At 39.2% G+C, this 72,089-nt stretch overlaps 2 annotated features.

The window, feature by feature from the left end:
* Positions 42,382–43,364: an enhancer, noted in NCBI's record as "NANOG-H3K4me1 hESC enhancer chr3:187286215-187287197 (GRCh37/hg19 assembly coordinates)". NCBI's record gives its function as "activates a minimal SCP1, AML or CMV promoter by ChIP-STARR-seq in naive H9 embryonic stem cells {active_cell/tissue: H9 hESC(naive)}" and the evidence as "EXISTENCE:reporter gene assay evidence [ECO:0000049][PMID:30033119]".
* Positions 43,365–44,348: an enhancer, noted in NCBI's record as "NANOG-H3K4me1 hESC enhancer chr3:187285231-187286214 (GRCh37/hg19 assembly coordinates)". NCBI's record gives its function as "activates a minimal SCP1, AML or CMV promoter by ChIP-STARR-seq in primed H9 embryonic stem cells {active_cell/tissue: H9 hESC(primed)}" and the evidence as "EXISTENCE:reporter gene assay evidence [ECO:0000049][PMID:30033119]".

Below are 72,089 nucleotides of genomic sequence, written 5' to 3'. Positions count from 1 at the left end.
CACAATGCTGATGCACAAAACTACAGCTTCTCAAGGAAGGACCATGGCCACAAGGCCCAGACCACATACATCAGTATGCCAGAGCTGTCTCTTCACAGAAGAAAGCCTCCCTGGGAAGCTAAACCTTAATCAGGAGGCTGCTCGCTGAGAATGAATTCATATCAAGAGGAATCTCACAAGGAAAATAGTGGCATCAGGCTGTCCATCCAGCAAAGGCCTAGGTCTGGACTCTAATGATTTTCCCTCCCCAAGACAATGCTTGCATGGACACTAATAGTTCTCCTCTCTGTGACATTCTTTAGTGATGCATTTCTGACTAGCCATCCCATTGTCCACGTTGGCTGAGGCACCAAGTTCTGGAAAATCCTGTCTCTGTGGTTTGAACTGCTTGATGTTTACATCAAGCAGAGTGAACAACTCTGCTTCCCAGACTTTAGAAGAGTCATGTCTCTCAGCTTTTTGGCTGCCTTGCCTGTGAAGGGAGGGGTTGTTGGTGGACTCATTGTGGGATAGAATTTAGTCCAGGGAAGGGGTCTAATGGTCAATACTTTGACCCTAAATTTTCTGGTTGATTTGGCTGCAGATTTTCTGGGTGACTGTATGACCTTTAGTAAGTTAATGTCTCTGAAACTGTGACTGTATTTTTGTGTTAGCAGCTAGGAAGTGGAGAACAAAATCTGTGGCTTTTTCTGGCAACAGTGTAAGATCATGTGGCACACATTAACTGTGCTGATCTGAGGATCTCTGGCTTTTTGTTTTTGTTTTTTTTTCCTACAATCTGCTCAACAATTGTTTTATACTTTTATATTTTTGTAAGCTGTCTCATACAAGCCTCATTCCCTAAACAGAATTGAGAGCTCAAAAATCTCAATGTGCATGCTGGCAATGAATTTCTATATATAAAAGAGAAATAGCTGCAAATTTCTTGGGACACTTGAGAAAGAAAATGTAATTTTGTGAAGCTATTTGAACTCCTCAGATAGAAAATGCTATTTTATAGTCCTATGTGAGTGCAATTGCCTTATCTATGAGATTTGGCTGAACTTCTTGCATATGAGGGAGAAAAATGGTGAAGATGGAATGGGAGTGGGGAGGACTTTATGCACAAGAAGGACTTTGTGCACATTGGGAGGACTTTATTGATGGGGGCAAACTTCATGTGTATCTCCTGGGTACAAGGGGAGTGTAAGGAGGGGCAAGAGAGTTAGAAGTCTCAGAGAGTCTCCGATTGAAAATGAAGGAATTCAGGGAGGAGCTTTCTAGGAACCTTATTTCTTATCATTGGAAATGTGAAGCTCCTTGCTTCATGGGGTTTACAGACTGGTTGCTTCCCTGTGTTGGGACCATGGAGATACCTGGCCCAAATTCACTGCAAAAATGAAGAAACTAAGGTCAAAAGACAGGATGTAACTCGCTCAAAATCACCAACATTTAGCAGCCAAACTCGGGTAGAATCTGGGCTGGGGGGTCTTACAGCACAGCTCATTTTCTCCAGGCTCATGCCTGACACTTCTCCTACCTATTTCCAGTTTACTCTCTGTTTAATTCTGCACTATGAATGTACCATTGTCCTTCCCTCCTCTCAATCCCAGATTGGAGACAGAAAGATGTCTTCAAGGAATACTTTACAACAGACTAGCTTTATGTATTTCATTTAGGGAATAACTTCAGTGGCAAGTAAGATTTAAAAAATGGCATAGATAACATATAGAAATCTGTTTTTCTATCAAGCAATGAAAGACTCAGAGGTGGACAATCTATTGCTGGCACATCACCCATACATGTCGATGGTGATCCTAGGAACTCCTATGCAGCTCAGCCGTCCTTTGTGTTTATGTGACCTACGATGGTCTCAGGATGCCTGCAGGAGCACCAGCCATATTATTATTCTAATTAAGAAGCATAGAGAAGGGGTTCTGAGCGATCATCATGACAGATGGGAGGCAGAACTAGATTGCAGCTTTGACTCAAATGGACAGAGCAGGGTGTGAAGGCTCATATCATGAATTTTAGCTCCAGAATGACTGCAAGAACAAACCAGGAATCCTGAGAGGACCCACAGACCCTCTGAAGGAAGCCGACTGCTTGTGCAGGACCTGGGAGACATCCCAAATACTGTGAATGCCTCAACTGCAAAAGTGGGAAAGGGAGAACCTCCATCCCTGAACATACACCTCCACTGGGGAAAATGAAAGTCTAGTTTGCAGGAGAAGTTTCCTACCTTAGCTGGAGCTGAGTCAATTTAGAGAGCTGAGTGAAATGCAGAGGTAGAGGAAGCAGTGGGAAAGGTCCTGGGAGCTTGCTGCATCCCCAAACAGGCCATTCCTGCCTGGCACCACAGAGATCCTTTGGGAGGGTGGCCAGAGGCATGGGGGGAAATGCCACAGGGAGAAGAAAGTCTCCAGCTGAATTTGTAACAATTTGAACCGGGCAAGAAGCCTCCTGGCCAGAACTCCAGGGAGGGTGCAAATCCAGTGTGCAGACTCCACAGGCTGGGGAAGAGCCAAAGTCCTGTTCTTTCGAAGCTGGGAGGCGGGTAGCCTGGGGCAAGTTCTTAGCCCTGCTTGCCCACTGCCTGGAAACAGACTCAGTGCTGTTTGCTGGGGGCATGGTGGGAGTGAGACCAGCCCTTCAGATTGTGTGGGAGCTGGGAGAGGGCTGTGACTACTGGCTTTCCTCCACTTCCTTGACAACCTGCATGATTCAGCAGAGGCAGCCATAATCCTCCTAGGTACGCAACTCCAGTGATCTGGGAATCTCACCTCAATCCCCCACAGCAGCCACAGAAAGACCTGCCTAAGGAGAGTCTCAGCTCAGACATGCCTATCATTGCCCCCACCTGATGAGCCTTCGCTGTCCACCCTGGTAGCTGAAGACAAAGGGCATATACTCTTGGGAGTTCTAGGGCCACATCCACCACCAGTTCCTCTCCATAATACCACAGCTAATGCTCTCTGGAAAGCACCACCTCCTGGCAGGAGGCCAACCAGCATAAAAATAAAATATTAAACCACCAAAGCTAAGGACCCTCACAGAGTCCATTTCATCCCCCTGCCACCTGCACCAGAACAGGTGCTGGTATCCATGGCTGAGAGACCCATAGACAGTTCACATCACAGGACTCTGTGCAGACAAGCCCCAGTACCAGCCTGGAGCCAGGTAGACTTGCTGGGTGGCTAGACCCAGAAGAGAGATAACAATCACTGCAGCTCGGCTCACAGGAAGCCACATCTATAGGAAAAGAAGGAGAGTACTACATCAAGGGAGCACCCCATGGGACAAAAGAATCTGAACAATAGCCTTCAGCCCTAGACTTTCCCTCTGACAGATCCTACCCAAATGAGAAGGAAACAGAAAACCAACTCTGGTAATATGACCAAAGAAGGCTCTTTAACACCCCTCAAAAACCATACCAGCTCATCAGCAATTGATCCAAACCAAGAAGAAATCCCTGATTTACCTGAAAAAGAATTCAGGAGGTTAGTTATTAAGCTAATCAGGGAGGCACCAAAGAAAGGTAAAGCCCAATGCAAGGAAATAAAAAAAAGACAATATAAGTAGTGAAGGGAGAAATATTCCAGGAAATAGCATAAAGAAAAAAAATCAAAACTTCAGGAAATATTGGACACACTTATAGAAATGCAAAATGTTTTGGAAAGTCTCAGCAATAGAATCGAACAAGTAGAAGAAAGAAATTCAGAGCTCAAAGACAAGGTCTTGGAATTAACCCAATCCAATAAGACAAAGAAAAAAGAATAAGAAAATATGAACAAAGCCTCCAAGAGGTCTGGGATTATGTTAAACCACTAAACCTAAAAATAATTGGTGATCCTGAGGAAGAAGAGAAATCTAAAAGTTTGGAAAACATATTTGGGGGAATAATCGAGGAAAACTTCCCCAGCCTTGCTAGAGACCTAGACATCCAAATACTAGAAGATCAAAGAACACCTGGGAAATTCATCCCCAAAAGATCATTGCCTAGGCACATTGTCATCAGGTTATCTAAAGTTAAGACAAAGGAAAGAATCTTAAAAATTGTGAGACAAAAGCACCAGATAACCTATAAAGAAAACCTATCAGATTAACAGCAGATTTCTCAGCAGAAACCCTACAAGCTAGGAAGGATAGGCGCCCTATCTTCAGCCTCCTCAGACAAAACCATTATCAGCCAAGAAGTTTGTATCCAGCGAAACTAAGCATCATATATGAAGGAAAGATACAGTCTTTTTCAGACAAACAGATGCTGACAGAATTTGCCACTACCAAGCCACCACTACAAGAACTGCTAAAAGAGCTCTAACTCTTGAAACAAATCCTGGAAACACATCAAAACAAAACCTCTTAAAGCATAAATCATACAGGACCTATAAAACAAAAGCACAATTTAAAAAGCAAAAACAAGAAACAAAATAAACCAAGGTACACAGACAACAAATAGCATGATGAATACAATGGTATCTCACATCTCAATGCTAACATTGAGTGTAAATGGCCTAAATGCTCCACTTAAAACATACAGAACTGCAGAATGGATAAGAACTCACCAACCAACTATCTGCTGCCTTCAGGAGCCTAACCTAACATATAGGGATTCACATAAACTTAAAGTAAAGGGGTGGAAAAAGGCACTTCATGCAAATGGACACCAAAAGCGAGCAGAGGCAGTTATTCTTACATCAGACAAAACAAACTTGGAAGCAACAGCAGTTAAAAGAGACAAAGAGGGACATTATGTAATGGTAAAAGGCCTTGTCCAACAGGAAAATATCACAATCCTAAACATAAATGCACCTAACACTGGAGCTCCCAAATTTATAAAACAATTACTAATAGACCTAAAAACTGAGATAGACAGCAACACAATAATAGTGGGGGACTTCAGTACTCCACTGACAGCACTAGACAGGTCATCAAGAGAGAAAGTCAACAAAGGAACAATGGATTTAAGCTATACCTTGGAACAAACGGACTTAACAGATATATACAGAACATTTCATCCAACAACCACAGAATGTACATTCTATTCAAGAGTGCATGGAACTTTCTCCAAGATAAATCGTATGATATTTATGATATCTATATGATAAGCCATAATATGATAGATAGACCATATGATAAGCCATAAAATGAGCCTCAATAAATTTAAGAAAATTGAAACTATATTGAGCACTCTTTCAGACCACAGTGGAATAAAACTGGAAATCAGCTCCAAAGGGAAGCTTCAAAACCATGCAAGAACAACCTATCAAAAGCTCTGGGATACAGCAAAGGCAGTGCTAAGAGGAAAGTTCATAGCCCTAAATACCTACATCAAAAAGACTGAAAGAGCACAAACTTGACAATCCAAGGTCACACCTCAAGGAACTAGATAAACAAGAATAAACCAAACCCAAACCCAGCAGAAGAAAGAAAATAACCTGAGAAGAACTAAATGAAATTGAAACAAACAAACAAAACATAATACAAAAAATAAATGAAACATAAAGCTGGTTCTTTGAAAAGATAAATAAAATAGACCATTATCAAGATTAATCAAGAAAAGAAAGAAAATTCAAATAACCTCATTAAGAAATGAAATGAGAGATATTACAACTGACACCACTGAAATACAAAAGATCATTGAAGGCTACTATGAACACCTTTACACAAATAAACTGGAAAACCTAAAAGAGAAGGATAAATTCCTGGAAAAATACAATCCTCCTAGCTTAAATCAGGAAGAATTAGATACTCTGAACAGACCAATAACAAGCAGCAAGATTGAAATGGTAATTTAAAAATTACCAACAAAAAAAGTCCAGAACTGGATGGATTCACAACAGAATTCTACCAGACATTCAAAGAAGAATTGGTACCAATCCTTTTGTCACTATTCCACAAGGTAGAGAAAGAGGGAACCCTCCCTAATTAATTCGATGAAGCCAGCATCACGCTAATACCAAAACCAGGAAAGGACATAACCAAAAAAGAAAACTACAGACTGATATCCCTGATGAACATAGATGCTAAAATCCTTAACAAAGTACTAGCTAATCGAATCCAACAACACATCAAAAAGACAATCCACCATGATCAAGTGGGTTTCATACCAGAGATGCAGGGAAGGTTTAACAAATGCAAGTCAATAAATGAGATACACCACATAAACAGAATTAAAAACAAAAATCACATGATCATCTCAATAGATACGGAAAAAGCATTTGACAAAATCCAACATCCTTTATGATTAAAACTCTCAGCAAAATTGGCATATAAGGGACATATCTTAATGTAATAAAAGCCATCTATGACAATCCCAAAGCCAACATAATACTGAATGCGGAAAAGTTGAAAGCATTCCCTCTGAGAACTGGAACAGGACAAGGAAGCCCACTCTCACTACTCCTCTTCAACATAGTACTGGAAGTCCTAGCCAGAGCAATCAGACAAGAGAAAGAAATAAAGGGCATCCAAATTGGTAAAAAGGAAGCCAAACTGTCACTGTTTGCTGAAAATATGCTCGTTTATATGCTGAAAATATGGCATTTTCAGTGACCTGGATGAGACTGGAGACTATTATTCTAAGTGAAGTAACTCAAGATTGGCAAACCAAACATTGTACGCTGTCACTGATATGTGGAAGCTAAGCTATGAGGATGCAAAGGCATAAGAATGATACAATGGACAATGGATTTTGGGGACTTGGGGGGAAGGATGCAAGGGGGAGCAGGGATAAAAGACTACAAATAGGATGCAGTGTATACTGCTCAGGTGATGGGTGTACCAAAATCTCACAAATCACCACTAAAGAACTTAGTCATGTAACCAAATACCACCTGTACCCCAACAATGAATGGAATTTTTTTAAAGAAGCATAGAGAAGGGTAAGAAACACAGTAACATGTGCAATCTTATTCAGACTCCTTTAAAGAGCTTCTTAGAACCAGCTCCCTACAAGTGACTATGTTACATGTCTACTTCAATCATAAGGGAGGCTGGGAAGTATAGTTTTTAGCTGAGTATTTTATTGACTGAATAAAATTGGAGTCTATTCTAAGGAAGAGAGTAGGGTGGATATTAAGCAGAGAACTTTCATTCTCTGCCACTTTTATGACCACGGGTAAATTAATTAACCTTTTAAAGTTTACTCATCTATAAAGTGGAAATTAAATAAGGTCGAATATGAAAAGTACTTAGCAAAGTATCTAGCACGGAGGAAATGCTAAAAAATGTAGACTATCCAGAATATAGAACAGTATTAGCTTTTTTATAAGACATAAAAAATTTCCCACTGTCATTAAGGTAGAAGTGAGAACTATTTTTGGAAGGAGGAAAGAAGTTATAAAATTTGGAAGGCAGATATTTTATTTCCTTTTCTAGCCAGCACGTTGGGTGATGAATTTTCTGAGGTGTTCTGGAAGCTTTTGTTCTTCAGGGGACCTGTGTCACATTTAGGAGAATTACAAAAGCAAAGGTGGTCCTCTGCTCAGCCATCACCTCTTCCCAGAAGATGTCTCTGAACCATCAGGCTGGGCTAAATGCACCTCTAGGAAATTCTCTCTTTACATGTCTGCCTCTCCCTGGTTATGAGCTATTGAGAATAAGCACTGTGTCTTAGTCACCGTCATCTTCCAAGAGCCCAGCGCAGTACTAGGAGCATGGTAGAAAGTCAATAAATGCATATTACATTGGGAGTAGCGGCTTTGGGCTAACTCCTTTAATATCTTCCTTGGCCAGATGCAGAGAAAACTTAAAGCTTTCATTCCTAAAATGCTTCTCTGTTGGAGAAGTCTTCTGAAAAATGAGACAGGCATTCAAGTTTCTCCGTGCTACACTCCATCAGGGAATGTGCAAAGCCCCAAAAAGCCTTCAAGTTATAACTGAAAATTACAAAGATGAAAAGATGGGCATGATACTGATATTTTTGGGATCATGGCCCTGGTAAGTGTCCCTGGGAGTTAGTATTGTACAGGGGATTCACACTGAACCTAGAAACAGTTCTTGGGTCTAAATTTTGATTCTGCTACTTGGTTACTAGGATAACGGAGGAGACCAAGTTAATATTTCATCTTTGTGGGGGGCAGCTAAAAACTCTCATGGATGGGAAGAGCTTTGCACTGAATGTGAAGGACCACCATGGCTGTGACTGGTGGTACTCATGAAACCATTACTGGCCTCTAATATTCACCTTACTGAATGTATTAGTTTGCTAGGGCTGCTGTAACAAAGTACCACAAACTTAGTGGCTTGAACAACAGAAATGTATTGTCTCACAATTCTGGAGGCTGGAAGTCGGAAATCCAGACATCGGCAGAGTTGGATCCTTCTGAGGGCTGTAAAAGAGAATCTGGTCCATGCCTCTCCCCCGTCTTTTGGTGGCTTGCTGGCAACCTTTGTTGTTCCTTGGCTCATAGAAACATCACCCTTATCTCTGCTTTCATCTTCACATGGCGTTTTCCCTGCACATGTCTGTTTCCATCTTCAAATTTCCCCTTTCTATAAAGACACCAGTCATATTGGATTAGGGTGCACTCTAAGGACCTAATTTTAACTTGATTGTCTTCGTGAAGGGTCTCCCTCCAATTAGCATTACATTCTAAGGTTCTGGGAGTTAGGATTTCAACATACAATTTTGGGGGACATAATTTAACTCATAACACTGGGGATTGTGAAAGGTCAATAAATGAATAAATAGGTTATTCTTGATCTGAAGATGAAACTCTGAACTTTAACTCCATTTAGTTCCTGGTGAATGTGGAGGCTACAGCCACCTTTTCTAATTCAAATTTCAGTACTTGCTAACTCTGTCCTGTTTAACTTCTTGAGTGTCAGTTTTCTCATCAATAAAATGAGAATCTTAAAAACATTCTGCTAAGTTTGTTGAGATTATCACATGTGATGGCATATGATAAATGACCACTCCCTTTCTTCACAGCACTGTGAGATAAAGTTGAGAGACCAGAAAAGGAGTGGTGGTGGGCGCTAGGCTTCATAAAGCAGTGATGTTACTTTTTCTAACTATATTGTTTTTGTGAAGAGCTATTTGAGTTTGACGCTTTGGAAACGGAAAGCAAGCAGTCAGAAAGCTTTTTGAGCTGACAAGAGACAAGCTCTTTGATAATCCATCATCTTAAATTACCTACCCTGGATCATGTCCTGCTATTTTTGCCGATGATATCACCAATAATGACTTCTATTAACTTTCAATGTGCCTTTTTTATAAAGAGATGATTCGTAAATAAAAATATCCTCCCAGACTCTGTTGATGACCTTGAAAACTATGAGATTTGATTTATCATTCCAATACTTTGCACTTTTACAATACATGATCAAAATACGCCGAAAAAGGAAGCTTGAATAAGTGACCTCGTTGTGATGAAGTGGAAGATGACTCTGAAATAATATAATTCAATCTCCGCATTTTTCAGATGAGGAAACTGAGGAACAGATGAGGAGACTTTCCTGAGGTTGCCCAGCAGGCGGAACCTGGACTTGAACCAGGGAGTCCCACCTCCCAGTCTTTACAAGTTCCTTTACTTTGTGCTCTGGGCTAATTAATGTTTTAGGCAGGGCCATTTTTGCTTCCTGGGTCTCAGTTCCCACTTGTAAGAGGGACCGGAGCAAGATTCTGTTCTGGCATTGCTTCACAGAGCCACAATCAGGCAACTCCCACATGTCCATCCTGCTCCTCAAAGCAGCAGGTCCTCCCTCCTCTCCTGCTCAGCCCACCACCCTCGTGTCTGAGCCCTGTGGCAGCACAAGAAGGCAGAACCTGACCCAGCTTATAGTGGTGACCTTCAACTTCATCCAGAAATCAGTGGCTCTGAAGGAGTGTTCCCTGTGATAAATAACAACACACAAAACTAAACCATGTTAGTGAAAATGGCTATTGTGCAGTGGAGTGTGTAAACGCTCTTCAGACTGTGGCAAATTGGAATCCCGCCCATCTTGCTAGTGAAGTAACCTTGGTCAAGTTAGATTAAATCAAACTAAGCCAAGTTACTCAATTGTTTCATTAGTACTGACAATAAAAATACCTAAGGTAGAAGGTTGTTGTGAGTATTAAATGAGATAACATAGGTAAAGCACCTACAGAAGACCTGGCACATGGAAAACACATTAGTAAAGGTATTTTACAAGAGAAAATCGAAGTGATCCAGTGGTTCTTAGCCTGTTCTAGATGTGCTGGAAGCGATCTCCCCCACAATACACTTACATGTGCAAACGTACAAACAATCTGGGGAGGGGGGTGTTATAATATTCCTGAGACCCATATGGAGACCTTATGGGCCATGATTTCTGCTTAAGAACTCCTGAAGAAAACTCTGTAAGGCTGTGCTTTATTAGTTATTCAGTGACATTTCTTAAGTTTGCCTGACAACTAGAGAAGCACTATCTAGATGTTCCATAAATCAACTGAATCATAATGTTGTACGAATAATACTCTTTGGCAAGGGCCCGAAATAGAGTAAGAGTAGGAACTTTGACGGGAGAAATAAAAAGTCCCAAATTTCACATTAACTGAGAATCCAGTTAGCAGTTATCCAAAAATAAGAAATAAAGTGCCTCATTATGATTCTACAAAATTAGAAAAAGCCAAATGTGAGATGTTAACAGTTTTTAGAGTCTGAATCCCAGAGATGTCAAAGTGATCTCTTGGACTCCTGGCCGTGCTGACCATGACCCTGACAGTGACTATGACCATGGCCCTCCATTTGCATGGGATGTGCCTGCCCAGGGCTGCCCAAGCCCCACTGCTAATAGAAGTGCTAGGTTGTTTTGTTCCCCAAGATGCCCTTTGTGGAATTAGCAAGAATCCATTTAACTAGTTGGCTCATTTGTTTGTTTTCAAGAATCTGTAACCAACTCTTTTCTGAAGAGACTGTGCTCCACTTACACACTCCTTGTTGATAGCACAGACATTTACTAAGACCCCCTATGTGCAGAACTATGTGGTGAGCTGTGTTTTGAGGGATGCAAAGAGAAACGGTCCTTTATGTTTGTTTTTAGTGTAAACTGAATTTTCTGGTTTACACTCTTTCTGTTGCATGCTCCTCCTGGCTACACTTTCACTCCAATTATTTTATTTGCAACACTCAGAAAGATTGTGAGAAATGTCTGATGGTGCTTTTTATTCCTACTTTACAGATAAGCCTGAATGCACGTTACTCTGGGCCATAGTAAAAAGAAAGTTTATGTACCCTTATTTCAAATGCAACCACTTTCCACTGTACAGAATTGCCCTCCACTTGCTTGGTTTAATATGACACAGACATGTATGCACAACTGACTGTAATGGAAGGCAGCACAGAGGAACCATGAGAGTTCAGAGATCAAAAGAGATCCCTTTCCATGGTCCGAGGGGAGGGATCGGAGGAGACTTTGGGGAGGTGAGCTTGTTGGCCTTTCCCTATTGACATCTCCAATAGAGATTGGAGGAGAAGTGACTGAGCAATCTCTTTACTTCTTCCTATGTCAAGAAGACTTGCAGCTGATCTACATCTATGTATAGCTGTAGCTGATTCATATCTTGTATAGCACATGCATGGTTAGTTTTCTGCATGCACACACATATATGTTTCTTTTCCTGCTGAGCCAATCATTTCTATTTAAGTACCCATCACTGTATCCATATTAGTTCCTGGGCCATACAAAAGAACCACAAACTTATTCTCTTACAGTTCTGGAGACCAGAAGTCTGACATTAGGTGTCAGCTGAGTTTGTTCCTCTGGAGGCTCTGAGGATGAATTAGCCTCCTTTCCTCTTTCCTGGCTTCTGGTGTTTGTGGTAATCCCTGACATCCTTGGGTTGTAATTGCACCACTCCAATCTCTGTATCCATCTTCACATTGCATTTCTCTCTGGGTCTGTGTGTCTCAAATCTCTTATAAAGCCACCAATCATTAGATTTATGGCCTACTCTAAATCTAGGATAATCTCGTCCTGAGATTCTTAACTCAATTTTATCCACAAAGATCCTACGTTCAAATAAGGTCACTTTGGGAGGTGCTGAAGCTTAGGACTCAGACATATCTTTTTGGATGACACTGTTTAACCCGCTGCAATGTCCAGACGGGACTTAGCTTCCCATCTTTGGTTAGAGATGATTTATGCTTTCTAATGAACATTTATATTATTTGTAGCAGTAACACTATGAAAGAGATACTCATTTCAAAGAGAGTGACATTCCATGTAAAAGAAGGGAAAAAATCTCTTAGTTGAATAAACGAGGAGAGGTAAATGAATAACACACCACAAATGATTTACCTGCAGCTGCAATTTAAAGGATATTTCTGTGGATTCATCCCTCAAGTATAAAGTGCTCTGAACCTCTAGAAGAGTGGCTTGACTGTAAGTGTCTAGATACTACTTATTATGCAAAAATCCAGGATTGCTCTCATATCAAGTGCCTGGACTTATTTTTCTTAAGAAGTGTTAGATAAAATATTTTTTGTTACACTGTGAAAATCAATGTGTATTTCAGACAGTGTGTTCTTTCAAGCCTCTATTTGCCAAAAAGAACAGGGCACTTGAATTACACTGGGTCACAGAGATCTCGTGTAAGTGGGTTGTGTACAATGAGGAAGACAGGTGACTAGGATATGAGCTCATTTTGGCATTGTGGAATGCTAGAGATTTAGACAATCAGGGTTTGATTGGAAACCTTTCGCGTTAATGTACAGTCACTATAGATGTTTACCTTGACTTGAGTTATCAAAGGAAAAACATGAATGTAGCTAAATTGTCTTCAGTGGTTCATATATTTAGGTTGACGCATTATTGCTTATTTTATGCCCAGCATGAAACAGGAAAGGAAACTCAACAATATTTAGATTGGGATTATGGTTTCAATTTTTTAAAGGATAAAAATGGTGCAGAAGTCTTTTGGGGGAAATAATGACTATTTATGATAAATAAAAAATTTTGCTCTTCTTTTTTTTAAAAAAAAATATCTGTTCCCTGGAAGCCAGGTTTATTAAATGATTTAGCCTCTTAGTTTTCAACCTCAAATCACCACATGACTTGTGGTGACCTCAGAAAGTATACATGGCAAGCCTAATGCTTTGTGAAGGTTTTCTTTAGTGCAAACCACTTTTGGACAACAGTTTATCCCTTCACCTGAGGACAATAGATTAAAAAGTAAGAAGCTGCCATGACACTTCACCAAACATCTTCTGCCCTTTCTTTAAAGGATGTTGAAGGTGACTAATGGGGTCTGACATGTTTTTGTTATGTATGAAATATCAAAATGGCAAATCCTAATGTTTGCTTCATCCGAGGACACTTTCATACCTTATGCTTTACCTTGTCAGCTTGAATTGATATCAAGCTGGGACAGGTCATGACTGTTCCTTTGATTCTCTGTCATAGCTAAAAATGCTCAGATCAGCTGCTTAAATGTGTGGTAAAATGTGTGAGACCATGTGGTGTAGTGAAGAGGACACTGGAGCAGCTGCCAAAAACCTGGGTTCCAGTCTTGACTTTACTAGCTCTGCAAACCTTGAAAAACCAATAGAAATCAGTAGATATTTATTGAGCACTTAACATGTGCCAGTTCTTGTGCAATAGAAGAGCAGAGAGACAACTAAGACATGGATCCCGCAGAATGGTAAAATGTTGAGGTACACTCATAAATATAACTTTAATATGAGGGATAGAGGTTTATGCCACAAATAGGACTAGATTAAAAGCTATAGCAAGCCAAGGAGGGAGCAATTTCTTAGGTTTGGGAAGATCAAGGAAGATTTCATAAAAGAGGCTGATCCATGAGCTGAGGCTAGAAGGTGGGGTAGGATTTGAGCTTGTGGTAATGGGCGTTGTGGGTGGGAAAGACAGTGCAGACAAAGTAAACCATGTGATCAAGCTCAGGGAGATAGTAAAGTGCACAGCACTGTGGAGACTGATGAGACACCTGTTAATTGCACGTGCAGGGGTGTAAGGGGGTAGTGCAGTGGGCTGAGAAAGCCAAAGCTACAAAAATATTGAAGCTAAGTTCTCTGTTGAGATTGATCTATTAGAAGAAGAAGAAAGAGAAGACAAAACAAAGAAGAAAGGAAAAGGATGGATGGAGGAAAAGAAGGAAGGAAGGAAGGAAGGAAGGAAGGAAGGAAGGAAGGAAGGAAGGAAGGAAGGAAGGAAGGAAAAGAAAGAAAAGCTAAGCCTGGGGAATACCTATGTTACTGTTCAGCACCTCTGCTTGGTCAAGGAGCAAGTGGAAAAAATGCCCTTTGAGAGGACCATGTCCTGTCACAGAAACAGTCTGATTCAAAGGCCTGGTTGGTCAAAGGGGCCCCGAATTTCTGCCCAGATCACTTTGACAGGCTTCATGAGAGACAACAAAACATGTTTGCTTGTGTAAATCCATCCAAAGTTTGTGTAGGCTCTTCCCTGTACTATGGCAGACAAACTAAGCATAAAAATGGTATTAAGAACATTGTTCTAACACTTTGTGGTTTATGAACTCTTGTAAATACAATGCTTATGAAAGCAGGCAATGATATACCATTTTATGGTATAATATCTTTGCCTGCTTTCATAAGCAATGTATTTACTGCATACAAGGGCTCATAAACCACAAAAAGAAGAAAGAGGGAGAGAAGGATATTAAACTCAGGTCTCTTTTTGAGATCAGGTGTTGGTAGGATGGTACAATTGTGCAAAAACCCCAAATTTTGATAGTGGCAGTGTTTCAAAGTTGGGACAATGTTGGCGACCTTACAAAAATGATTTAACTGAATTCTTGAAGAGAATATTAATTTGAGTTTTATGGTCAGCACTGTAAAGCATCCTTAGGAAGTTATTTACTTTCTTTCTCATGGATAATAATATTTCATTTTTAAAATAAAGGAGACAAACCTGATTTTAAAAAGTCTTCCCTTTCTTTTCTTTGTATGATTTTAAGTATATGCCAGTATATAGTCAAACCATCATCCAGATTTGTATCTGCATGTTATTAGATATTCAAATAGAATAAATTTTCCTTTGTTTAAATATATAGTTAATGCATGCATAGAATTTAAAATATTCAAACAGTACAAAAGAACAAAAATTAAATGTAAAATAATCCTCTACTTCATCATCAACCCCTCTTACCCAAGACAGCCAGTGTCAGTATTCTTTCTTGTTAATTTTACTAGCAATTATTGTTATAACTTTGTATAATATATGTGGATTCCTACTTTTTGATTTCTCAACTCTCAAGAGAAGCTATTATTTCCTGGAGAGAAGCTATTATATGAGAGCTGAGAAGTTTACTTATTTATATTGCTATCTACTTTTTATTTCCCCCTCACCTCTGAAATTTTGTTAGCTTGATCATTATTTTTGGATCTTTTACTGGTTGTCTTCACAAATTTAAGTAATATAACTAAGGTCTATTTCATGATTTAGCACCTTTAGACAGTTACAAAACAGTATAAGGAAAATGACACTAATGCAGCCTTCTACCCACAAATTTTTCTTTCCTCTGTAATTATTTTTATACGATCTAAATTTGTTACATCTGCATTATCTTCTGTCATTGTAAATACATTTTATGTGATTATATACTACACGGATTATTTTGAAAAGAAAAGTAATATCCAGAATTAACAATATAATGATTATGTAAATAATATTCAATGCAGAACTAGAAAGTGTAGATAAAGTCATAGAGAAGAAACAGTTCTATGCCACTCACATTTCAGGTAAAGGAGACCCTCTAAATGTCCTATCTAGTGGATTCTCTCTTACCTGATTCCAAGTCTCCCTTACGCACCAGCCATTCTCGGCCGCTGCCTCTTCTTGTATCCCATTTCATCTTCTTTCTCAAATTTTGGTTCTATTTTGGTAGAAGACCACATCTCAAGTAGTATATTTTCAATTAGTGTAAGGGCAGTAAACTTCTTGAGTTTTTGCACATCCAAAACTGTCTGAACTGATGGTTTGACTGAGTATAGAATTCTATGTTCAAATCCCATTCCCTCTGAAATTTGAAGTTTTCATTGTCTTCTAATACCCAAAAGATGCTGACAAGAAGTCTGATATTACTCTAAGTTTTGTTCCTATGTTAGGGACCACCTCCCCATCACCCTGACGTCTACATAGCCCCCCGTCCTTGGAGTTTCCAACTTCTACCGTGATGTGTCTATTTGTCCTTTCTCACTGGTCCTTCTCGGCATTTAGCACCTGTGGGAGTCAAGTTGATGATAGTGAGAGGAAATGTGGTCTATTGGACTGAACAAAGGATTTTGAGTCAGACGATTTGAGTTCAAGTCTTGATTTTGCCACTTCTTTTTGTCTGTCTGTGAAACCTTGCAAAGTACTTTATCTTCACTTAGAAACATTTTTTTTTTCTACCAGGACAAAATAGTAATCACCCCTGCTCTTTCCTCCCATGGCCCACTTATGTTGCAAGGTTATTGTTATTGTAAACTATTGGGAGTAAAATGGTTTTACAAATTCTAGAGTTGTGTATTAGGGTCAATATTGTTGCAATGAATGTGAACACAATGAAAAGTGTTCATTGGTGTTATAGAAATATTGGGGTCTTATTTTTCCTGCATTTATTGTTTGTCGCTGCCTAGATGCCTGGATTCTGGATATTACGGTGAGGTCGTAACTTGGCAATCTTGCAAGGCAAGCTTGCTACTTAGTAGACTTGGCCCCTGGACACCTGCCAGGCAGCTATGTAGAGCATCTCTCTCACTCAGCAAATCTCGAGGTAAGGCACATGGGTCCACTCAGCATGAGGCCTGAGTGATTACTGATCTGTCTCTTTATCCTTCTTAGAATAACTCCCCACTGCCTAGGAAATAGAAATTGCACACATACTGACATACTGTATAGCTCCAAAATTCAGCCAGTCACAAAAGGGGTAAGAAGAAATAATCTAAATGACCATTTGAGGCATAAGCATGAACGCTTCCAGGAACTGCAAAATTTAGCTTTCTGAAGTATACTTTTCATCTTTCATATATTCTGGGAAATATCAAACAATGATGTAAGCTGGAGGAGGAGAGAGTAAATTAGAATCACAAATCATTAGATTAGGAAAGAATCTTCCAATTAACCAAGATCCCTGTTTTACAACTAAGGAAACTGAGACTGTGTCTGGTTTACACACGCACACACAGGGACTTGCCCAAGGTCATATGAGCTAGCTGGAAGTAAATTCTAGGTCCCTTAACCCCATTTCACAGTTCTTTTACCCAAAGAGTCCATTCTGCCAATAGTCTTTTGAACTTTCCAATAGGTTGCTTTTTAAACGGAGAGCAGAGAGAGTCCCTGCAACAGAGTGATCTGGAGGCTGTTCTCAAGGCAGGTAGTGGCAGTACCTCAGAGCAATTCCTGCTGCAGACCCCGTGTGGATGCTACAAGCATTGACCACAGGCTTCTCTCCACAGTCATGGGAGGCAGGAATTACTGCTTCTACCTTAAAGATTCAAGGAACTTTCAGGGAGGCAAGCAAGGTCACACAATCTGTAAAATTTGTTTTTGTTAAATGGCAGAGGCAGAACTTGTACCCAAATTTGATTTTAATCATGGGACTGGTTCTCACAATTGAGTTGAAAAGATAGTCTAGGAAATCTAGTACCCTAAATACTTCATTCTGCCTCACAATTTTTCAGCACATGCTGTGATAAATAAAGGCACAGGAACCAGTTTTAAGATAGCCAGTCCTGGGCACAATTTAAAGGAATTTTAATGGGCTTAACTTTACTGGATCTTGGTTTTAGTTTCCTTTGTCTGGCATATGGATTCCTTTCATATGGTCTTTTTGGCATACTCATGGGGCTCGGTAGATTTAAAATTCCTTGAGAAAGAGATGAGCTGTGCTTTGCCTTGGTGAGAGCACTGCTTCAACAGTGCATTCAGCCCTGGGTACCACTCATGGTGAAGATAAAGTGTGTCCAGGAGGAGAGGGGCCTGGGAACAAAACATGAGACAAGCCATGGAAGGCAATGGACATGTTCAGCTTAGTGACCTCAGTCAAAAGAAAGCTCGCGGAGCACTTACTAGCTGTGTTCAAATTCCTGGAGGACCATGGAGTGAAGATGAGATTAGACTCGCATCATGCACCTTCAAGAGGCTGCATAACCAACAGATGAAAATTATAGAGAACAACATTTTAGCTGACAATCAGAATGATTTTCTAACAGCTGAGCTCTCTGAAGATGACATGAGCTGCCATTACATGAGCTCAGTTCTGAGAGGCAGTGTGAACTGTCCTTGGCAGAGGAGTTGTGGTTGAGTTATTGAGACAGCCAAGTGTAAAGGGATCCCTGGAGAACCTCTGACCTGCCTGCACACTGGGAGGACTGTGCATTTGGGTGGAGCCTCGGGAAGCTCATGCCGGTTGCAGTAGGCAGGAGCCTGGCCCCTCCTCTTCCTGGGTGGAAGCTGGGATTCAATCTGATGTGAGAGCATGTTTACAGGAACCTATCTCGTGTTGCTGAGTTTTTTTCCTTTTCGCCCAATAAATTCCATTTTTCTCACCCTTCAAAGAGTCTGCGAGCCTAATATTTCATGGTCATGTGGCAAGGACCCAATTTTTAGCTAAACTAAGGAGAAAGTCTTACAACATTATGATGGAAATTAAGCTGGAGCCATCAGAAAGTCTGTCCAGCACAGAGAATGATGGTATTCCTTCGTTTAAGAGTTCAAAATCTCTGCAGCTCAAAAATCACCTATCTAGCATAACTAAACACACACACACACGTTATTTTATCTTCCTGATTACAATCATGACAACCTAAATTGATTGAGCATTTACTATATGCCACAGAAGTTTAGCTCCTCATATGCTTTATTAAATTTAATCCTTCTCACTGTCCTATTGAAAGTTTATATTATTATGTATTTCATAGATAATTATGAATATTATAAATTAAGTAACCAATAATATTCAGATATTACTAAACATCATAGGCATGTAGTGAGGGAGCCAGGATTTCAATCCAAGTGTGTTTAATACCGGGATCCTAAATACTCTGCTTTTCTGCCTCTTTTCTTCATGAAGCTTAGTACATTGGAAATGCCAAAAATAACCTGGTTTGCGCCCAGAATAACTCAATGAGAATTGGAGGGGTGCTGAAGATAAACTAAAATAATATTATGATTTCTCTGTCATGAATAAGAGACAGCTATGCTCCATTTTGCCCAAGGAAGTAAAATTATCTTATTAATGAGAGAAGCAGAAATTCACAGCCCCAGAGGAGGAAACCTTCCCAGTTTTTGTGGTTCTCCATCAGTTTTAGATGGAGGGGGCTTCTAGATGTCAACCTAATTTATGGCTGCGTCCTTGAAGTTCTTGTGCAGGAGTTGAGGTTGGGGAAGAGAGTAGGGAAAAGAGGGTCAAGTCTGCTCTCCCGAGGAAGAACTTGTTTAACTTCAGAACCTTTGGGAGTTTGAATAATTAAAGGTGTGTGTGTGAGTGTGTTGTTTCCTGTGGAAGATTTTCTGGCCATGACTTCCGGTCATCACAGCTGCTTTAGCACATGCTCAAGGAGGAGTCACTTCAAGTCTGATTCAATTTTAAAATACTAAAAGAGAAAAGAGAAAACAGAAAAGCTCTCCTGCAACTCCTCAAGACAATAAGAAAAACAAACACAGAATTCCCTATGTCAGAAAAGGAGCTCTAGAGGCTCTTTTATCAGTTTGATGTTTGCAGCCACCCTGAGATGATGTTGCAAACTTTGGATTTTTCAAACAATTGATGATTTGCATTCCAAGAGAAGCTTTTCATTTTCTCTACTTTTCTAAAGGTCATGTTATACAAGGGATTCTTGAAGCTGCTTGAGTCATTTGATTCCACAGAGACTCAGGAGCACTGTGGAAATAGCCTCAACTAAGGAATCTGGATATCTTCAAAAGTTTTCAAAGCAGGGCCCTGGAAAGCATGAGAGTTTTAAATGTTGCCTTAAAACTAGTCTGGATTTCCCTTAAAAATACTGGAAAATATTGAAAAATATTTCCTCCTAGCACTTTGGAAGGCCAAGGCAGGAGGATCACGTGAGCCCAATAGTTCAAGACCAGCCTGGCAACATAGTGAGATCCTATCTCTATTAAAAACAATTTTGAATTGATTACAGACATGCCCTTGTCCCAAGGACAAAGGAGCACAGGAGAGGCATCCACAGCAAGAGATGCCAACATATTTTGAAAAGTCTGAAAGTGGGGTAAAGACCATGCCAACACAAGGACCCCAAAAGTGGGGTGCTATGAGAAGTGAGCTGATGTGACCCACAGAACCCTTACGAATCTCAGCTGTGGCAGAAAGAGCAGGGAGAGGGTGCTGGGAGCAAAAGCAGGGAGATTAGCTGGAAGCCTGAAAAAGAATCGTGAGCACTCCGGTTCCCTTTCTTACTACAGACTACTAGGGAGTTAGCCGTGCCTCACAACACTGGAGACCTGAGGCTTGCTCTCTTGGAAAACAGAATCATTTCATTCCTGAGTTGGGGCACCACACATAGTGCAAGGCTGATGTCTAATATATGGCCTAAAACACGGGGAAGGGGAAGGGAAAGATTTGCATACTGAACCAAGGAAGTCTCATTTCACTTTCTAACCGCATCCCACCCGCCCCCTGCCCCTCCCCCTGGGCCTTGGTAGCTGGAGCTCTGGCCACAGGGCAGAATGTGTTTTTCTATGGGGAAACCAAAGGAATTCATTTAAAAAGACTTGTAGATTTTATATAAAGTGCCAAACAAAAGCTAACCAGATGCCTGAGAACTCCACAGAAAAGATAGAGAGTCGGCATGTCCCATCCACAGTCACAAAGAAGTATGAACGTATGAATGGGTTGCCAAGGATACCAGGCATCTGAAAAGCCTTCAAACATGAGTGTAAAAGAGATGATTACAACAAACAAACAATAATAATAATGAATTCAGAGGACACAGAGACAATGCAGGGCAGAAGAAAATTAAAATATAATAACTTACAATTAACATCCCCGGAGAGATAAGAGCTGAAACAAGAATAGGAAGCATAAAAACCAGAAGGAGGCCTTGGAATTAAAAAAAAAAAAAAATCATTTCTGAAATAAAATCCCAATAGAAGAAGATGAAATCAAAAGAATCTATCAGAAATAGAATAAGAAGATAGAGATGTAAAAGATATTGGCGATTCCAGAAAGTGAACAGAAAAAAAGGAAGGAGAGGATATGATGAAGGATATAATTCCAGAACTGAAAGCTTAAGTTTTCAGATTGAAAAGCACCACTGAGTGTTCAGCTCAGCAAATTTAAAAAGACTCTCACTAATACACAGCATTATGGAATTTGTTGATTTTTTTTTTTTTAGATGGAGTTTTTGTTCTTGTTGTCCAGGCTGGAGTGCAGTGGCATGACCTCAGCTCACTGCAACCTCCACCTCCCGGGTTCAAGAAATTATCCTGCCTCAGCCTCTCAAGTAGTTGGGATTATAGGCGTGTGCTACCACACCTGGCTAATTTTTGTATTTTCAGTAGAGACAGGGATTCACCATGTTGGTCAGGCTGGTCTCGAACTCCTGACCTCAGGTGATCTACCTGCCTCGGCCTCCCAAAGGAGGTCTCCCAAGAGCCAAACAGAAGAATTTTATTGAGTTGAACCTGATCTTGTGATATTTTTACTTCATCTGAAACCTAATGTTACTTACTAGTTAATAGCAGTAACAGATAGACCCTAATAAGGGTAATGGCTCAAATACAACAGAGAATGGTTTCTCACTCAGGTAACAGTATCAGTGGGTAAAAACATCAGCATGATGGTTTATTCTATGCTGTCATTCTTAGACCCTCAACTGATGGAAGATCTGCCATCTTGAACATAGGGCTCCCAAGATTGTCCTGGGTACCACCTCCATTCCTGCTAGTCAGACATGAAAAAGAAAATGCTAAAGCACAACATGAAAGGGTTTATATGGGCCAGGTCTGGAAGTGGCACACATTATTTGCCTCAATATTCCACTGACTAGAACTCCTGAAAATGGCCACAATGAACTATAAGCTTGAGGTAAGGAGAGTGGAAAAGGATTGAGAAATGTAGTGCCTGGTTGGGTAGGCAGTTTCTGACCTAATCCTACACTAAGGAAGAGGGATCATGTTTGAAATGGACAGCTAGCCATCTTTCTCAAGTGGATATTTTGTTGCTATTTTTGGATTTGAGTCAAAGTAAAATAGAATGCTCTCAATTGATGTTCGTATTACTTAAATAGGATTTCCTTTAACTATTTTAATTTTTTCTTTTTTTCCTTTTTTTCTTTTCTTTCTTTTTTTTTTTTTTTTTTTTTTGAGGTGGAGTCTTGCTCTGTCGCCCAGGCTGGAGTGCAGTGGCGCTATCTCGGCTTACCACAAGCTCTGCCTCCTGGGTTCACGCCATTCTCCTGCCTCAGCCTCCCGAGTAGCTGGGACTACAAGCGCCTACCACCATGCCTGGCTAATTTTTTGTATTTTTAGTAGAGACAGGGTTTCACTGTGTTAGCCAGGATGGTCTGGATCTCCTGACCTCATGATCCACCCACCTCGGCCTCCCAAAGTTAATATATTCTATTCTTGATATGGTTTGGCTCTGTGTCCGCACCCTAACCTCATCTTGAATTGTAATCCCTGTAATCCCCAGGTGTTGAGGGCAGGACCTGGTGGGAGGTGATTGGATCATGGGGGCAGTTTCCCCCATGCCATTCTTGTGATAGTGAGTGAGTTCTCATGAGATCTGATGGATTTATAAGTGTTTGACACACGCATTCTCTCTCTCACCTGCTGCCATGTAAGTCATGCCTGCTTTGCTTTCCACCGTCATTGTAAGTTCCCTGAGACCTCCCCAGTCATGCAGAACTGTGAGTCGAGTAAACTTCTTTCTTTTATAAATTACCCAGTCTCGGTGGTATTCTTTATAACAGTGTGAGAACAAACTAATACAATTGTAATAAGCAAAGAATGACTATTCTGCATATCCAGCCAATTTTTACCTCTAAAACAATAGTATCCATCAATTTTTAAAAAAATCAATAGCTTAGTCAAAAAACAATATGTTCATCTACAACCGTCTGACCTTTGACAAACCTGACAAAAACAAGCAAAGATCAAATGATTCCTTGTTTAATAAATGGTGCTGGGAGAACTGACTAGCCATATGCAGAAAACTGAAACTGGACCCCTTCCTTACACCTTATACAAAAATTAACTCAAGGTGGATTAAAGACTTAAATGTAAAATCAAAACCATAAAAACCCTAGAAGAAAACCTAGGCAATACCATTCAGGACATAGGTATGGGCAAAGATTTCATGACAAAAATGCCAAAAGCACTTGCAACAAAAACTAACATTGACAAATTGGAATTAAACTAAAGAGCTTCTGCACAGTCAATGAAACTATCATCAGAGTGAACAGGCAACCTACAGAATGGGAGAAAATTTCTGCAATCTAACCATCTGACAAAGGTCCAATATCCAGAATCTACAAGGAACTTAAACAAATTTACAAGAATGAAACAAAAAACCCCATCAAAAAGTGGGCAAAGGACATGAACAGACACTTCTCAAAAGAAGACATCTATGCTACCAAGAAACATATGAAAAAAAGTTCAACATCACAGAAATACCTCAGGTCTCCAGTGTTGTGAGGCACGACTAACTCCCTAGTAGTCTGTAGTAAGAAAGGGAACTGGAGTACCCGTGATTCTTTTTCAGAAATACCATTTGACCCAACAATCCCATTACTGGGTATATACCCAAAGGAGTATAAATCATTCTACTACAAAGACACATGTACACCTATGTTTATTGCAGCACTATTTACAATAGCAAAGACATGGAACCAACCCAAATGCCCATCAATGATATACTGGATAAAGAAAATGTGGTACATACACACCATGGAATACTATGTAGCCATAAAAAGGAACAAGATCATGCCCTTTGCAGGGACATGGATGAAGCTGGAAGCCATTATCCTCAGCAAACTAATACAGGAACAGAAAACCAAACACTGCATGTTCTCACTCATAAGTGGGAGTTGAACAATGAGACCACATGGACACAGGGAAGGGAACAACACACACCAGGGCCTGTCAGAAGGTGGGGGATGAGGAGAGGGAAAGCATCAAGACAAATACCTAATGCATGCGGGGCTTAAAACCTAGGTGACGGGTTGATAGATGCAACAAACCACCATGGCACATGTGTGCCTATGTAACAAACCTGCACATTCTGCACATGCATCCCAGAACTTAAAGTATAAACAAAAACACTGTGTTAAACCTTATACCAGGTTTTGGGGATATACCAATGAGCAGGACAGGCAAGTCTTCTGCTTGCGTGGTCCTCAGATTCCAACAAGGACAGACTGGGGATAGACAATAAACAGATTTTTAAAATCAAGTAGCGCTAAGTGGTAAAAGTAAAATAAGACAAGGTAGTGAGAAATGGAATGGCTGGCTGCTATTTAGAATGTGAAGTTAGACACGTGCCCTTTGAGGAAGTGGCATTTAAACTGAGACCTCAGTGACTAAAGGCGGGCAGCCGTTTTGGGATCTTGGGTAAGAACTTTTCAGGTTCAGGGATTGGCTCATGCAAATGCCCTTACATAGTAATGGGCTTGACTGTGAGACAGAGACAAGGCAAGTGTGGTTAAAAAGTTGTGAGAGGAGGGTGTGATGGGGTTGAGAGCAGACATGGTGTCAGGGAATTAGATAACACAGTATCTTGAAGGCCATGATAAGGAGTTTTACTTTTATTTCACATGCAATGGGAAGCAGTTGGAGGTTTGAAGCAGGAGAGTGACTCTCCTTTCAGTTGTTGTTGTTGTTGTTAACTCTACTCTGCTTGTTATGACAAGAGTGGATGGAAGAGGGCCAGGAGAGGCAGGGATGGTACTTAGGAGGCCTTTGTTATGATCCAACATAGGGTAATAGCAAGTTTGGAATATGGAGGTAGTAGCAGAGATGAATGAAGGATGAAACTGATGAGTATTTTGGAGCTTCTGTGGTCCAAATTTCTGAAGGATTTGTTGTGGAGGGAGTGAAAAAGTACAGATTTCTAACTGCCTCTTATGTGGGATGCATTTGCCAACTTTCATTATTTTACTGAATCCAAGATACCTCTAGAAGAAGTTTCTTATGGTCTAGGTAGAGGGTCAGAAGATCTGGTTTCTGTTTGCTTTTCCTTGCTGTCTTATTTGCCTGAACAAACTCCTTGCTCTTTAATTTTTGTAAGAAAATGAAAATGGCCTCTAACACTTACCTAAGAAAACTGGTGAAGGGTGATAAATGTGATAACATTCTCTGCAACAAAATTCTAATAGGAACAAAGATGCTCTTCTGGCTGGGAGATACATCCTGAGCATTTGAATTTAATCAGACTGCAGCATATTTCTTTGACCTTTTACAATGATGATGACTAACTGGCTCCCATGTGGGTAGCTTATATTTTAGACAAAGGAGGGAAAATAAAATCATTCTTGACTTGGGGCAGTTGATATCATTTAATTGAGTCATAGCTGCATAGACTACAACTGAATATGCAGAGGAATCCAGGGAGAATTTGTTCATTAAAAGGGTGATTTCTTCCTTTTGCTTTTTTGCCCCTTTGTTAAGAAAGGGTCTTCTGTTCATTTTGTCTTTACCTGATTTGACTTGTGATGCAGACAAGAAACTCAAAAGAGCATGTGAGAAGGGATTTCAGTCTGTATATCAGCTGTCATTTTCTATAAGTGAGCAGGCACTTGTAGGACCCAGAGATTATGGAACTGGAATTTTAGGTACACTATAAAGCAAAGTAGAACTACAATTCACCCTTTCACATGTTAGAGTTTTGAGTTTGCAAAATCATTTACTCAGACTGCAGTCAAATATTAGTGATTTTGTGCAAACTAAATTCCCCCCTTGTAGGAAATATACAATGAAAACAATAGTTCTATAGTTGGGAGACTTTAGCTTCTGTGATTTCTATTTCCCCAGGTATGTATGATCATTCAGTACTGATGCTCTCTTACATTTTTAATTAAAACTATCTGAATTTTTGCACTTTGTAGGCCTTGCAATATATACTTCTAAAGGTAGTATTTAAGATCATACACCTCAGATCTTACATCACTCCCTATTAGGGAAAGGTGTGTGGCTTTTTATAGCACCAAGAGAAAAATTCTCCTGAGTATGACTGTCTATGTGTCTGTTAGAAGGAGAAGTTATAAAGATCTACAAAGAGACTTACAGTCCCAGACACTAATAGTGAAAAACTTCAACACTCCATTGACAGTATTAGTCAGATGATTGAGGCAGAAGATTAGTAAAGATACTCAGGATGTGAGCTCAACATTGGACTCAGTGGAGCTGGTAGAGGTCTACAAAACTCTCCATCCAAAAACAACATAATATACATTCTTCTCATTTGCACAGGGAACATACTCTAAAATTGACCACACAACCGGACATAAAACAATCCTCAGCAAGTGCAAAAGAAACTAAATGACACCTAACACACTCTCGGACACAATGCAATAAAAATAGAAATCAAGACTTTAAAAAATTGCTCAAAACCATGCAATTACATGAACATTAAACAACCTGCTCCTGAATGACTTTTGGGTAAATAATGAAATTAAGGCAAAAATCAGGAAGTTCTTTGAAACTAATGAGAACAAAGATACAACATATCAGAATCTCTAGGTCACAGCTAAGTCAGTGTTAAGAGGGAAGTTTATAGCACAAAACACCCACATCAAAAAGTTTAGAAAGATCTCAAATTAACAACCTAACATCACAACTAAAAGAACTAGAGAAGCAAGAGCAAACCAACACCAGAGTTAGCATTAGACAAGAAATAACCAAAATCAGAGCTCAACTGAAGGAGATTAAGACATGAAAAACCATTCAAAAAAATAAACACATCCAGGAGTTGGTTTTTTAAAGAAATTAGTAAGTAGGCAACTAGCTAGACTAAAAAAGAAGAAAAGAGAAAAGGTCCAAATAAACACAATTAAAATGACAAAAAGGATATTACAACTGACCCTAAAAAACCACAAATAACATCAGAGACTACTATGAACACTTGTACACACACAAACCAGGAAACCTAGGAGAGATGGGTAAATTCCTGGACACATGCACCCTCCTAAGACTGAACCAGGAAGAAATTGATTCCCTAGACAGACCAATAACAAGCCCTGAAATTGAATCAGTAATAAATAGCCTACCAACCAAAAAAAGCCCGGGACCAGACTAATTCACTGCCAAATTCTACCAGATGAACAAAGAAGAGCTGGTACCATTTCTACTGAAACTATTCCAAAAAACTTAGAAGGAGAGACTCTTCCCCAACTCATTCTATGAGACTAGCATCCTCCTGATACCAAAACCTGGCAGAGATACAATAAAAAAGGAAACACTAGGCCAATATCCTTGATGAATATTGATGCAAAAATCCTCAACAAAATACTTGTAAACAGAATCCAGTAACATAAAAAGCTAATCCATTGCATCGAGTAGGCTTTATCCCTGGGATGCAAGGTTGGTTCAACATATGCAAATAAATAATGTGATTCATCACATAAACAGAACTAAAGACAAAATCCACATGATCATCTCAATAGATGCAGAAAAGGCTTTTGGTAAAATTCAACATCCCTTTATGTTAAAAACTCTCAATAAAGTACGCATCGAAGGAACATACCTCAAAATAACAAGAGACATTTATGATAAACCCATGGTCAACGTCATCCTAAATGGGCAAATGCTGGAAGCATTTCTTTTGAAAACCAGCACAAGACAAGGATGCCCTCTTTCATCATTCCTATTCAATATAGTATTGGAAGTTCTGGCCAGAGCAATCAGGCAAGATAAAGAAAAAAAGAGCATCCAAATAGAAAGAGAGGAAGTCAAACTATCCCTATTTACAGATGACATGATTCTGTATCTAGAAAACCCCATAGTCTCAGCCCAAATGTTATTTCAGCTAATAAACAACTTCAGCAAAATTTCAGGATACAAAATTAATATACAAAAATCACTAGCATTCCTATACTCTGATATGGCTTGGTTCTGTGTCCCCATCCAAATCTCATCTTGTAGCTCGCATAATTCCCACGTGTTGTGGGAGGGACCCAGTGGGAGATGATTGAATCATGAGGGCAGGTCTTTCCTGTGCTGTTCTCCTGATAGTGAATGGGTCTCACGAGATCTGATGGTTTTAGAAATGGGAGTTTTCTGCACAAGCTCTCTTTGCCTGCTACCATTCACATAAGATGTGACTTGCTCCTCCTTGCCTTCCACCATGATTGTGAGGCCTCCCCAGCCATGTGGAACTGTAAGTCCAATAAACCTCTATCTTTTGTAAATTGCCCTGTCTCAGGTATGTCTTTATCAGCAACATGAAAATGGACTAATACATACACCAAAAACAACAAGGCTGAGAGCCAAATAAGGAACACAATCCCATTCACAATTACCACAAAAAGAATAAAATACCTAGAAATACAGCTAACCAGGGAGGGAAAAATCTCTACAATGAGATTACAAAACTCTGCTCAAAGAAATGAAAGATGACATAAACAAATGGAGAAACATTCGATGCTCATGGGTAGGAAGAATCAATATCATTAAAATGGTCATACTGCCCAAAGCAATTTATAGAGTTAATGCTATTCCTGTTAAACTACCTATGACATTCTTCACAGAACTAGAAAAATTGACTTTAAGGTTCACAAAGAACCAAAAAAGAGCCAGAATAGCCAAAACAGTCCCAACCAAAAAGAACAAAGCTGTGGGCATCATGTTCCCAATTTCCAACTATACTACTACAGGGCTACATAACCAAACAGCATGGTACTGTTGCAAAAACAGACACATAGACCAATGGAACAGAATAGACAGCCCGGAAATAAAGCTGCACAACTACAACCATCTGATCTTCAACAAAGCTGACCAAAACAAGCAATGGGGAAAAGAGTCCCTATGCAATAAATGGTGCTGGAGTAATTGGATAGCCATATGCAGAAGATTGAAACTGGACACATTCCTTACACCATATACCAAAATCAACTAAAGATAGATTAAATACTTAAAGATGAAACCTAAAAAGTGTAAAATTCCTGGAAGACAACCTAAGCAAAATGTAAGACTTCATCATTTCATGACAAAGATGCTAAAAGCTACAGCAACAAAAGCAAAAAATTAACAAATGGAGTCTAATTGATCTAAAGAGCTTCTGCACAGCAAAAGAAACCATCAACAGACTAAACAGACAGCTTACAAAATGGGAGAAAACTTTTGCAAACTATGCATCTGCCAAAGATGTAATATCCAGCATCTATTAGAAACTTAAATTTTCAAGTAAAAAAACAAACAACTCCATTAAAAAGTGGGCAAAGGAGATGAACAGACACTTCAAAAGAAGATATACGTGCAGCCAACAATCATAAGAAAAAAAGCTCAAAATCACTGATCATTAGAGCAATGCAAACCAAAACCACAATGAGATCACCTCACACCGGTAAGAATGGCTGTTATCAAAAAGTCAAAAAATAACAGGTGCTGGCAAGATTAGAGAGAAAAGCGTTTGCTTATACACTGTTGGTGGGAATGTAAATTAGTTCAGCCATTGTGGAAAGCAGTGTGGCAATTCCTCAAAGAACTGAAAACAGAACTACCATTCAACCCAGCAATCCCATTACTGGGTATATACCCAGAGGAATAAAAGTTATTCTGATATAATGACACATGCAGGCATGTGTTCACTGGAGCACTATTCATAATAGCAAACACATGGAATCCACCTAAACAACCATCAATGGCAGACCAGATGAAGAAAACGTGGTACGTACACACCATGGAATACTATGCAGCCTTAAAAAGGAACAAGATCATGTCATTTGCAGGAACATGAATGGAGCTGGAGGCCATTATCTTTAGCAAACTAATGCAGGAACAGAAAATCAAATAATGCATGTTCTCACTTATAAGTGGATGATAAATGATGAGAACATATGGACACAAAGAGGGGAGCAACAGACACTGGGGGATACTGGTGGGTGGAGGGTTGGAGGAGGGAGAGAATCAGAAAAAATAGCTATTGGGTACTAGACTTAGTATCTGAGTGATGAAATAATCTGCACAACAAACCCCATGACATGAATACCTATATAATAAACCTGTACATGTACCCCTGAACCTAAAATAAAAGTTTAAACAAAAAGAAGAAAATAATTTCTATTGTCTTTTTATTTAGCCCCATAATTGTTTTCATGAATGAACACAATGTACAGTGCAGCCACTATGTCTAGTTATTTTTCTGTTTTTAATTATTTTAAAATATAATAATTTTTATAGTCTGTAGCAGATAGTTCTATTATGTCAAGTCCTTGAGAGTATTTAATTTTCTGCCTTTTGTATCTATAATCTCGCTCTGTCTCTCTCTTTCAAGGTGGTTAATTTCCTTGTGTTTTCATAATTTTAGGTTTTAAGATCATCTTCTGTAGGGTTTTGTCTGTGAAAATATTGGGAGTCCTGGATTCGAATTTTTCATTTGCCTCTGGGAGGTATAACTAACTCTGTACAACTTCTGTTTTTTTTTTTTTTTCTTTCTTTCTTTTTTTTTTTTTTTGAGATGAAGTATCACTCTGTCACCCAGGCTGGAGTGCAATGGCACCATCTCAGCTCACTGTAACCTCTGCCTCCTGGGGTTCAAGCGATTCTCCTGCCTCAGCCTCCTAAGTAGCTGGGATTACAGCTGTGTACCACCACGCCCAGCTAATTTTTTTCTATTTTTAGTAGAGACAGGGTTTCACCATGTTGGCCAGGATGATCTCGAACTCCTGACCTCAAGTAATCCACCCACCTTGGCCTCCCAAAGTGCTTGGATTACAGGTGTGAGCCACCATGCCCAGCTTATTTAAAAACTTCTGTTTTTAAATAAACTTTTTATTGTAGAATAGTTTTTCATTTACAGAAAAGTTGCTAAGATAGAATAGAGGATTCTTGTATGCCCTATACTCAGTTTGTCCTATTGTTAATATCTTACAGTAGTATTATGCATTTACCACCACTAATGAAACAACATTAACAAGTTATTATTAACTGAAGTCCATATTTTACTCAAATTTCCTTGGAATTTACCTAATGTCCTTTTTCTCTCCCAGGATCTCATCCAAAACATCACATCACATTTAGTCATCATATCTCCTTAGGTTCTTCTACCCTGTGGCTTCTTGAGACTTTCTCAGCCTTTCTTTTTTTGATGATCTTGACCCTGTACCTCTCATGCACCTAAAATATGTCCTCAAAATACATGAGGAAAAATAATCCAAATTATAAGAAGAAAGAGTCAAAACCACAGTCGTGCTGAAAGATTTTCACACTCCTCCCTCAGATTTCATAAATCAAGTAGATAAAGCTTAGTGAAAATATCGAGAATATGAATAACACAATTATCAAACTTGAGCTAATGGAGATGCATAGATAGAGCTCTGTATCTCCAAATTTTAGAAAACCTACTGTTTCAAGCACATATAAAATTTTTACAAGAGTTGACCATCTGCTCCTCCACAAACCAGGTTTCAACAAATATAAAAATCAGGCCGTGTCCCTTGACCGTAGCACATCAGAAATTAACTACCCAAGATAATTAAAAATCCATGCTTAAAATACATTTAAAAATAAAAGAACACACATAATTCATGGATCAAATACAATATCAAAACAAACTTAGAAAGTATGTAATATTGACTGAACAAAAATGTGTCAAAACTTTTTAGATGAAACTAAAACAGAACTTAGAAGGGAAATTTTGGCCTTAACATTTATATCGCCAAAGAAGAAAGTTTTATCTTAAAGTTGATGCACAAAGACTATTTCTTAAGAAGTTAGAAAAAGAAGAAAATAAAACCGATGAAATGGGGGAGGACATTCTGCATGGCCTATGCAAGGAAGTACAAAGAATTGCCAGTACTTAGGGCTTTCTGAAGCACAGGTGTACACACAGACACACACACACATTGTATTCAGAAATTAGATATACTGTGGAAATGGTACGCTTAAGACATTTCTTCCATAAAAAAGTTAACATAATATTATAAAGTCACCTATATACCCTTCAATGAGATTCAACAATTTTAACATTTTTTCATATATCTTCTCTCTCTCTCTTTGTATGTATACTTTTTTCTGTACCATTTCAGAATAAGTTTTTGGCATTGACACCTCGCATATAAATACATCGACATTCATCTTCTAAGAATAAAAAAAATTCACTTTATGATACTGTTGTCACCTCCAAGAAAATAAATAATAATTTCATAATATTGCCCAGTATTAATACTTAAGTGTTCCTAATTACCCTGATAATGTCTTTTTAGCTGTTTCTCTTTTCTTTTCTTTCTCTTCCCAACCAGATCTGAGGCAAGCCTCATACATTGAATTTAGTTGTTATGTTACGTCTCTTTACTTTCTTTTAGTCTAGACGCTAAAGGAATTCTCCCACAATTTTTTTAAATGAGATTGAATTTTTTAATAGTACAGATGGTTGTCCTATAAAACATCCTATATTCATGACTTTTCTGATTACCTCTTCACAGTATCATTTAACTCGTTTTGCTGTCTCTCATATTTTCTCTAAACTGGAAGTGTGTCTCAAGGGCTAGATTACATCCAGATGAAATCCTTTGGGACAAGAAGACATCACAGAGAATCTTGTGAATTTTGCACTGCAGTACATAGACAGCCACTGATGCCAGCCTACCCCACTGCCAGTGATGTAAAGTTTGATCATTGGTGAACGTGCTGACCATCAAATCTCTCCCTTGCAATCATTTATTTTCCCATTTAAATTTGTAATTTGTGTGGTGATATTTTGCCACCATGAGAATATCCTGTTCCCCACAGCTTTTTACTTCACTGTTTCAGCTTTCTTTGACTATCCTCAACTGCATCAATTATTATACTGGGGCTTACGAAAAGGTGATTTTCCATTCTTATCCTTTATTACTTTGAAGACTTTGGATGTGATTCAAATTTGAGTTCTTTTTCTGTATGCAGAGTGGAGTCAATGGATCTTTATATAGCGGAGTTTGAAGAAGCGAGAGAATAAAGGTGTTTTATGGAATTTGTACCAGGATCCTGGGGTTCCAATATCATTTTCTCATCTTTGAGGCTCCTGGTGAAGAAAGTTACTTTAGTCTGAGCACTCTTTCTAATCTGCAGGGGGACCTTCTGTGGGAAAATGGGGGCCCTTGTACCCTGGATGTGAGGTTGTCCTCAGAGGAAATGTACAGTGTAAGCAGCCTTTGACTCAATTATGGCCTTTAACTTTACAAACAACTGTCAAGTCCTTGCTTATAGGGGAAATTATATGTGTGTATATGTGTGTGTGTATTATATGTATTATATGCACACATACATATAGCTCCTTCTGTGAGAGAATGCTTTGTCCATACCCGTTTCTACATCACAGCTTTGCACCTTCTCCCACGCAGCCTCCTGGCCGCCATCTCCTGCCTCCCTGGAGCAATTATTCTCTGGGGTCTATTAATCTCTCCTCTTCTTAGAGCAATTCCCTGTTTGCCAATTCTTTCCCACTTATTAATAGCAACTTTAAATAGGTCTAAGAACATTATAGTGAGGATGAAGGATTTTGTCTACCCTCCGTAGACAAAAGATCCTCCAGTTACCTGGACCTATGCTTTTCATATATACATATATATATATATATACACACACACACGTATATATATACACACACACATATACACACACATAATTTCCCCTGTAATATATGTATTATATTATACATATAACACATAATATATGCATATTTAATGTGGTATATATATATATGTGTGTATGTATGTGTGTGTGTGTGTGTGTGTATATATATATATCTCGTATAACTACAAAGTGAAAATAGACACACAGAATAGATTGCCTTAACACATAAGACTCATTTTTACTGACCCATAGTTGTTGGGTTTTTTTTTTTTTTAAACTTTTATTTTAGGTTTGAGGATACATGCGCAGGTTTGTCACATAGGTAAACTTGTGACATTATTTTTGTAAACAAAAATAATCTGTTTGTTGCACAGATTATTTCATCACCCAGATACTAAGCCTAGTACCAAGTCATTATTTTTCCTGATCCTATCCCTCCCTCCACCCTCCACCCTCCAGTAGGCCCCGCGTCTGCTGTTTCCCTCTTTGTGTCCATGAGTTCTCATCCTTTGGCTCCCACTTATACGTGAGAGCATGTGGCATTTGGTTTTCTATTCCTGCATTAGTTTGCTAAGGATAATAGTCTCCAGCTCCATCCATGTTCCTGCAAAAGCCATGATCTGGTTGATTTTTATGGCTGCATAATATTTCATGGCATATATGTACCACATTTTCTTTATCCAGTCTCATTGATGGGCATTTAGGCTGATTCCATGTCTTTGCCATTGTGAATAGCACTGCAATGAACATTCATATGCATGTTTCTTTATGGTAAAATGATTTACAGTCTTCTGAATATATACCCAGTAACGTGATTGCTGTGACCCATAGATTTTACTCTTAGAAATTTTTCATCAGGAAAATGTACAAGAACCTATCTACAACATCTCGGTGTGGTTTACTTCAATAAGTCAAATAAACAGTGATAATGCCAAGCAATATATATTGCTTAAATAAATTTTTGTGCGGCTCTATAATGGATATTATGAAGCTATTGAATATTATATGGTAGGAGTAGATTTAATGACAATTTTATAAGTTTAATATGTAAATTAGTAGATGCAAATACGTACAAGGACACAGACCTGCAAAAAGGACACAGACTGATTCCCTTCCAGAAATCTCCAGGCCCCAGCGCAGATGTGCACTTTGGAAACTTGGGGTTGCCAGACTCCACTTGCTGTCAACATTGTGGCTTCATTTCAGCTGCGATATAAGCAAAATTACTGTAAAGGGGATTATCCATTCCTCTACCCACCAGCGTCTGCATCCCAAGTCCTTTTAAGCCAAAATGCCTGATATATGTAAATGTATGCTTGCTGCTCGTTCCTGTTTCCCTGTTCTCTTTCTTTAAGCTCCCTCCAAACTGACTTCATTCTTAAGGAATAATGAGCAATGTAGAATATTGTAGAATTCACAGAGAAGGCAGAGAAGAAGACTGATGTTTCACAGTGCACAGGCCCTCATCTCAAATCCTCCCGTGAGAGGATGCTTTTTCCATACCTGTTTCTACGTCACAGCTTTGCACCTTCTCACACGCAGCCTCCTGGCCATCACCTCCTGCCTCCCTGGAGCAATTATTCTCTGGGGCCTCTTAAACTCTCCTCTTCTTTGAGCAATTCCCTGATTGCCAATCCTTTCCCACTCATTAATATCAACTTTAAATAGGTCTAAGGCCATTAAAGTGAGGATGAAGGATTTTGTCTACCCTCAGTAAACAAAAGATCCTCCAGCTACTTGGATCTATACTTTTCATATCAAGAAAGATTATAAATAATAAATATTTTTCTCCAGCCTGTCATGTATTAAATAAATGTTCTATTATTAATATGTTTCTCATGTAATAAATGTAAAACAAAAAGGGGAAAAGGTGGTCTTTTTCAATCTTTAGTCTGGAGCAGGTACTAGTGAATGTCCAGTCTCCAGGGTAGGGATGAGGTGAGGTCGGTCACAAGGTAAGGCCTCTCAGCAACAGAAGGGGGGACCAGGACACTCTCTGAGTGATGAGGTCAGAGACATGGGACAGGGATCAAGACAGTGACTTTGTTACTGGGACTAGATTAGAGGGGGATAATTACAGTTTCCGTTAGGATGCTTTTGGTCATAAGCAACAGAAAATCAGAAAAATCAAATTTAGGCAAAAATAGAATTTATTGACTTATCTAGCAAATATGATTTGATCCAAGGCTCACGAATGTCACAAAAATATTTTTCTTCATTTCTCTGTTCCCTTTCCTATTTTAACTCCATTCCTAGGCAGACTTTCTCCATAAAGTAGCAATACGGCTGTCAGATAACAATCAAGTAGAAAAGAGGTATCTTTTTTCCCCCCAGCATTACTGTACCAGCAAAGTGGGGTAAATTAAGACCCATGCCCATTCGCATGCAGGGGATGCATATATGATTGGCTTCTGTTTGGGTCGTGTGTTTCACCCCAAAACACTCAGGCTGGAGGTGAGGAAGGGCTGAATCCTTAAAGAAGAGTAGAGCTGTATCCAGAAGACTTCAAAATGGATACCAAGGAGGTAAGTAAAAGATGTTTCCTACACAAATCTGAGGTCTGACAAAGGCCTGAGCCATTGCGTATAACTGAGAAACAACAGAATTGCTGACTGGAGTTCCAGTTTGGGGCTTTATTTTTTGGTTTATTTTTATTGTAGGGTTTATTTTTAGGGTTTAGCATTATTTTAGGCTTTATTTCTCTTCCCTGAGTTTTCTAGCAGGTTTCAAGAGGCTCTAATTTTAGGAAAAAGGAACATATGATGCAGACTGGTCTTGACAATTAAAAAACAAAAACCAGTCTCAGAACTGAAAACAACATTACCTGCACCCTGTCTGTATAAGAAGCTTACATACAGGCTGGGCGTAGTGGCTTACATACAGGCTGGGCGCCTGTAATCCCAGCACTTTGGGAGGCCGAGGCGGGCAGATCATGAGGTCAGGAGTTTGAGACCAGCCTGGCCAATATGGTGAAACCCCATCTCTACTAAAAATACAAAAACTTAGCCAGGCGTGGAGGTGCCCACCTGTAATCCCAGCTACTCAGGAGGCTGAGGCAGGAGAATCGCTTGAACTCGGGAGGCAGGGGTTGCAGTGAGCCAAGATCACACCACTGCACTCTGGCCTTCTGGCCTGGGTGACAGAGCGAGACTCCATCTCAAAAAAAAAAAAAAAAAAAAAAGAAGAAGCTTACGTAGAGTATTAAAGAGGTAATATGTGAATTTTATTTATTACCGTAGTAGAACTCTTTTATATATATAAAGGTTTTGATTCTCAAACTGCCCCATAAGAATTATCCTCAGAAATATAAATCTTTCAGACTTCAATAATATTCAAAGCCCTCATGAAGACTGGCTTTCTAAAAAGCTGTTGCTCTTCCTACCAACCCCTGTCTTTCTTTAATTGAAAGAAACTTTGATCCAGGCAGGTGAGCAAGTGAGGCTGATGGGTGATATTTTCCAGATGCATTTTAATTGGAAGCTAGTTTTCCAAGGTATTTTCCTGGTTCATTATTTGTAATTAGTTTTGCTAAAAATTTTTGTGCTATTTTAATTCTGTTTAAAAACCTCCTTGTTCATAAGATATAATTGCTTTACAAGGAAAGGAAGAATAATAAGGGAAATTGTACCTTAAAATCCAATAGCCTGAATACAAGCCTCAACTCTACCATGTAATAACTTTGTGGTTTTGAGAATATGTATATCTCTAAGCTTCATTTTCATCATCTCTAAAATGGAGATAATATTAACATGCAGGGCAATTGTGAGGATTAAATGAGAAAACTCAAGTAAAAAGTCTCTGACACATCCAGAAACATATACAAGCTCAATAAATGTTATTTCCCATTGTCGTCTTCCCTAACTTCTAACAAAGTAGGGATCTTACATCAGAGGAGAACTTCTCAGCTCTATATTCCAATGCAGAAGGGGCATCTGGTGATCATTAAAATATCTGAGAAACATTTTTTAAAATCTTATTTTTTTTCCTCCTTTAAAGAATATCCAGAGAATTCACTGGAGTCTGTTCATAGGTCATGTTCAAACTAGGAAAATGACCGCTGTCTGCAGGGCACCCAGGTGAATTGGGAGAAGTTAAAGTGCCATCTCCTTTGAGAAGCCTCCCTTGATCCCCCAAGGCTGATCCAGGTGGCCATTTTTTCCCCCAGCTCCCTGGTACAACACCTCCAGAACAGGAGCTAGCAAACTACAAACCAGGGGTTAAATCCAATCCACCATCTATTTTTTTGTACAGCTTGCAAGCTAAGAATGATTTTTTACATGTTTAAATGATTGGAAAACATGAAATGAAGAATAGTATTGCATGACACATAAAAATGAGATGAAATCCGAGTTTCAGTCTCCACAAATCCTATGTTGTTGAAACATAGCTGTGCTCGTACATTTGAGTATTGCCTATAGCTGCTTTTGCATTACAATGGCAGAATCAAGTAGTTGTGACAGAGACCACATAGCCATTAAAGCTGAAAATATGTATTGTCTGTTGAACCCTTATAGAAAAAGCTTGCCAACTTCTCTAGAACATTCACAATTGAGTCATACTGCACGTGTTTCCTCCAGGCTCTATATCCCTTGAGGACTGGGACTGTCTTTCATCTTTGTGTCTTTAGCATCTAGCACAGTGCCTGGCAAATATTAGGCATCTGTAAATTTGCATCTTTCCCCTTTTTGGGTATCTCTAGTAAGGTGTCTTCTTACTGTAATCCACAATAGGTCTGTCCCAGGGTATCCAGCCTTCAGTCATTCTCTGCATCCCATGGGTACTTAAAGGTCTGATAATTGTAGGTGTGGCCAGAGCCTGTTGAACCTTTCAGGTATCTGAAAACTAGAGAAGGGATCACTGGAAGGTTCCTTTTCTCTGTATCCTGTTTTCTGAGGTGGTATAGTGTCAGGGAAGGAGCACTGGATGTTGAGACTTGGCCTGATGAGGCTGTCCTCAACTAACGACTTCCGGGTTGTGTGATCTTGGGAATAAACCACCTAAGTATCACTTTCTTCATCTGTGGTATAGAGATAAATATTACCCCACAAACCTCACTGGGTCTTGATTATGTTGGAGAATACCTGCCTCTGGTGGGTTCAGGGGCCTTGTCTGTTTTGTTTACCTTTATATGTCCTGGTTTGCACAATGCCTGGCACACAGGAAACCGGAGGTTCTCAGCTGAGGCTGAACATTAGAATCAGCTGCGGACTTTTAGCTGACCACCAACACAGAGCACCACCCCAGACCAATTCAAATAGAGACTCTGGGAATGGATCTGGACATCAGGTTTTTATTTTTCAAGCTCCCTAGGTGATTCTGATACTTAGGCAGGATTCACAGCCCCTGTTGTGGAGTGCTCAATAACTATTTGCTGAATGAATGAATGGGATGAAGTTGTTCCTGCAGATGCTTTGCTCCTCTGTGCTTTGAGATGCTAACTAAAGAAGTCAGGATTTTTTTTTGCGTCAGGGATAAAATGTACTGTTCCTCACTGATTGAGTCACTCTCTCCAGTTCACGGAGGTCTGATTCCTGTCTTCTTTACCCTTCACTGACTTGCATGACTGATAATTCTCTTGTTATGTATTTGACCCTTTTGCCACTCCTGCCTTTTGTCCTCCACTTCCTTTTCATCCTTGTTCTTGTCAGTTTCCCCTTCTCCTTTGTAATCTTCTCAGGCTATTTTTCTTGCTGTTAAGTTCACTAGTAGCACTCGCTTACCACCCATAACACCAGGTATTTTCAACTATTGCCATTTTTTTCTTGGGGCTAAATTAGTTTTACCCTGTGCTTCACATCAGAAAATAAATCTCTAGACACTTCCTTTTTCACTCTCTAAATTTCTGTGTCTGGGAATAAATAGATAGTTGCAGAAGCTTTCAGCTAGTTGAAGAAGTAGGAAATCCAACTTCTCACTTTGCAGAAAAGAAAACTGAGGCTCAGCAAGAGGAGCAGCCTGCTCTGGGTCACAGAGTGAGCTTATGGCCCAGCTGGGGCTGGATCAGAGATTTCATCAGGTCCAGTTCACGTGCCCTTCAGACTGCCACACAGCCTGATAGGTAGGCCCTAGGGTGTTTTGGACAATTCATTGCCTCTCTGTCACGGGGGTCGGCACCTTTCCAAAGCTGCATCTTGCCAGACTCTATTACTTTGATCTCTCAAAGGAGAAGGGAGTGTTGCTAGTAGTAGTCACATGTAGGTGTGGGAGGGCCTGGCTGACCACTTTGGTTTAGTGACACTCCAGAGGACCCAGCCCTGCATGTGTAAGCCTCCTGGCATACAGACCAGGAGAAGCAGGTGATGACAGATGTCCCGGAGGGGCAGCAGAGCATCAAGAGAGCTTTCCCCATAACCACGTCTAGCTGCACCCCCAACAATGACATGGTCATGAAGAGCTAGGCACTTTCCTGCCTGCAGAGACCTGCACTGTCCAATACAGTAGCCCCTAGCTATAATTAAAATTCATGAAAATAGGATTAAATTAAAGCCTCATTTATTTAGTTGCACTAGCCACATTTCAAGTGCTCAGTAGCTTCTGAATTACTGTATTCAAGGCTACCATATTGAACAACATAGATATAGAGCATTTCTAACATGCCAACAATTCTTTTGGACAGGCAGCTCCAGATGCTTGGGTAGGATGAGTTAGTCTACAGAATGAACACCACAGCTAAGGACAATTAAAAAGAGGTCTCCCCATGCTGTTCTTCTCAGGTTCTGAGATTCCAAGGCTGGTGGTGCAACCAATCAGCACCTTGTCTCCCCTCTCACATCCTGCCATCTCCATGTATGGTTTATTTCCCTATGAGACTCTGAGCTTCTTGGGAGCACTGTCTGTCATTGATTAATTTTGTTTCCACAGAATAAAGCACAGGACTTGATATAGGATAGGCCTCAGTAAAATGTACTAAATAAAATTGTGAGTTAATGTTCTTTAACCATTCAGTATTATTTTTAAAACAATTGTATTCAATACAATGGCAAAAGAAAAATCTGTCTTTTTGGTAAAGAGGAAGACATATTGAAACTAGCTGTTGCTTACGTGGGAATCAGTGTTAAGTTTCCTTCTCCTGGGGGAGAAGGCTCTGACACTTTGCTGGGGGTGAAGGGCAGTAGGACAGGAGGATGGCAGGGCTGAGCACAGGTTCTCAGTAAACATAGGCTTACAAACTAATCCTCCACTTGGGGATTAGCTCTGCCTCTTGCACAGGGTTCTGGGATGGAATTTCTACTGATAATTCTAAGCCAGAAGGCAATGTGGAGTGGTGAACTAGGAGGCCAGGGGTCCAAATTTAAATCCTGGCCCCAAAATCAATGAGCTGTTTCGTGAAATTTAGTCTTTTCATGACAGTCCAGGCTGGTAATAAACTCTGTCCTCCCCAGTGCACAGACAGGATTGAAGTGAGGCTCAAGTGAGATTAAGTCCTAGGAGAAGCTTTGTAGCCTGAACAATGTATGTCACCGTGAGGGATAGTGGTCCAGAGGGTTACTCTGAGCAAGTTTTATTAGACTATGGGGCCTACCATCGTCTAATTAAAAACTCTGGAAATGCTAGAAACTGCTCTGGAAATGCCAGCAACCCCTATGGAAATGTGAATTTTTCCTTTTGGCAAGTGATGTTTGTACTTGCCAATCAATTGCCTGGTTCAATCCTAGATTTATTAAAGTAATGCAACAGCCACAAAAATCTCTGGCAAGTCAACAACAACAAAAAAAGGGCTTAAAAAAAAGCTGACCTAAAAGACCCAGCACATCCCACTGCCCATGTTGTCTTCAAGCCAACCAGAAAGTGATAGAGCAAGGGTGAGATTCAAATCCATATTTTCTGACTGCAAACCTTAAGCTTTCTCCAGGGCTCTCTGGATGCCTGAGCTATGGCTCAAATCAGTTCTCTACCAGACATGCCATAATTTGGGTTTATGATAAGGCTAAACATTTCTTGTTCCCTTTAGAAAAATCTAGGTAATTTTGGAAGGTTTTCTGGTCTGAGATAATCTCATTCAAATATTTTGATCCTATTTTGGATTACACCAACTTTGCTGATAATTCTATGTAGTTATGGCAACAAATAAATGTTAATGTTCCCCAAGAGTACAGCTAACCTTTTCATTATCTAGTTAACTTTTCACAACCCCTATCTGGCACCATTTCCTAGTATTTGGAGACTGATGGGATACAGACCTGGCAATATTCCTTATTCCTTTTCAGGTTAAAATCCCTTCCAGGAGTGCTTCACAGTCAGGTGCTTTTATTAATTCAGTCATTTTCTCTCAGCCAGCAGTTTCTTGACAAGCCCATAGGCTGTGGCTTGACCCTTACTGAACCTACACCGTGGACATCAGTGGGGTTCCGTGTGTCCTAATGTAGCCTGAAGGTACAACTTGCAGTATTAAGTGTGGGATGGAGTGAGGTCAGGGACAGATCTGTCACTTACTCAGTGGTCCTGAGCCTTGATGATTTTACCCATCTTATAAATGAGAATAACAATCTTAGCTTTGCCTACCTCCCAGGGTAAAATGGATTTAAGAGACATTGATTGTTATGGGTTGAATTGTGTCTCCTCCAAAATTCCTGTGTCAAATATCTACTCCCAATAGCTCAGCATGTGACCTATGAATTGCAACAATTCAGTCACATCTTCACGCTCTGTCATGCAGGCTGGAGTGCAGTGGTGGGATCTCGGCTCACTGCAACCTCTGCCCCCCGGGTTCACGCCATTCTCCTGCCTCAGCCTCCTGAGTAACCGGGACTACAGGCATCCGCCACCACACCCGGCTAATTTTTTTGTATTTTTTTTTAGCGGAGACGGGGTTTCACCATGTTAGCCAGGACGGTCTCGATCTCCTGACCTCGTGATCCGCCCACCCCAGCCTCCCAAAGTGCTGGGATTACAGGCGTGAGCCACCACCCCTGGCCCCTTCAATAGCTTTTTATTTGTATTCAGAATTTGGCTAGAGGCCAATTTGACACAAGAGGCTTAGCTTTCAGCTTATCTTGGCTTTTGACATGCTTTCTTCACTAAGCTTAGTCATTTCTAACTTTTGATTTAAAGTGAGAGATGTGTGACTCTTCCTTTCACTTGAACACCTGGAGGCCATTGTAGGGTTGTTAATTGATCTAATTGTCTCAAGTTACAGGGAAATCCAAGGAGAGGGAGAGAGACATGGGAATGGCCAATTCATAGAGCAGTCAAAACACGCACATTTATCTATTAAGTTTGCCATCTTATATGGTGTGGTTTGTGATACTCCAAACAGTTGTAATATTAACTTCAAGGATCACTGATCACAGATCACCATAACAGATATGATAATAATGAAAAAGTTTGAAGTATTGCAAGAATTACCAAAATGTGACACAGAGACATGAAGGAAGCACATGCTGTTGGAAAACTGGCACCAGTGGACTTACTTGGTGAATGCAAGGTTGCCACAATCCTTCAATTTGTAAAAAACTCAGTATTTGTCAAGTGCAATAAAGCAAAGTCAACAAAACAATGTATGCCTGTATGTATTTTGCATTTGCTGGAAACCACATAAAATACTTTACTGATTTTGTGAAGTGAACAAAATGTCTCCATCAGCCAAAGGGGTAATCCTTGATTCATTCTTCCTCCTGAGATTTAGCACATAGAGCCCAGGAGCAGAAGCCAAGGGTGGCCTGCCTGGTTGGCCGCCCTGTGCCACCAGTCCACTTCCGGCTGAAGCCTTGGCCTGCCCCATGTTGGCTCCAACCCAGCTCCCACCAGTCGCTCATGCCAAAGGAAAAAATTCAACATATGCTTTTTTGACTCCTGATTCACCACCCTCTCCACCACAGGCATGGATCTCAGACTCTTCTTTAACACGCTGAAACTGAGTTTATTTAGCTTGTCTCATCTCTCTTTGAAAAACAATTGCTGCATATTCTGAGCTGCCTTCTCAGTCCCATGCTTCTCTGTTATGGATGACAATCCTACTTCTCCCAGACTTTGCCAATCATTTTAAAGAAGCTTTTCAAATGCTGTGAGCAGCTGTGTGTGTGTGTGTGCACATGTGTGTGTATAATGTCAGTGTGTTGGGCTCCCTCACCAGAGAGTCAGCTCCAAAATGTCAGAACCCCAGGTCTCTCTTGCTCAATCAGTACCTAGCGCATGATTGGGCTACAACATGATTACTGAATGCATAAATGAATGACTTTTATGTGAGAAAGGTGGTATGATCTAACTTTAAGAATTTAAGACCGTCAAAACCTGTGGTTTAATTATTACATCCAGAAATAACATTTACTAGCTGTGTACAAGTGAACAAATCACCACTCAGAAGAGCCTCAGCATTGGAATCTGTGGAATGTAGATAATGCTAACTTCTCTGCTTAGCTAAAAGAAATTGGGAAGTTCAAATGAGGTAAAGAATGGTGTGGTTGTTTTATGCACCAACTTGGCTAGGTTGTTGTACTCAGTTATTTAATCAAATACAAACTTAAGTTGTTGCTGTGAAGGTATTGTGTAGACATAGATAACATATACCATTAGTTGACTCTAAGTAGAAGAGATTATACTCTCCAACTGGATGGATCTTATCTAATCAGTTGAAAGGTTTTAGGAGCAAAAAACCGAATTTTCCCACAGAAGAAGAAATTCTCCCTCAAGACTGCAGCAGCCAGTCCTGCCTGAATTTCCACCCTGCTAGCCTGCCTTACAAATTTTAAACTTGCCAGTCCTCACAATTACATCAGCTAGTTCCTTGAAATAACTCATACATATATGATTATAAATAAATGATAAATATAAATTATTTATTTCAAGGAATATATACATAAGCATTATATGCATATTGGCCATCTACATATATATAGTTTTTCCTCTGGAGAACACTGACTGATACAGGTGACATCATGTTGGTCAGTATGGAGGGTTATGAAATGAAGGGCAGGGAACCAAGGGAGGAAGTCAGAAGTTTCACTGCCAAGCCAAGGGAAACCGAGAGGCTGGGAGTGCCAAGTACTGCAGTCTCTCTGTCTTCCTTGGAAATGTGCATCACTGCAATGCTTTCTGCAGGAAGGAAGGTGTCCCAGATGGTTTAAAGGTCCCACCTCCCCAGGTCCTGGCTGGGGCGGGGCTGGCATACACATTCTCAGGGGGTTGAGTGTGTAGGAAATAGATATTAACAAACAGGCCCCTAAGGTGGGAAAGAGAGGGCATCAGGGGCAGCAAAACTTGGCAGCTCCTTGCACCCTACCCTTGCAGAAAAGACACAGAGCTGTCTGTGTGGGCGTTCTCCTGGCCGACACTATCCTAATTAGTATAGGCCCCCTCTGGAGCTGCAGCTTCTTTTATTAATGCCTTCATTAAAAGGTCTCCCCTAATCAGTCAGCTGTGGAGCGTGCTTACAAGAAGAAGTTTCTCTGGGCTCATACACAGGCCTTGTATCTGAGAAAGAAAAGTATCCAGTTTATGTGTGCAGGGTTAGAGGGTCTTCTAGAAACCTTTTTGCAGACAGTGCTTGCCCTTAACCAGTCTCTTCCACTCTCTTTGCACTCCTCCTCCCACCCTACAGGCATTTGATGTGACAAATAAAAACTAAACCCTATGCAGCACATTGGACTCACACCTTATTCTCAAAAAGAAACAAAGTTTTGCAAAAGTTCTTAGCCAACCTAAATGAGCAAGTGGCTCATTGAAATAGGAAATGTTATATCTTATGCTCCTTCACTGTAATAATAACAGCAACACTAATTATTCTTCACATTAGTATATCAGCTGGTGATTTAAAACATGTATTCATCTCCATTATCTGCCCAGTGCCTGCTATGTGCCATTCTCTGAAGTTGGCACTGGGAAGTCAAAGATGATTGACTTGAAAGTAGGATATTTTATTCATCAGGAAAAAATGATCATGAAAACATTATGCTGAGAAGATGCACCGCAGGAAGCTCTGGGAAGGGATAGCCAATTGTCTGGAGAATTAGAAAAAGTCTTTAGAGGAAATGTGAATAAGCTAGGTTGTTTGAGAAAGAAAAACAATCATGCATTTAGGAATACATACACACATATACATACATTTAGGAAAAACTTTAGGATATTCCTCTCTTTCCCCACAGTTCCATGATGAAAGGTCTTTTTGGGATCAAGACCTTGGAGCGGGGCATGGTGCATAATGATGAAATTGTGATATGCAGCCTGGGTGGTGGCCATGTGTCTCTAGGCATTTTGTGGTGGGGCCCGAACCCATAGGAAGCTGTAGTAGAAGCAGTCCCGGAAGGGGAGGCAGGAGGCCTGGGTGCTAGATCTCGCTCTGCTGAAAAGTCAGCATTTGACTTTGGGGAAGTCATTTCTCCTTCTAGACTTCAGTCTCTTCATGTGTTAAATTAGTTCCGTTTTCTTTGTTTAATATTGAAAGCTTCTTTCCAGATATAGACAGAAAACTGAAAAGTAGGTGAAATTGATAGAACAGAGCTATTTTCATTCTTAGGCTCATTATTCTTCCCACTGAAGCTGGGGAATGGGTAAGAGCCACAGCAGCCTTTTTTCCCTTTTTACTCCCAAAGGAACCCCAGAAGCATGTCTCTTTCACTCTTGAGCACTGAAGAGCAGTTTGAAAGCCATAGGACCGAGGGCTCTTGGAATCCTCTACTCTGAAAGCAAGTACTTCTATGAAACTCACCAAGAAATCTGGTTTTTAAAAAAATGATAACAGCCAATAGCTAATATTTATGGAATATTGTTTATCAGGTTGTGTTCTAAGAGCCTTTCGCAACCCCGTAAGTTAGGCATATTGTCATCACCATTTTAGAGATGAAGTAAATGGAACATGAAAGGGCTGTGACTCACCCAGGGCCATGCAATTTTTAAGAGGCAAGATTCAAACCCAGACAGTACGGCTCCAAAGGCCATGATAATAAATAATAACCATTATGCTATACTGCTTTTTAACAGTCCCACAAATGTGTTCCTTGACATTTGCTTAAATAGCTCAAGCTATAGCTTAAGTTCATTTATTTTTAAGCCCATAACAGAAGTAACCAATTGAAGAATTAAATATGTCATCCTATAACCTAATTGCTGTTCTTTAGAACAAAGTTATGATGAGGAGTTTGTTTTCCTGAATGTAGCTGGGCGATATTTTTCTGCTCTACTGAATTCCATTTCTTCTTCCTCTCTCCATATTCCACAGGCCCTGATTTTTTTCCTTTGGTGGAGAGGAAGAACAGCTGGTCCCCATCTTCATAATATCCTCCATTTGGCCACCATTAACAAATTTATCAGCCTCCCCAGATCTAAGCAAAAGCAGCAGAAAAGATCTAGGTATCCCCATATCCCACAGCACTGGGCAGGGGTCTGCACTGAGTTGCTGGTTTCAGGACAGTCAGAGAAGTTCTGGGAAAGGGACAAGAGTAAGCTCCCTGCAAAGTCCTAGCCTCCAACCTCAGCTGAGCCCTCGCCACTCATCACTAAGTTTTTATTTCCTGTTTTCTAATGTCTGATTGCTTCCCAAAGCAGTCGTGCAAATTCTTCTCCACATTTCCACGTCTCAAACTGCACCCTATTTCCTCAGTTTCCCCAGTTCACAGCTTGTCTTTGATTTGCCAGCAGGGATCTTCTCTGCTCTGAGCTTCCTCAGCTTCCTGTGGCTCACTAGGAAAATCTTTCAGAGCTCCTCCCCGTTCTTTTCTCCTTTTCTTTTCCTTTTGATGAAGAAGTGCCCTGTATCCTTCCCCATGGACTCCTGGCCTTACCCTGCCCAGCTCTCCCCAAGCACTTAGCTCTGTCCACTCTCTCTCTTAAGTCTCCTGCTCCCTCAGTTGCTTTTTCTCCTCCCACTCTATGCCTTCAACCAACAAATAATGCAGGTTTCACTCATTTCAAACAGACCTTTCTTTGATCTAGTTTCCTAGTCTTCGCATCATCTTATTGTCCTTTCCGCTACCAAATCATGTGTTCATTTTTTCTTCTCGAGATGGAGTTTCACTTTCGTTGCCTAGTCTGGACTGGAATGGTGTGATCTTGTCTCACTGCAACCTCCGCCTCCTGGGTTCAAGCAATTCTCCTGCCTCAGCCTCCCGAGTAGCTGGGATTACAGGTTCGTTCCCCCATGCCCAGCTAATTTTTGTGTTTTTTTAGTAGAGACGGGGTTTCACCATGTCCGCCAGGCTGGTCTTGAATTCCTGACCTCAAGTGATCCGTCCGCCTCGACCTCCCAAAGTGCTGAGATTACAGGCATGAGCCACCGCGCCCGGCCGATGTTTTCATTCTTCCAGCACTTCTCTCTCCTCATTCTTCCTTGTAAACCCGAATCACAGCTCCTCCTCAAAAATCACTCCTGAGGTCTCAGCCGTCATCTCTAGCCACCATCATAAAACACTAGACTTCTGCCAACCCATAACTTCTTCCATGCCCTGTCACTAACTTGCTCTGTGATTCTGGGAAAGTCTGGCCTCTTTCTGGACCTCAGTCCTTTCAAATGTGAGTTTTCAAAGTTTTTAAAGCTTAATTCAAACAACGGTATTTTCAGAATCCTAACGTGTACAACAGATAAAAGGCACGGTGGTCACGGGTATAAATGTGTGTATATGTATTTATTTATACGTTAATATATATTCTTTGACCTGGTCAGCAGGAAGTATAAATGTGTATGTATGTATGTATGTGTGTGTGTGTGTGTGTTTATGCATGTGCACATGTGTGCATGTCTGTGTAGGGGCCAATGAGAACCTCGGATAACTTGAATGAGTAGCTCAGCTTCTTTCCCCTGAAAAATTCCCACTCTGTTCAGAATTGGGTTCTCAGCAGGTCTATTTTAAAATGTGACTCTGACCCATGGACACAGTCAATTGCTTCAGGAATAGGCACTGAACACCAGCAGAGCCAATCAGAACCCTTCTGAGGGCCTAAGAAATTCCAGTTTCAGTCTGATTTAATCCTCATGATAGACAGCCTCCAGGATGACCCTTAATAATCCCACCTCCTGGTGTTCACATCTTTATGTAATCCCCTCACTTTCAGTGTGAGCTGGATTTAGTGGATATCACATGGCTGAAGTTATGCCATGTAACTTCCTAGGTTAGATTACAGAAATAATGTGGCTTCTGCCATAGGGGCCCTATCTGGGGCTCTCTGTCTGTTATAGTTTGTACATTTGTTCCCACAAACCTCATGCTGAAATTTGGTAATGATGAAGTTGGGGCCTCATGGGAGATGTTTGGGTCATGGGGGCAGGTCACTCATGAGAGGCTTGGTGCCATCCTCAGAGTAATGAGTGAGTTATCATTCTATTAGTTCCTGAGAGTGAGTTATCATTCTATTAGTTCCTGAGAGTTGGTTGTTTAAATGAGTCTGGCACCTCCCCACTTTCTTTCCAGCCTCCTATCTTGCCATGTGATCTTTGCACATGCTGCTTCCCCTTTGCCTTCTGTCATGGGTGAAAGGAGCCTGAAGCCCTTACTAGAAGTAGATGCTGGAGCCATGTGTCTTGTACAGCCTGTGATCCAAATAAACCTCTTCTTTATAAATTACCCAGCCTCAGGTATTCCTTTACAACACTAAATGTCTCTCTCTTTCTCAGATCAGTCATGTGGAGGAAAGTAAGTTGCCATGTTATAAGCAATAATATGAAGAGGGCTGTAAGGCTTAGCAAGGCACTGAGGTTTCAGTCCTACAGCCCACGAGGAACTGAAGCTTGCCAACAATCACATGACTGGGTTTGGAATTAAATCATCTGAAGCCTGCCAACAGTAATGTGAGCAAACCTGGAAGCAGGTCCTTTTCATCCTTTGCCCAACCCACTCCCCACTTGAACCTTCAGAAGAGACCAAAGTTGTGGACAACAACTTAACTGCAGCCTCTTTGCAAACCTTGAGCCAGAGATACTCAGAGAAACTTGGCCCACAGAAACTTTGAAATAATACATTCTTGTTGTTTTAAGCCACCAAGTGTTGGAGTAATTTGTTACATAGCAATAGATAACTAAAACAACCCTTGACCAGGGAAGTGTCAGCCTGGGAGCTCTAGGAGACCATGTTTTACTGTGTCCCAGAAAGCAGACACAATAAGTCTGCAGTGACAGAGAAGGTGAAGTCAATGTGAAGTAATTCCTTGTGGCCTTCAGCGCCTTGGTTCCAGTTTACTTCTGAGACATAGTTCACCCTTGCCTTTGAAAATTCTGTTACTCATAATTGAGGACTGAAATGAAAGCCCTAAGCCTCTCCAACAGACTAATGGATGCTCCTTTGGTTAAAATAGACCCTACAAATTTTAAGATCTTGACATAACAAGATGAGAGGCTGGTCATGTTCTCTTTGCTGCCATGACCCACCCCTCACTTTCCATTACTAATCATTAATAGATTTTCTCAAAAGCAAGCTGGGGAGAACAAAAGACTGGAAGAACCCCTCACTTACTTCATCCAACCACCCAGTGCCCTTCTCCTATTTTTTGGCTCTGACATGACTTCTATCCCAGTGTACAAACTTCTCCTTGATAGCTGACAGCTGGCTGAAGACTGATTTTGGTTTTCTTAAGATGCTCAGAAAGCAGCCCTATGCATCATGCTTTACCTTTGTACATATAAGAGCTAATTATAATGTATTTAAATGTTAAGTCTCCACCCCAAAGTGAACATGGGTTATATGTTTCATACATGTAAACCTAATGTGCATGCACGTCTCCTTCATGAATATTAATAAACTCCTCCTATATACTGATGAATATGTATACTCTGCCATCCTGTTTAGCATACATTCCTACCTCTAATTCCTCCTCCTTGAAGCACAGATTTCTGATTTGCAGGAGGTTTCACTTCATGCCTGCCGGATATAGTCCTCCTTTAGAAACAAAGCTCTCCTTCCTAAAATTACTGACTTTGTGAATTTTTTGGTCAACATAATGAAAGTCTTTTTTTTCTCCGCTATTTGTATTTGTAATGAAATACAGGGGCTCTAACACATACATCCTCTTTCTTTTGCCATGCCATCCTGCAGGATGACCCAGGCATTGTCCATGCTGTGGAACTTTCCTTTCCTTGACCAGATGTCCCTCTCCTCTCCAGATAGCCAGAGACACTTTTCTGTGTGCTTCCTTAGACATCTAACATGTTTGAGATATTTACCACAATTCTGAGACTGTGCAATGCACCTGTCCGGTTTCCCAGTTAAAAGAATGAAATTGTTTCATTCATCTCTGTGTTCTGCCAACACCTTATGAAATGAGTTTGTTAGCCAATAAAATAGAGTAGTATTCAAGACACAACAGCTTTCCTCCTATAAAGCAGATTTTCAGTACGTATTATCATTTATAAATTCTGAAAATCTGATATCAAAAAATGCCTGTGTGCATGTGAACTTCAGTAGAGAGAAGGAATACATCCTGGGAAGGTTTCATGAAAACATCATTTGAGCTAGACTTTGACTAAGAAATAAGATTTTGACAGCTAAAGGTAAGGGGCCAGGTAAAGTCCTTCAGGTACACAGAACAGCTTGAGCAAAAGCATTGAGACATAAAAGTGCCTGAAGTATTAGAGGCATCATAAAGTAGTAAGTGGACTGAAGGGTTTGTAGTACATATCATAGAAAACAAGGCTAGAAAGGCTAGAAAGATAGTGGAGAGCCTCAAATTCCTTTGTCTGTGTTTATTTTGTGTTCTAGTATTAAGGAGAACTTCGTGGGGTGCAAGGATTAAAAGATGGCATCATAATAGCTGGGTTTTAGGAAGAGAACTCTGTAGTATAGATTAGGCAAGAGGATTGGTGGAAGACGGATACAGGAACAACAATTCAGTGACCGGTCTGGCAGTGTCAGTAGGAAAAGAGGCAAAGGGAAGACTGAAGTGATTTGGGAGGCAGGCTCTGTCCTGGTCTGCAACTGGGCTTGGAGTGTTTACAGTCCAGGGTAATGATTCCACCGGGCTGCCTGGTGGAGAATAACTCATGAGCTGGCACTGAGGATAGGACAGAGAGGATGTTGTCTTTTTTATCAGAAGTCCGCCCATAGGCAATAGTCAGATAAACCATGAAACATTCATTCAGTAGAATATTATATAGGCACTACAAAATATAAATGAGGCAGGTTATAGAAAAAAGGGGGCTAGTGGGAAACTATGAGATAGATCAAAATTGAATAATAAATTACAAAGGAGATGGGAAAGAAGTTGGAGATACAAAGGAAAAGTTGATGTGGAACAAACAGCTGGAACCATATGGATGAGCATGTAATGGATGTCTTGGAGACAGCATTTGTAACTCAGTGTGTGAGGGGAGGTGCCCTAGCCACTTCATAGAGCAGGGCTCATACACCAAAGGCTACAGGACTCCACTTGAAAGAGCACCCAGATAAGAAAAATGTCCAAAGTGTGTGCCCAATTTGATAACATAATAATAGCGCAGATGTAGAGTTCCGAGATGAACTGTTCCCATTCAGCACTGTTCAAGGAGGTGCCCACCTTGCACTTTACATTCCAGTTATAATAAACTGATTGTATTTTCCCAAATTCATCAGACATTATGCCTCTATGTCTTTGAAAATGTGGATGTCACTGTTTGAACTGATTTTCTCTGTGTTAATGTGAAACACTCTTATTTATGCTTCAAAACTCAACTGTAAAAAGAAAGAGACAGAAAGAATGAAAGGGAAGAAGGCAGGGAGGGGGAAAGAAGAGAGAGAGAGAGAGAAAGAAAAGAAAGAAGGAAAGAGAGAGAGAGAGAGAGAGAAAGAGAGAGAGAGAGAGAGGTATTCTCCCCTCCACACCAAAAAAGTAAGAAAAAAAAAAAAACCCAACTTACATAAATCCAACTCATAGAATTCTAATATAAAATCTGTAGCATCCCTAGATAAAGCATCATTATTTTTTCATATGAAACTTTCCTTACATAACATGCACAGAAAAAGGTAAACACAAAACACTAAAAACTGAGGTGATATCCTTCTAGGATGTTTTTCATCTGCATACTCAGGTTACCTCCTCACGAGGGAGACTCTTCCTGAATAAAAGTGCTGAATAAACATAATGTAGTATCACCATTGTATAAAAAGGTATGGGTTCTATGTTATGAAGCAAACAGAGCTTCCTATGTCATACATGGGTGTGCATGCACACAAACACCCACACACGCTACTTTCCAAGCATCTTTCTGCACTGAATTTAAAGACAGAAACTTTGAGAAAGCAACAAAACTGGGTATGATGTTTAAGTGCATAGTATAGGGGCATAGTGGGGAGTGCAAGGACTATAGAGGTGGAGATAGAGGTTGATGATGGCTGATGATATCTTTGGAAGTGTACATCCTACAGAGAAAGAGCTGTAGGTGGTGAGGAAATATTGAGCTGGTTTAAACAATATGCACTGGAGAAAAGTTGAGTCTTGGCATTCTGTTATTATTGGTTTAGAGTATATCCTTGTAAAAATAAGCAAGAAAATCAATCAGTAAACAGGTAAATGTAAATAACAATCTATAAAAAAGGTTCAAACTGTTGAAAAATATTTGAAAAAGTTAACATTATGCATAACTTTAAAACTCCAAATAAAACCTTGGATATCCATTTTTAGTTTTCATATAGATGACAATTTTGAAAAATAGTAATACTCAAGCACTCTCATACGCTACTAGAGATAATTAAGTGCTTTCTGGAGGACAATTTGACAATGCATATCAAGTGTCCAAAGATTAACTATGTCCTTTGATCCAAAAACTATATTACTAAAAAAATCATAATAGAAAAATAAACAAAGATGCATATTATAATTTATGAACAATGATGTTTATCACAGCACTACTTATGAGCAAAAGTTAGAAAACATCACAAATCCTTATTGATAGGAAAATGATTAAATACACAAAATATTTAAAAAGTTTTATGTTATTAATTACAAATAATAATTTTAGAGTAATGATACAGGAATATGTTCACATTATAATGTGAAAAAAGTAAAATATAAAAATCTGTACTTACAGACTAATCTTGATGTTGTAATAAAATAAAACATATATTTTATAGTTACATGCAAAACAAAAGACCTGAAAGGCATATGTAGTTTACAGATAATTATAATATTCATCTTTATTTTTATTTATTTTCCATATTTTTACAATTAACATTTGTTACTTCTCCAATAAAAGGAAAAAACAACTAATATATTACCTCCTCTTTACCCTAATCCTGACAGTCATTTTATTTGTTGTGCCATTTTTATGCTTATACAAACTTTTAATATTTTAACATTTAATGCTTTATTTTCATTTTAAAAATTAATTTGTCTTAACTCATTGATTCATCAAATACTTACTGAAACCTATTACATTCCAGACGCTGTTCTATGTACTGTCGATTAAGCAGGGACAAACAAAACCCTTATGTCTTTGATTTATATGGCCTAGAATATGGTTTATCTTGGTAAATGTTTCAGGTGCACTTGAAAAGAATGTCTGTTTTGCTGTTTTGGGGTGGAGTGTTCCGTAAGTGTTCAATTGTTCTCTGTCTTTTCTGGTTTTCTGTTGACTCGTTCCATTGATTACAGAGAAGGATGTGGTGAAGCCTCCAACTATATTTGTGGATTTGCCTATTTGTACTTTCACTTTTATCAGTTTTTGCTACATGTATTTCGAGGTTCTGATGTTAGGTGCATATACATTTAAGATTGTTATGTTTTCTTGGTGAATTGATCTTTAATCATTACAGAATGTCCTTTTTGAACCTGTTAATTCTTTATTCTATGGTCTTTTTTGTCAAATATTAATATAGCCACTGAAGTTTTCTTTTGATTAGTGTTTACATGGTATATTTTTCCATATTTTTACTTTTAACCTATAAACATCATTATATTTTAAGTAGGTTTCTCATAGATAGCATTTATCTTCTGCATTTTAAAATCCATTCTGACAATCTGTCTTTAAATTGGTATTTTTAGTCCACTTATATTTAACGTAATTATTGATATTGTTGAATTTGGGCCTACGAATTTCTTTCTAAAAAGTTTCTCTAATTTTTCCCTTAACATCTGTTGGACTTGATCTACCAACTTATTAATTGTTTCTTGTTTTTTCTCTGTTTTTCACTCCTCTGTTTTCCCTTTGCTTTCTATTTTGGTACTACCTATTTTTTAGTATTCCATTTAAATCTAGCTCTTGCATTTTGACCACATGTCTTTGTAAATATTTTCTGGTGGTTTCTCTAAGGACTGAGACATAGATATAAATATAGATACAGATAGGCACATGTGAATTAAATACATATTCACACATATTTTCACAGTATACTTGGAATTAATATTTTACTACTTCAAGTGGAAGATATAGAAATGTAACCACCACATAGCTCTTTTCAGCTTCCCCATTTTATGTTGCAATTGTCATCTAGAATACATCAACATACGTTGCAAACCTCACCAGTTGATGTCATTTTATTTGCTTTCAATTATCATTTTAAAGAACTTAAGAGAAAAATATTGTATCTTATTTACCCAGTCATTTATCATTTCTGTTGCTCTTTATTCAGAAAGTTCCAAGTTTCCCTCTGGTATTATTTCTCTTTTACCTGAAGAACTTCTTGCAGACCAAGTCTGCTGGTAATAGATCTTCATAGATTTTTTTTTCTTCTGAGAATATCTTACTTTTCATTTTATTTCTCATGGGCATGTTCATGGACATAGAATTCTGGTTGACAGCTCTTTTATTTCAGCATTTAAAAACGTTTTATTGAATTATGTCTACCATTATTTCTGATGAGAAATCTACTCCAATTCAAATCACTGGCCTTCCAACTGTTTTGTGTTGTTTTTACCTCTGGCTGCTTTCAGGTTATTGTATTTGTGTTTATTTTTCAGCAACTTTATTTTCATGTATCTAGGCAGACATATTTATTTGAATTTATCCTAATGGGATTCAATGAGCTTAAATCTTGTTGAATTTATATATTTTTCCAACATTGGAAAAATTTTAACCATTATTTCTTCAAAACTTTAATGCGCATCATAGTCTTTCTTCTCTCCTTCTGAAACCTTGATGATATCGTTATTAGATCTTTTGGTACTGTCGGAGGTCCTAAAGTCTCTGTTCATTTTTTAAAATTTTGTATTTACTGTTTTTAGATTGAATAATTTTTTATTAATCTGCCTTCAAATTTAATGACCTTTTTTTCCCTTGTCTGCATCCTGCTATTGAGTACATCCAGTGTATTTTTTTATTTTGGTTATTGTATTTTTTTTGGTTCTAAAATTTCCATTTGGATTGTTCTAATATGTTCTATTTCCCCTCATGCAGCTTTTAATCTTTCCATTTATTTTAACAGTGATCACGCTCACTTTTTGGAGCATGGTTAAAACAGCTTCTTTGATCATTCCAGCATTTGTGTTATCTCAGGTTAGCATCTGTTGAATGTCCTTTCCCTTGCAAATCATTGAAATTTTCCAGGGACTTCATATATTGAGTAATTTCAGACTGTAATTCCTGGACATATTGAATATTATGTCGTGAGGCACTTGGTTTTAAGTCATGGAAAATATTGATGTTAACTTTTTAAAGGAAGCAATTGATTAAGATGAATTTAGACCACAAGTTCCAGCTGGCTCAAATGTCAATTTAGTTTTCAGAGACTTTGAAGTGCTATTTGAATCCTCCTGCTTCTGTGCCACCCAGTAACCAGTATTAGACCTGCACAGTGGTCTACTTTATAGATGATTTCTCAAAGCTTTTGCTGTATTGTTTATGTTCAAATATATGCGTGTGAAGGTTGAGGGTAAGCCCAGGAGTTTATAAATAATGTTTTGGGATGGATTTCCGCAGCTTCCTCAGCTGAATACTTTTCCTGGAACTTTCCAGCTTCAAAGATTTTCCTTTCTCATCTTCTGCTGAGAAAACTGAGGCTTTGAATTGTCTACTCTGCTGTTTATATTTTGTTATTAGTTCTGCCAGCCAGTTCAAATGGTGAAAGAATTCAGAAAGGGGAAAGAAAGGCAATGAGGATTTCTCCTGTGCTCTTGGCTCAGAGTTTTGGGCATCTGTTCTACTAGTGTTGCCACCACATCCGCCATTGGCTCTGCTATTACTGCCACTGCTGCTACAATGGGTTTGCCTTGGGGCTGAGAGAGGATGGAAAAACAAACAAACAAACAAACAAATAAGCAAAACAAGCAACAAAACTACAAAATTCAAGGGAATTTTGACACTCTTTTTGTTCTTTAGGGGCCCAATTTCCTGCTCCTTCAACCAGAAAGAGAGGGCCTCTCTAAGAGCTCTTTCTGTCTGCACCTAGTGTGTACTTCTGGGTTTGAGGATTTAAAGATACTGCCAGTTCAGTGATACTTGCAGTTCATCACACTGCCTGCTAGCATTTGTTTTCTGGAGTCTTCAGATTAATGTTGCATGCATATTGTCCAGTATTCTCAGTTACCTTCAGTGAGAGGGGCAGAGAGAGGAGTGTTACTTTACCTTATATGTAACTGAAATTTCTATTTCTTTAAGGATACATTTATTTGTATGTAAGTCTTTCTTAATAAGCTGCTAAACTGTGAATTTATGTGGATGTGTATTTTTCTGTTTATTCTTAGCATTTAGCATAATATTTGAAACAAAATATGTGCTTTAAAAAGTTCAGATTAAATTTCTTTCCAACTTTTCTATGCTGAATGTATGGAGGTTTTCAGTTGTTCTTAATATCATATCTTTTAAATTGTTTTATTATTTTTTAAATTTATTTTAGAGACAGGGTCTCACCATGTCACCCAGGCTGGTCTTGAACTCTTGGCCTCAAGTGATCTTCTTGCCTCAGCCTCCCAAAGTGCTGGGATTACAGACATGAGCCACTGTCCCTGGCCTCAATACCATATCTTTAGGGAATGGTTTGTTGTATCATACTGCTCTTACCAAAACATATTGTGACCCAAATGCCCAAATGCACCACCCCAGGCACCTTACTTTCTCCCTGTGAATAATTTAAGCAGAGAACAAAATTCCTCCATTCACTGTCCTCTAGACTTGTAGGAAATGCAAAAGTGCTATCCATTTATTAGTGCTTTCTGTAACAGGCAATAAAATATGTCCTTCAATGCAAAGTGGTCTAAATACGTATATAGATGGAATTTTTCAAAAGCATCTCTGCTTTTCCAAAGATGAAAAGAAATAACTATAAAATGTGAGTCATATGTTAACTCATGCATTAGTGAAAGAAAGAAGTCAAACTAATAAAATAAAAATAATATGATCATTAAAAGAAGCAATGAAAAGTAGCATCTTACGTGGGAATTTTGCAAGGATAGGGCTGGTGTAAAGACACCCACTTCCAGCCACTTTGCCTTTCATTTTGGAGAACATTAAGGAGGACTTAGCGAAAGAATAATGGTAAAGTTATTTTCTCTATTTTCTTTTTCCCTAGTACCTCCTCCTCCAATAGAAGCAAACAAATAAACAAAAGAGACTCAATTATTGGTCAGCCTATAAGCTGTGTGCCTTGAGTTTGGGGATATACTGTAAAGTAAACACTAAGACCTTTGTAGCTGCTTACTAGTCTGGTGGCCAAACTTCAGGAAACTAATTACTTAAATGCTTAGGTAGCAGGATATGGAGTATTTAGGGTTTTTATTTTTTCCTTTTTTGCTTCTGGCTGTGATTTGTGATGTGAGAATGAAGAGGTTTTTCTTTTTTTTTTTTAATTTTTTTACGACTTTGCCTTCCCAGCAAGATATTGAATGAACCGAATGCAGGGACCCAAGGATGCCTCATTACCAGGAGTATTAAAAAGCCCTGCAGAATTGTTACTACAGCTAATGGAAATCATACTGGAAAGAGAGCAATTATTTCTCCCTGTAAACAAAACAAAACAGAAGGCCATAAGATTTTTCTTGAATTTTTTGAGACAGAAGTGTTCTTACAAAGATGTCTAGGTTAGTTTCCTACCTTTTAGAACTTGATAAGACCATGAAAGCAGTAATACAGGTTCTCAGGCAATTGTGTTTTAAAATTATTTTCTACTTTATTAATTCTTCTGATTACACAAATAATGTAAGATAATCACACCAGTGAGACTATGCAAAATATATGAAGAAAATGTTTTTAAAAATATCCTTCAATCCACTCTCACTATAACCCCAAACTATTTTATACATGTTTAAAGGAGCTATGTATTTACCTGTAATAAGGAGGCAAAAGCCATCTGAAGTATCAAAAGTTTCTTTCGTTTTGATTAGAGTTGTATCAAATTGATGCAATTATACCGACTAGGCAGATGCTGACCCCAAGTTCTGATTGGCAGTTCTACACGCTACTGATAAATACAAGTGGGGAACATAATTAGTACTTAACTAACAGTTTGGTAGCAAAGTAAGAGCCCATGTGAGAAGAATAAAAGATATCCTTGAAGGCAAAAAGATCCAGAACTTATCATCATTTGCCACCTGGCCCAGCATCCATGGGCATATCTAACTTGTTATACTTTCAGTAAATCTATGTAGGTTCTGACTCATACTCAAGTGGTAACTCATCAGTCTTTCCTTCACAAAGGTGGCGCAGTCTGGGGATATGCCTGACAGAGGTAATGGGTTATTGATTTTCATATTGCCATTGAGTAACAGTCATATTCTTCTGCATCCCATTCTTGTGGTAACTATGAAAAAGTAAATTTCTAGACTTAATAGGCTCCAATAGTTATTATTAAGGTGACATTTATGGTTCTGGAGACTGTCAATTCTTACATAATGAAATTAAGAACCATCCACCATTAAGCTAGAAGGAGTCTAAACACTCTCATAGTGACATGCACCCATCTCTGTACTCCCAGCTCAATGCCAGCTGAGTCAAGACATGAAAAGATCATGGATTTTGGAATCCTGAATCGTATTCTTACTACCTATATATGGTTCCTTATGTGTAAAAGAAAGAATACTAACATTTTTCTTGGGATCACTATTAAATGAAAAAGAGGCATACAAGTTTGGTAAATACCCTTTTCCTCCCCCTGGGGTAAGTTACTGTACCTGCAATCTTCCTGTGTATCTTAGCCCTGGTCTGACATCAGCAAAGGAGAAAATATTGTTTGCCTATCTCCAGAGAAAGATAACTTTACACAGATGAAAGCAGAATTAGACTGAATTCTTCCATTAAATCTTCACAAGTATATTATATAAAAGTTTTGTAAACAAAACTTTCGGGAAGTGCTGAGATGGTAAAGTGACATAGCTTCCTTTATTGAAGGAATTCTTGGTGATACAAAGCCATTTGCAGAAAGACTAGGAATTCGCTTCATCCAACAGTCCTAAAAGGCTTAACCCATTCCAGCATCAACCCAAGGGCAAAATCTCATATGTCATCAACTCAAATGGTCCCAAATGCCATCTAAGTGAGGTATAGGTGAGACTCTGGATATGACCCATCTTTGGGTAAAATTCCTGTACATCTATGGATCTATGGACTAGGAAACAAGTTATATGCTTCCAAAATGGAGTGCTGGAGAGGCATGGAGTTAACATTTTCATTCTCCTAGGGAAGCAGGAGCCTAGGAAAGCCAGGGTGACACCATTTTAAAAATGACCTCATCTTTAAACTAGCAAAACACATTCTTTGCTGGCCACAACCAATGGTCATAAGATGTTTGCAGTTAAGGGAGCAGATTAATAATGAGGATATTATGTGAAGTAGTTTCCACACTTATTTGACTCCAGAAAATGTTTTTCATCCAGAATAGTTTGTTGGACTAGAAATATGAAGAAAATTCTTTGGGAAGAATGATCACAAAAAAATCCATATAGCTGGCCTTTTGCTTATTTGACTGCTATGTGCCTGCCTCATACAAGCTTGGTACAATTGATGGCTACTGTACACAACAGTTTAGTAATCCTGTATTCTGCGTTTCTCATATCAGGTACACAGGGGAGGGTTTAACATTGGAAATGGGTGGAGTTCTAAGGGGAGTAGAAAAAGTTTGATTTAAAAAGTCGTGAAGATTTAAACAAGGAGTACAAGAGATGACTAAGATGTTTGCTCAATGGCAATGAAGAAATACCCTTAATTTGTATTGAAGCCAAAAGTCAGATCTCTGTGACTTCTCTAGTGGTATCAGCTTGGATTCAGGAGTGGAGATAGCAGGCAGGAAGCACTTTGAGGTAAGATGGAAACCATGAGAGGCCAAAATCAAACTTAGACAATAAATGCCAAGATACATAATCTGCAAAGTATTACGTGCTCCTAATGGGCTGCAACAATGACTACTGCTATTATTGTTATAAAAACAACTTGTGCTAATAAAATAAAACATCAGAAAAAGATTCTAGGGTGATGGCAATAATGTCATTAAATGATTGACCAAAGGATCCATGCTAGATGGGAGAAAAGTAAAGTCAGAACTGACATAGGTAGACAAGGAGGAGTGGTTGACTGGAAATCACAATGAGAAAAAAAGCATCATAAAGGGAAATGAGATACCATATTAGAGTAAGTAAGGCTAATTGCTATAATAATATCCCCAACTCTAGTGTCTAAGACAGTGACAGTTCATTTTTCTCTTGAGAAATCTTGTGCTGATGTGCTAGCAGAGTAGCTTTCCTACAGGCGGTGACTCAGACTCAAGATCTTTCTATCCAATTGTTTATTGAAATCCTCAAAAAGGCTGAGTGGTTGGCAAGAGAAAAACAATAGAGATTATGCATTATCTGTTAGCAGCCAGTTGGAAGTGGTATATATCACTTTTGCCAAAGTTTGCTTCAAAGCCACAACTAGACATATTGCAATTGGGAAATATAGCCTTTCTTTGTGCCCAGAAGAGAAATAAAACGACCTCCTGAAAAACATAACATTGCCCCCACAACACACAGTCACTGCCCTCACAAGCTAATATTAATGAAGAGCCAGGCAATCATCATTCATTCAATGAGAGAGTCATAGAGTATACACTAGGTTCTACCGAGTCACAGGGTCAGGAGTGATTAATTCTGGCTAGGTGAGTCCAACAAAGCATTATTGAAAGGTCGACTTTAACCTGAGCCTTGAAGGATGCCTGGGAGGCCACCTAGCAGAAAAGGCAAGGAAGAAAATTTCTAATGGAGAGAGGAGCATTAGCCAAGACAGAGAACTTTGGAAGAACATGGCATTCTTTTATATACAGCGGGTAGTGGAGAGAACACTGGAAGGATGAGGCTTCGGGGAGAGGACAGGCCAGTTTAAAGAATGGAGAGTTAATTTTAGGGTAAAATGAGGTCCCATGAAAGATTGTAAAGCAGAAGGAAGATTGGCATGATGAGACTGAACATTAAAAGAATAGCTGAAGCTGAAGTAGAGGAAGCAGAAGTGTAGAATACTGGAGAAGAGCAATATGGAAAATATTTTACAGTCTTCTTAGAAGTAAAGGATGAAAACGCACATGAAGCCAGCGGACAATAGGCAGGATCCATCAGTCAGTTTTGGTGATGGCTGAATTAACAGACTTGACTTCCCACCTTCATCTCCCATTCACTGACTGGAGGCTGTTGACCCTAAACTGAAATCACCCCATCTTTCACCATCTTCTAACATCTATAACCCCTTTCTCATACCTCCTCCTTTCTGTTCTTTCCCAAGTAACAAAGGACTTCATTTTGTTTTCAAAAACCCTACCAAGTTGCTGATTAGTTGGTTAGTTTCTGGTAAGAAAGACTATAAGGATTGACTATAATAGTAGAATTTTGAGCACTGGAAATCTAAAAAGTACATTGATTTTTAACAGAACATTCTTTTATGTTTTCATGAATAAAGCCATCTATACAAGATGCCTCCTTTATTTCTACATATAGTGCTGTCACGAACCCTGCCTCATAGGCAGTAATGGCTTGTTTCATAGACTGCACATTCCTGGTCACTAAAAACTGTTATCTTTTTTAGAAAAGTATCAGTTTGAACCACAATGCCCTATCATTTTCTTCCCTTCCCAAGATGTCTGTCATAGAAGTTTGATCAGTTTACATTGTCAATAATGTTGCCAAATTACTTGCAACACTGGAAAAAAGGGATCAAATAGCAAGATCAATGAGACATAGGGGAACCACATCTGGTGCTTTACATCAGTTGTCCACTAACTGCCAGTCTTAATTGGTACTGTGTTTAAAAATACAAATATTGCTGATAAGTAATGACACAAAGACATGCATTAATAAATGTGAAGTTCAGAGCTTTCTTTTGTGGCTTCATCAGTTTCTTTCCAGCTCCCAGACCCTTACCCTCTTCTGTCCCCCACAGACAACCATTGTTGTCTATTGTCTAAGAAGCATGCCATTCAGTCTCCAATGCAGAAGCTAGTCAGATTTTTCTATAGAAAGGCCATTTAGACTCCCACATAATAGGCTGAATATTAGCTTGAGGTTCTTGTGTGGATGGTTTAAATTGACTCTAAGTTACCAAGCTGTTTTCTAAGCATCAAATGACCACAAGGCATTATTACAGCACTCAAGACCCTTGAAGTTTTTAGTCTTAATACTTCTACCAATTGTACCAAGTTCTGCAATCAAGGAACAGAGGGGACAATCAGGTTCTGCAGAATGTCTTTTCAATCAATGTTTGTTGAATACTGTTGTAAGCCCAGCAGCATTCAAGATAAAATGGAATGGGAAGTGAAGATAAACCAAACTGTATATACACACAAGGAGTTTACCGTCTTGTAAGGAAGATACACACATATACTCCCGACAGAGATACACAATAGTATTGGAAGGATGGAGCAGAAGGGACAAAGTTAGGAGACATTTGAAAAATGGATTCAACTGGATTATGATACATGATTTTTGACTGAAATGCATTAAACATTTCCATAAGTAGGTACTTTGCTAAGCCCTTTCCATGCAAAATCACATCCAATCCTCACAATAACTCTATGACATGGGTATTACTATCCTCACTTACTTGCAAATGAGAAAACTGAAGCTCAGAAAGAAAAGATAGGCAGCTCTACCAAGCTTTAAAAAGGGGATAAAGTTAACATTTAAGCCCAGTTATGTCTGGTTCCTGAGTCTGCTCTCTTAACCATGATGCTATATGACTTTCTGAGATACTGGGGTTAGAGAAAGGGGAGATAAATATGTGGCTGAGTTTTCAAGTGAAGGCAATTACAAGAATGATGGTGTGTTTGCCACACAGCAGAGCAACTCCCATGTTCAGTTTTTATTATGAGGAGTTAGTTTGGGACCCAATTCAGGTGGTCTATACTCAGTAAATGAAAAGTGAATCAGTTTCCCTGAAAAATGAATGATTTTATTGAGCTGAAATTCACTTGATTTGGGAAAATAGAAAAACTTTAAACCCCTTTTGTTGAAAATACATGACTCTGGAGAAAAGTTAGCTTTTTTTTTTTTTTTTTGAGGTGGAGTCTTGCTCTGTCACCCAGGCTGGAGTGCAGTGGCAAGATCTCGGCTCACTGCAATCTCTGCCTCCCAGGTTCAAGCAATTCTCCTGCCTCAGCTCCTGAGTAGCTGGGATTACAGGTGCGTGCCACCACGCACGCTAATTTTTGTATTTTTAGTAGAGACGGGGTTTCACCATGTTGGTCAGGCTGGTCCTCAAACTCCTGAACTTGTGATCTGCCCACCTTAGCCTCCCAAAGTGCTGGGATTACAGGTGTGAGCCACCGCGCCCAGCCCTTATTCTAAACCTTTTATTAATAAGGATTCATTTAATTCTCATGATAGCCCCATGACATTGGTACTGTTTCCCCCCACTTTACAGATGAGAAAACTGAGGCAAAGAGAGGTTATGTTACTTTCCCAAGGTCTCTCTCATCTTGTAAGAGCTGTACTTGGTACTTGAGCTCAGGCTGATCTGATGTTAGAGTCATGACCACTGAGACTGCTGCATCTATTTCCAGTTGACGATGAAATGACCCAGAGCTACTGGACCCTTATTTGGAGGCTACCCCCAATTCCAGTTTCCAGAACCAACCATGTTTCATTTGGGGTTATTTTAAGGAAGCTTAGGTCAGTAGCTCAGGTTCATCTTGCTCTGCCCATGGACTGCTTCAGTTTTGGGAATCAGATTTTTCCTTTCTTCCTATAACTAAGCCCTTTTACATATTTCCTCTTGGGAAACTTTCTCTTCTTGGGCCCTATTCCCTTATAACCAGTAAGATGCTCTGCCAGAATACTTTTTCTAGGAAGCAGGCCTGCAAGGCTCAAAGCACTGCTTGCTCTTGTTAATCCTCAACCTGCCTCTAGGTTTATAGTAAACCCTAGAAAGATGGCTTAGGTTCTGCTACCCACTTACAAATTCCTTCTTGAATCCAATTCCTTCCAGATCTGCAGTCATGCTTTGTATTCAGGTTAGTATCCCATCACAATGTTTCAGGCAACCTTGGGGCAGCCCATGATCTCTTGTTAGGTCCCCTGGATGCCAGCTTTTGCGTGGATGCCTCTTGTCACTTGCCACCATGCCACATGCCACCATGATTTCTGTGCCACACCTTCTGAATGAAAGCATTTTCTAGAGCTGCTTCTCTCCTCCCCACCTCTCAGGTATTTATGCCACCTACCTTAGGTAGATCTAAACCCAGGGTTCAGATTCATGTAGGTAACTCTTTGATGTCGTACATTTTAACATAAATCACATGAGAGGGAGAAGGTGTAGGGGAAGCAAAGGAAGGAAAGGGTGCAGTGGGAGAGGCAAGAAGGAGATACAGAGGAAGAAAATGAAAGACTGAAGAGAAGGAATCAGGGAAGGAACTAGAGAGGGGGAGATAGAAAAAGAGTGAGGAAGAGTAGGGGAGACAATGGGGAGAAAAGAGAAGAGAAAAATGCAGCCACACCTTTTTAAAAAGTAGAGTTGAAAATATAAGAACACAATTAACCCTTCCCAGGTAGCAGATACTGTCTTTCCAGTCACCCAACAGAAGCAAAATAGTCACAATGGCTTCAAAAGTCCCACAGTTAAACTTGAACAAGTCGTGGAACTGTTTGACATACAGAATCCAAGAAGGGTTTCTCTTTGAGTGTTGTCACTACACGTTAGACTTCCTAGATTCTCCACTCCCAAAGGAGCCATTTAACCTCTGCTTGAATGTTAATGTTCTGTTGGGGAAAATTGTCTTATTTCCACTATTCTCACAAACAGTAGCAAGTATTTGGTAAATAAAGGAAATTTAAACAGCTTGGGGAGTGCCTATGCAATGCCAAAACCAACAGGCAATCTGATAAAAAATTTAATTCATCAAGCCTATTTATTGATCCTTTTATTCATTTGTTTGCTGAGCATCTGCTGGTGCAAGACAAGGTATGCATGTGAGGAGATCTTTAGCTGGACTCATGTTTTATCTGCCTTCAGAGAGACTTCAAGCTATTTTAGGATAGGGGACTTCACACGAATAATTACAACACAGGATAAGAAGGGATAACATGAGAAAGTGATGTGGATCTTACGAAGGGAAGGCCAAACTCAGTGGCTCACACCTGGAATCCCAGCACTGTGGGAGGCCAATGTAGGAGGATCACTTGAGACCAGGAGTTCAAGATCAACCTGGGCAACATAGTGTGACACTGTCTCTACAAAAACTGAAAATAAAAATAATTAGCCAGGCACAGTAGCATGCATTAGTAATCCCAGCTACTTCGCAGGCTGAGGACAGGGGATCTCTTGAGACCTGGAATTTGAGGCTGCAGTGGGCAATGATCAAATCACTTACTCGAGTCTGGGCGACAGAGCGAGACTCTCTCAAACTTTTTAATAAAAAAAAAAAGGAAGATTGTTTTTGGCTAGGAAAACAAAGGTGACACTAGAGTGAAACTTCAAGTTCACTGAAGTTGAACAGAATGCCATAGCCCCACCAGGGGAAGGAACACAAGTAAGAATAAAGGCCAAGTAGTAGAGAAGAAAAGTACACGCTCCAGGACCAGTGAACAGATTAGTATGGGAAGACTAACTAAAGTTATACCAATTTATTAATGGAAAATAACAGTTTCACTTTTCAGAGTAGTTGATGGTAAGGATAAATCAGAGGAGGGAGTCTTATTCTGAATAATTGTTTTTAGTTTTATTAAGATATTTAAATAGTGTTAGGATGTTTGAGGTGGTATAACTTAGTCTAGTTCTTCATTTTTCTATCTGTTTATAATTAGATCTCAAACTCTCTATTTTAAGAAGTTTGATAAATTTCTTGGGCTCCACTACTTGTATATGAGATAAAAGAATCATATTGTTCCCCTATACACTAGAGGCTTTTTTTTTTTTTTTTTGAGATGGAGTCTTGCTCTGTCACCCAGGCTGGAGTGCAGTGACGCAATCTCGGCTCACTGCAACCTCTGCCTCCCGGGTCCATGCCATTCTCCTGCCTCAGCCTCCCAAGTAGCTGGGACTACAGGCACCCGCCACCACGCCCAGCTAATTTTTTTGTATTTTTAGTAGAGACGAGGTTTCACCATGTTAGCCAGGATGGTCTCGATCTCCTGACCTCATGATCCACCCGCCTCGGCCTCTCAGTGAATACCCATTCCTTCACTGGGGGCCAAGGTAATTCTGAAGTGACAGTTTTTCAGGGGCTTAAAAAGATCAAGCAACAGTGTGGATTTGAGAAAGAGACTCATTCCACGAATGCTTATTTAGTGACCATAAGGGTTCTGTCCTAGGGATATACAGGTGAATAACAAATGTGAAGTGCTTATAGTTGGGACAAGAAGTCAAGTATCTTTTATAAACCATGCTGCCGTAAGAGCTTGGTGGGAGGAATGTTTAGTTTCAGCTGCGGGCAGTGTTGTAGTGAGGAAACCTTCACAGAGGAAATGGCTCAAATCTTGAAGATGCTGTGGCAGACAGATTATCTGGCCACCCTTGGGTGATGGTGAATACAGCCCGGAGTACACAGTGCAATGGTGATGCTCAGGCAGTTCAGAGGAGATGCTGTTCACTGCCGGCATTCCATGGAGGCTCTTCCTAGCAATGGGCTCCTGGTTGGGCGTGGTGGCTCACGCTTGTAATACCAGCACTTTGGGAGGCCGAGGTGGGCAGATCACAAAGTCAGGAGATTGAGACCATCCTGGCTAACACGGTGAAACCCTGTCTTTACTAAAAATAAAAAATAAAAAAATTAGCAGGGCGTGCCTGTATTCCCAGCTGCTCGGGAGGCTGAAGCAGGAGAATCACTTGAACCCGGGAGGTGGAGGTTGCAGTGAGCCGAGATCACGCCACTGCACTCCAGCCTGGGTGACAGAGCAAGACTCCACCTCAAAAGAAAAAAAAAAAAAAAAGAAAGAAATGGGCTCCTGTGCAGAAATGTCCCCAAGTAGTGACAGCTCAGAATTTTCTTGGTTTTGATGTTGTAAATATTGATTGCTTTAAGAAAATTCTGTATTCAGTCAGCTTACTTTTAAAACCTTTCATTATAGAGAATATTAAACATATACAAAAGAAAACAGAAGAGTGTAATAAGCATTCATCATGTACCCACTATTCAGATTCAACAACTATCAACTCATGACTAGTTTTATTTTCTCTATACCCCGATTTCACCTCTTCCCCTTCCATGTCATTTAGTATTATTATTATCATTATTATTTGAAACAGGGCCTTGCTCTGTTGTGCAAGCTGGAGTGCAGTGGCATAATCTTGGCTCACTGCAACCTCAATCTCTCTTCCATGTTATTTTAAATCAACTCCAGCCATCAGATTATTTTCCTTATTAATATTCCAATGTGTGTCTCTAACAGATACTTTTTAAATCACTCTTTTTGGTAATGTAGTTTATATGAGAACAATTTAAACTCTTATATTGCTATTTTGATTATATAAGTAACACATGATCACTATGGACAAATCAGAATATACAAATAAACAAAAAGAAGAATCTGATAACAACCCTATTCCTATTACCTAGAGAGCATTGTTGTTTTTATTTTGTCATATAATATTCTAGGCATTTTAAATTCATATATAATAGTTGTACATATTTATGGAATACATGTGATATTTTTATGCATGCATACAATGTCCAATGATCAAATCACGGTAAATGGGTTACCCATCACTGCAAACATTTATCATCTCTTTGTGTTGAGAGCATTCCAAATCTTCTCATCAGGTCACTTCCTCCGTGAAGACTACCTCACTACAGCACTGTCCCCAGCTGAACATTCCACATTTTGAAATATGCAATAAATTGTTGATAATTGTAGTCACCTTACTATGCTATTAAACACTAGAACTTATTCCCGTTATCTAAGTGTATTTTTGTAGTCATTAACTAATCTAGACATTTTTCTTGTGTATTAATCAAAATGAGCTTATACTCTATATAGTACATTATATTTTTCCCTTAATGTAAGTACACACATCCCTACATCATATACGATGCTTGTATACTATTTTATTTTGTGGATATGTGAGATTTATTCCCCTAGTCCCCTATTATTAGGCATTTTGTTTGTTCTCTAAATTTCCAGCATTCCATGTTCCTGCAGGAGTCTGCACATAGAGAGCTTCACCGCTCCATTCATCCTGTGCTGACAGGCTTGGAAAGCACCTGCTTGACCGTAATATAGGCTCAGTTATTGCCGTTATTTTTTGATACTTAATACTTTAGAAAGTTATTTCTTGGTATTTAAGTGAAACCATTTATAATATGTTCTATTTTGACTTATTTTTTCAAAGTTCTTGCTAATAAATTAGTTTATCTTCAGATAGAGAAAAAACTGCAAAATAATTTTTTATAAATTATGTTTGTGATGAACTGACCACAACAATATATATGGAATGGGCTCATGATGTAGCATTTTCAATTGACTTGTAGTCTAATTCTTGAGAAAGCATTTTAAAATAAAAATTATCCATAAATTAATATGAAGTCAACAATGTTTGTTCTTTCCTCATAGTTGTGTTCAGAAAGAAACTGTTTTACTATTCAAGATTTGTGCACTTTTAAAAATAATTTATTGAGGTATAATTACTGTACAATAAATTGAACCCTCTCAAAATGTAAATTGGATGAATTTTGACATACGTATGTATACACCAGTGAGACTATTGCCACAGTCAAGATTCAGGATGTTTTCATTACATACATTTTCCTCTATTTCTCTGATCTGTGCTTATTTATTTATTTATTTATTTATTTTACTAAGCCAAGAACTTTGTTTTCATTTTTTAAACATCATTTAACAAGAAAAACGTTCAACCAAATTTTTTAATTAAAAAATTTCTTCCCGAGTCCAGGTGTTCTCATCGTTCAATTCCCACCTGTGAGTGAGAACATGTGATGTTTGGTTTTTTGTTCTTGCGATAGTTTGCTGAGAACGCACACCGGGGCCTGTTGTGGGGTTGGGGGAAGAGGGGAGAGAAAGCATTAGGAGATATACCTAATGTAAATGATGAGTTGATGGGTGCAGCGCACCAACATGGCACATGTATACATATGTAACAAACCTGCACGTTGTGCACATGTACCCTAGAACTTAAAGTATAATTTTAAAAAAAATTCTTAATTCAAAAAATGTAAGGGCTACAGAAAACTTGTAAGAATTTTATTATACAAACTCTCATGTAACCTTTAATCTGACTGACTCATTCAACTATTGTTAACATTTTGCCATATTTGTTCACCTTCCTGCCCTCCATCCAGCCATGCCTAAACACGTCAACATGTATTTTTAAACAACAAAGCCTGCATCATTTTCAAAATCAGAACATTTCACATTAATGCCATATAAATATGGGGTACATAGTTTATATTCAAATTTTACTGACTTAACATTTTTTTCCCAAGCCAGGTTTCAATTCAGAATCTCACACGCATTCAATAGTCATGTCTCTTTAATTGCCACTAATTTGGAAGTTCCTCTCTTGTTCTTTGTTCATGGCATTAACATCTTTTTATTACACATTAAGTACTAGGGTACAAGTGCACCCCGTGTAGGTTTGTTACATAGGTATACATGTGCCATGTTGGTGTGCTGCACCCATCAACTTGTCATTTACATTAGGTATTTCTCCTAATGCTATCCCTCCCCCATCCCCCCACCCCACGACAGGCCCGGGTGTGTGATGTTCCTCACCCTGTGTCATCACTTAATTCCCACCTATGAGTTCAATTCCCACCTATGAGTGAGAACATGCGGTGTTTGGTTTTTTGTCCTTGTGATAGTTTGCTGAGAACGATGGTTTCCAGCTTCGTCCATGTCCCTGCAAAGGACATGAATTCATCCTTTTTTATGGCTGCATAGTATTCCATGGCATTAACATTTTTAAAAGTATGGCTTGTGTATTGTAGAATGTATTTCAATTTGTGCTGGTCTGATTGTTACCTCGTGATTTGATATCATTAGGTAGTTTTAGTAAGAATAGCAGATAAGTGATGTCTTGCACTTCTGAAGACATCACCTCAGGATACAACTAATATCAGTTTATCCCATTATTGGTGATGTTGGCTTTGATCACTTGGTAATGGCAGCTATCTGTCAGATTTCTCCACTGTAAAGGTCCACTTTTCCTCTTTGTAATTAATAGGTAATATGTGAATAATTACTTTGAAAGTTACTAATATCTTTATCCTAATAAAATTTTTCCATTGTAAATTTCCATAGTAAATTGATTAAGTGATGATTCTTGCTTGAATCAATTATTAGCATCATGATTGCAAAACAGTGATTTTCCAATTCTTCTATTTCTTATCCATTTATTGCCTGGCATCCTACTATAAAGAAGTTTTCTTTCTTCCTCCTTTGATTTGTTTCTTTCTTTGTTGCTTTGTGTATTTTTATGGACTCATGGATTCCTTTTTACTGAATATGTCATCAATTCTTACCATTTTTAATTGTGACGCTCAAATTCCCAGTTTGGCCAACAGATGTCCCATCAAACTGGCTCTTGTGTCACGGTGATAGAGCTCTCTCCTTCTGAGCACTTTCTTATTCTCTAGGATGAGATGCCTTTGCTGCCTAGTCCTGGTTTCAGACATTTCTCCAAGGATTTCTGATTCCTTTCAGTGGTAAATATTTAGAAACCAAGATCTCAGTGCTAGGTGAATTTTGTGTCTTAAACATTACCACAGTATCATTATCAGACCAAACACATTAATAATAATTCTTTAATGTCATTATATATCCAGCCAGAGTACCAATATCCAATTGTCTCAAAATGTCATAAGTCTTAGTCTACACAGTGTGTTGATTTATATGTCTTTCAAGTCTTTTTTAACTTTTTAACTTTATAGCTTTATTCACTATTTCTCTTTTTGTGTTCTTGCCACTTATTTGTTGAAGAAAGCAAGTTGCTTTTTCTATACAGTTTTGCATAGCCTGGATTTTGCTGGTCAAATTCCTGTGACATAGTTTAACATATTATTTTGTCCTCTGTATTTGTATAAATTGGCAGTTGGATCTAGACCCTTTATCAGATTTGGATCCCTCTTCCTCCTCCCCTTTCTCCTTGGGGCAAGACTACGTCATAGGTGGAATTGCATTCTATCAGGAGACACATAATTCTGTTTGTCCTTCATTCTGTGATGTGAGCAACGCTGATTATCAGTTAATTCATTTGCAGTTGCAAAATGGTAATATTCTATAAT

This window comes from Homo sapiens, chromosome 3 (genome assembly GCF_000001405.40).
Source record: "Homo sapiens chromosome 3, GRCh38.p14 Primary Assembly".
In the NCBI taxonomy this organism is placed as follows: Eukaryota; Metazoa; Chordata; class Mammalia; order Primates; family Hominidae; genus Homo; species Homo sapiens.
The sequence above is the reverse complement of the archived record's forward strand: the minus strand, read 5'-3'. Positions and strand labels throughout refer to the sequence as shown.